The sequence below is a fragment of the Bidens hawaiensis genome, unplaced genomic scaffold (assembly GCF_021521415.1).
Source record: "Bidens hawaiensis isolate Kalapana, Puna unplaced genomic scaffold, B.hawaiensis_p1.1 tig00002212_1, whole genome shotgun sequence".
Classification (NCBI taxonomy): domain Eukaryota; kingdom Viridiplantae; phylum Streptophyta; class Magnoliopsida; order Asterales; family Asteraceae; genus Bidens; species Bidens hawaiensis.
Window position 1 is genome coordinate 21,147 of NW_027491118.1, and position 70,121 is coordinate 91,267.

Consider the following 70,121-nt stretch of genomic DNA (forward strand, 5'->3'; position numbering starts at 1 on the left):
GATTATCATTATTGAAAGTAATATTGGTATTCAACGGGGGAGTATTAGTTGTGATAGTATCAGTATTTTTCGGGGGAGCATTTGTGGTTGTATTAGTATTTGTCGAGGGATTAGTATTTACAACCGCGTTAGTGTTCGGCACTTGATTTGTATTCATAGTTGTATGGATACCAGCAGCGAATTGTGCTGCTATTGTCGGAAGTACTGTTTGTAGTTGTCGAGCGATCATCTCGGCTATATCTGCCTCAGACAACATGTTTACTTTCTTCGGGGCCATTCTAATATAAAAACCAGTTATCTCACAATTAACAAAATTCACATATGCTAATGATCACAAAAAGGAATTACAATAACAAGTAATCAGGTATTTCAATTAACACGTATGTATCACACGGGTTTGTTCTCGAGTCTGAATACTAAGGATAGTATATAAAATTAGCCTAACAAACACCAAAGTTTGTATATATATTAAAAGTTGTCATCTCATGACAAGAAATTTTAACCCAATAGGGGTCAATGTTTGTATTAAAAATGCCCAAATCGTCCTCCATATTAGCATAGCGCACCACCATATGCTTGTATGGAGTATCAGAAACTATACACGACAATACCGTACTATCCTTATCTATCAAAGTACGCGTTATAACAATTATAAATAATTCACAACTCGTACGACAATTGTTCCGATATGATCCCATTATTGGGAAGCTGTTTTTGTTCGGTCTCTCCCGTAGGTAGATATTTGCTCGCTACGAGTTTAATCAGTATGTTATAGTAGGAATGCACGTGTATATTTCACCTGACTTCTAAATGTTGTTAACTAATATTGTAAAATATATTCTTTCGTCAGGTCATTCTGTATTCGTAGGCATGTCGGACTTAACAAAAGTAGTAGTTTGCTGGTTGGAGGTAATTAGGTTTCACTCCAGTCGGGGCACGTCATCATTTCGTGAGCATGAGATTTCTTTCCTACAGTAACCACTTGAAATAGGAAAAATATAGGAGAGGTTGGATGTTCTCATTCATAGATGGTTCAAAGAGTTTGCTAGTAAAGGAGGTTCATCAGAGTTAGTTGTACTGGTAAATTGTAAAGGGAATTATTATTATTAATATCTCTTTTAAAATATCATTAGTATATTATATGTACTGGTAGTCACGGTTTGTTTATAGAATTGGGGAATCAATAAAGTAGTTATTATATTTATAATTCAATAAGTTGGATTCATCACTAAGTATTTCCCCCGGGATGGTGTTTGTTTTTCAAACAACAGAAATCGAGGGATGACCAGAAAATAGTTTAGTTTAGTGTCAAAGAAACGAGTACATGAAATAAAGGTTAGACCCAGGCTGAGAGGTATTATATGTGTATATATATATTCTTGAAATCATTATCTGTAGGACACGCCTCTCGTGATTCATTCCCCGGCCTTGTATATTAGGTTCCTTAGTGGTTTCGTCATATCACCAAATTTAGTTTGAAGTCGGTTAAGCGTTCTCGTATTCTCGTTTACAGGAAACACCAGTTCTTTATCTGTCGCAAAGCTACCCGATCTCGACATCCTTCGGTGCAATCGTTAATCAGAAGAAAACGTTTTTCGGTAGCTTAGATCATCGTAAAGGATATTATTAATTAATACCGAAGTTAAATATTTTATTTGTTACGAACAGGTATAATATAAATTTTGATACGATATAATTTTAATCATAATATAAATTAATATTAATTATAACCGAATATAATATTCGTTACAATAAGATTCAATATCATCGGTAGTACCGTATGCACCCATATCCCTATATCTCATCTCGGATAAGCACGTATGCACATTTCATATATACTTCACGTCACCTTTATGCACGTATGTTGCCATTTTTACCTATCAATATGTTCCGCGACTTCACCCCGAATTCCCTCGTACAAGCAAGTCTGTTATTACGTTCCGGACCATAATAACTCACTTGCCCTTCGAGTTCATCCCGGCATCCATCAGTATCTATCGTTACTCATTATTAACTTTCCCAGTGATAATCGAGCCTACGGTTATATTATAGGTATCCTAAGGGATAACCTAATCCTTTATAACCAATGGCTCTGATACCAACTTCTGTCACACCCCGTTAAGCGAATTGCGGAAGCGTAAAACGGAAATGCAACAGATACAACTGGTATCAAATACATTGTTCATAAAGAAACATTACTAACTAATTTACAATATATTATATCGTTCTAACATCTTTTACAAACTAGGTGATACAATCAAACCGGTTCTTCTACTTTACTTCTAACTCAAATGCCCATGACATCAATCAGTAATCAGACACGTAACGCACAGGAAATGACTTCTCATATCTGATTACCTGAAAAGCATGTTAAAATAGGTCAACTACGAATAGTTGGTGAGTTTCATAAGTTTAACGAAATCAGTTCTGCGTACCACACAGTCATAGTTTGTATGTACGCGCGTACGTAAAAATATGCATTTACGTTTGTATGAATATATACAGCCATATCCTTGTGTGTGCATATGCACACAGGTAAGTTTATAATATAAATTCGAAATTTCAGGAAAATCGTGATTGTTTGTTCTTACTACCTGTTTCCAATTTTCGTGTTTAACCAACCTCTGTGGCCCCCCTTCCGCCCATAACGGTTCCGTGTTAACATCAACCACTGTGGTCCCCCCTTCCACCCACGATGATTCCACGTAAACTCAAACATTATATAGTATACACGCAATTAATTAATATATTCTACACATAGTATTTCCTACGGCTAATCACGTAGCATGTATATAGACACATATACACATATAGTATTTATCACGTATCACCAAATACTGTGGCTCCCCGTCCACCCACAATACGCATAATCACATTATGTTCTTAACATTCATGTCATAATCAAGTTAGTTCGTTTAATAAGTTGCAGCAGAACTTGGCTCACAGGCCATACTCAACTTTTGTTTATAAGTTGCAGCAGAACTTGGCTCATAAGCCATACTCAACTTTTGTTTATAAGTTGCAGCAGAACGTGGCTCATAAGCCATACTCAACTTTAGTTTATAAGTTGCAGCAGAACTTGGCTCATAGGCCATACTCAACTTTAGTTTATTACTATTGTGGCCCCCTTTCCGCCCACAATAGCCCCATAATCATCACAGACCACGTTATCTCCAAAATTAGTTATGTTTAACATTACATAACATGTTTGTATAAACCTGCTGTCACGTGTAATTTCATTATGTTTTGCAAATTCGTATTATCTCCACTTAATATATCAGTCAACGATAATAATCATCTTTCATCAGCACGTAGTCAATCATTATGTTTGTAGGGACTTTTCATATATAATTGTTCAGATATATATTATGTCCCGAATCGTTTTCAGATCGATAACGTGTATAAACATGCTTTCCACCCCAAAAGTTCGTAAAACAGTTTAGAAAGTGGGGGTCGTGAAACTCACCTTATTGTAGTTCGCACAGAAATTACGTATCAATAAGTCAGATGCCTCGTTTATAGCCTGATTCCTATAAACGGTATTGTATCGTTAATACTAGTACAGTGTTCAAGCTAAGTCGGGCTGTATAGATAATCTGGGTATAGCTGTTAGGTCCAGAATATGACCATAGTCTTAGATTGTGACGTTGTATACTATGAAATGTTTAAAACTGGATTTGGCTCAGTTTCACCGTTTTCCGAGCCTAGCTCAGTTGATCGTTTATACGTTTCGGGATTAGGTAAGATCACATAAACTTAAGTAAATATATTGATTGATAAAATGATTTGATTTATGAAAGAATTTTAAGGTTTCGGTGTCTGGTTTGATCGCAGGTTTCGTTTCCGTTTTCACACGGGTTTGATTATACAAAACGCGCCCAATCCACCCGATTTGTCCGGAATTTTCGTAACAAGTTCGTTTTTATCAATATCATTCAAAAATATGATATTTGACCACTTTTGACATTTTGACATACCAGTCAGTCCGTTAAACACAAAACTGCCGGTTTCGTTAAAACAATTATAATTTAAATCTTTGATTAATCATAACTAAATATGTACTTATATATAAATTATGTAAATTTTTGTAAAAATACATTAAGACATGGAGAATTTTATAAAAATATTTCCAGAAATTTTATGATTAATTATTTATTTATAAAAATTCATTTAATAGGTTATAATCGTGTAATAAACGGCCCGTTTATATCAAACGACCTCCGAAAAATCCAATAATTTTTACCAATGGCCTCAATGTTATTACATAGCCCCTGCAAAATTTCCAGAACCTAACTCTTTTGACAAAATGCCTTTTTGTGCGTTTTTCGGCTGTTAAAATTTGGTTTAACCATGATTGCACAAACCATACTTAGGCATTTCCAATGATTCCCAAACTTTACCAGTGATCTTACCATCCCATATTAAACTCCAAAACCAAGTTTCAGAATTTTTCAACATGTTTAGCTATTTTTCCCAAATAAACGCTCATAAACGGAAATAAATTCACCAAATATTCTCCGTTTATCGAAAAATTACCAAATTTGAACAGGGACCCATTTATATGATCCCTAATGTCCCTGCAAGTTTTCACAAGCTAACAACAAGCACGTCACAACCTAATACTAAACAGCCCCTAAACGAGTGTTACGGGTTTACCTTGTCGGTTTTCGATGAATTTTGCTAGTTTAAACGATTCTCCGGGTCTCGGGTTGCAAACTCAGTATATCTACATATCATATAACATCAAACCAAGCATAAATCATCCATGTAGCAGCCTTGATAATTAGGGTTTCGGTTTTGGGTTCAAACCGAACTTTCTAACCGTAAAAACGTAGTATTCATGTTCTAATCCGCGTTTTTGACCAAAAAAGTATATGTTCCTGGTTTGAAACTTTTATTAACATCAAAGTATATTTTTGGATGATTTTTTAGAGTTTTACACCGTTAACTTTGATTTTTACTAGCCAAGACATGTTTTTATGCTATTAAACGAGTATAAACGAATCAAAATCGAGCTTTTATGAAATCATACCTAGGGTTTCTTTGAAGTTCTGTATTGAAGAAGGAAGGATCCAGATTTTTTTGTTGTAAATATCTCCCAAATATCTCCTATCTTATTTATATAAAAAAAAATGTAAACATGGGAGCTTTTCCACTTTGGCGGCCGCAAGAAAGGTTGGCCCCCCTTGGGCCCAATTTGACCCATTAATCTGATTTTAAAGGCCCAAACACGAAAAGCCCAGTCCAAATTTAGTTCGGGTTCAGTTTTTGACGCGAAAAACTTATCGGGTGCGTCAAACAGCGCGAAAACGAGTGTTTTTCGGCTAGTTTTGTGTAAAATTATAAAAACATACTATATGTCTGTAAAAATCGAAAATATTTTCACGGGTCGCTTAGAACATGTCATATAAGTGTTTTATAAATCTTTTTCGGCTTAACGGATGCTACAATGCTTGTTTTGATATTAACGATTGCGTTTAAGCTTATAGCGTATCGGTAAACCTTTTTCGTTTAAAGAGTTTTAAACGTACTAAGGCCTAAATATCAATATGTTAGCCTCTATAACATATATATAACTCGTATATGACCCCTCAGTATGTATACGGGTCATAATTAGTATCGGTCGGTTACTCGTTTAAGCACTACGAATTAACCGATTTATCGTTTACTTGTTACGTAATGAATATAGTGTACCTCGTTTTGTCATGAATGTCACACCACGGATGTCATATTCTCCCCCTGTTAAGAAATTTCGTCCCCGAAATTCAATATGCCAAATATGCTCTTTTTAGGGAAAATTTTTTATAATCATTTGTTTCAGAATTCGTTTTTTTTTTTTTTTTTTTTGTTTCCAAACACGTTTGATTCCCCATTGTAGATTCCACTGAATTTTATTCAATAAGATTTTGTTGTGTCGCAACTGTTTGATTTTCCCCGCTCAGCATTTTCACGAGTCTCTTTATAGAGTTTAGTTGTATAAAAGTTTTCAAATAATACTAATTCCGCCCTGTCAGTAAGGCACTCGTTTTGATTCGATATATGAAATATAGGGAGTGAAATAATTTTGTTTAATACGTTATGGGGTTAACTTTCAAGGCAATTTTGTATAGTGCTATATATTTTAGAATTAACTCACCGTTCCTCAACTCAACTAACAACTTTCAAAATTTGATAACTTCTCGTATTTCTCAGTATAGCCCTCTTGTTAGCCTTAGGCAGCCTTCGGTTTGTTATTAATATTACGAGCTTTATTTATGGTTATCGAAATCAAATCGGATTTTGTATTTTGGGGGTCACCAATTTTTTTCAATTTTAATAAGATGGCGAGTTACATTCTTGCTCGTATAATATAGTATATTACCACTTGTATAATATTATGATGACTGTTAATGTACGAGGATTGAAATTACTGGTCTCACTTTCCTCTATTGTTTGAATAGTTTATTTGATTTGATTGTTTTATTGTCACACCCTCAAAATCCACTAACGGAGTTTTACCGTCAGAGGGTGTGAACTGGCAGGATCGGAATCATTAGTTATAACCAAACCAGAGAAAAACGTTTAAATGAAAGTAAATGCGGAAGCGTAAAACCTTAATTCAAAAGTTGCGTCACGCAGGACGACTTAAAAACCAAAAGTAACTGTTTAAGTTTAAATTTGCAGAATAAAAGTGTTTTCAATAATGCATGCTCCTAAACCGCGCGCCCGCCTCGGCTACCTGAGAATAACATACTAAAAGTGTCAACACAAGGTTGGTGAGTTCACAAGTAAGATAAGATAAATTGTTTAGCGTTTTGCGTAACCTCGTTACGACGTTTAAATGTTGCGTAACCTCGTTACGGCGTTTGAGTGTGTAACCACGTTACAACGTTTAAGTATTGCGTAACCTCGTTACGACGTTTGAGCGTGTAACCATGTTACAACGTTTAAGTGTTGCATTACCAGATAGTGTTATGTTAAATTATATATCGATAGGTAGCTAATCTATACAACAAGTATTGCTAAGTGGTTCGCGACCGAAGCTGACTGTTTATCAAGTGCCCGTCACCAGGTCATCCAGACCATGGTATGTGTTAGCCCAAATTTACACCCACTCAACCTCCAGTTGAGCTATAACGTCGGGTGGGGTTTGTCAAACCCAGTAGTACTACCCAAAAGTGACTCGCTATTCCAAATATTAACCGGTCCGATGTGTGGGACTTCAAGTTGTTACAAATGCCGCTTAGCCTTTACAAGTGATATATAATTTATAACAAAATCTTTCATATGCGTTTATCTCAGAAAATATGTTTATCGGAGTATGTTATCTCCCCCAAGTGGAAAAACATTTGAAAGCAGTTTAAGAGTGGGGTAAGTGAACTCACTGTTTGCGAAGAATATCCGATCTAGATCACCGAGTGATGCGCGTCGTAGAAAACTCTCTAGCGTTCTAAAACAACAAGGAGATTTTCTAAGTATCGGAACGTTTAACGAGTCTCTAGACTCGGCACATAATACCTATGCACGTAACATGTTTCGTGTTTCGTTTGTGTATTGTGTATGACTCTACAAGTACAATCGTGATACGACATATGAGTGAGCAATTACTTCCGTGTCATGTGTTAATAACCTACTTACTAGCAATAATTCCCGTAAGGGCAATTTGGTCAACAAACAAAGACTAACTAACCAATATTTCCCGCAAGGGTAATTTGGTCAATTCATGGCAATCAACTAGCAACTATTTCCCCGCAAGGGTATTTTGGTCAAAATTACAACAATTATATAGAAACTATCATATTTCATGCATTCCTATACAACTCAGCAGCTAGTTTCGTTATGACAGAATTTCTACTCGAAAGATTGTACTAGTTCACCGATTATAACGTCCCAATTAATTCACCAAAAATTACCACAGAAACATACATGTCTTAGGTTTCCAGAACATATTTTATCTTATTTTTATTCCATATAGATTGTTCACAATGATCAAAACATTACAGCTAACTTTTATCAGCCAGATTCATGCACATCAGAATGTTATTTGCAATTCCCGTTAAACGAAAAATCCAATAAATGCAAGACCACTTGGGTTTGGTTCCTAACTCAGTGAGTCAACTTCCAGAAGTGGAACCAACCCAATTGGTCTCGTGGTTCATGAGATATAACATTTACAACATAACCTAACAGCAGGTCTAACAGCTCAGCTTTGCATCACGTTTTTGTAAAATCATAAAAGTATACTTCCACTTATCCAAAAATTACGAATTTATACTTCATAGAAACTAGACTCAACCTAGTTTACTGCAGTACCCACAATCTCAATCAATTTCCACGTTTACACTTCGTTACAGTCAGTTAAACATCGTATATACATTCTGTCCAGAATCTGTTCACATCAAAACTCAACATAATCACAACCTATGAACTATCATGCATCCATATAACCCCCTAGACCCTATAACTACTATCCATGCATATCAATCCCACATACATGCAAGCTTAGGGTTTTATTTACACTCTCAATCAAGGACACAACAATTAACATGCAATACTATCAAACTAGTTATCAATCTATCATCCAATTAACAAGAATCATCACAATCATATACATGCAAGAATCGGCTGACTTAGGGTTTTCACATAACCCATTAAACATAAAAATTACACAACAAGGAGGTAAGAGGTGATCAAGTATACCTTCCTAGCACCTAGTTCTTGGATCAAGGACTTGAATTGATGTGTGTGTGTGTGATCTATGTGGACGGCAGCCGTGGATAGGGGAGCAAGGGGAGAGCCGATCGTAGGGTTAATAATAATAATAATAGTTAGGGTTTAGAGTTTAAGTTATATTTATAAGCAAACAAGTTACATTCTAGTCCCTAAACTTCCAATTGTTGTTTTTCTCTAGAATATTCCATCATACTTGAACAATAAGATAACATGACCATACCATTATCACATAGCACATAATCCTAACACATATTAATCATATAATTAGTGTCTTGACGTTTGTCGTTTATTTGTCAATCGTTTGCGTTAACTCGTTTGCGTTTCGGTGCAAATCCCGAAAGACTACACATGTAGTAAGTGTTAAGCGTCATTTAAACCCTAGTTTAAATGTAATGAAGTGTGCGTTAAAGATTCAACGATCTTAAAGTTTGAATTGACGGAGTTGAGTTAACGAGGTTAACCTGAAATTGACGATTGTCACATCCATAATCTCCAACAAGCAATAATCACGCTCCCATGAAACACATCCTTCTCACATTCCCCAGCCCCACTATAGAGCTTAGCTCCAACAAGTCTCTGACCGAGAAGGAAAAAATAGGCGACATCTTACAGCAAGAACTAACAAACTCACACACCACTTAACAACCGGATAAAAGATGATCAACTAACTCCATCTAGGATTCGCAAAGATGGCAAAGCCGATAGGGGACCTAAATATTCCTCTAGCTCAAAGCCTCCTGAGTATGGATCCTATTCATTTTAGCCCTCCAAAGATGAATATTGCACTTAGTCAGAATCCATTTACACCACTTCTTGACATAGTTATTGCTACTATCCATGCTTTGAACTAAAAGCTTCTTAACCAATTTCACAAAAACTCTCCTGACGAGTGATCCAACCATTTCCATATCCCCCCCCCCCCTCTTTTCTAAATAGCGAATACCATGTCCTTAAAATACTCCTCCCATATAGCCTTTTCTTTTGAAGTCAGGTTTCTCGACCAATCCCAAAACCAAACGTTTTGATTCCCTTGCCACCAAAACCGGTCTCTAACTTTGCGAAGTTTGTGCTTTTCCAACCTATATGGATTAGGACAAGCTAAAGAAAGTCCAAAGTTTTGACTCCAACAAAAGACATTTTATTAACACTTTTACAATGTTATGTCAAACCTTGTTTACCCTTTATTAACCTAGATCGTCTCCCACCTCCATCTTTGCCAATGGATAGCTTCAACCACCTGTTTTCAAAGCCCCCCCCCCCCCTACTGTTTTGTATCTCCACGCCCATTTATTCAACAATGAGTTGTTAACATCTTTAAGCCTTGAAATACCAAGACTTCCCCTATCTCTTAGAAGAGCTACTCAATCTCACACCACCCACCCAATGAACCTTACTACAGATATTGGACCCTCTCCACAAAAATTTAAGCATAATTCCTTCTAGATTCTCCACTACTTTGCGTGACACTTTGAACAAAGAAAAGTAATAAATCCGCAAACTTTCAAGCACTGATTTGATCAACGTTGCCCTACCGTCAATAGACAAGGAGCGAGCTTTCCACAAGGAGAGCCTTTTTTCAAAACAGATCCATAACAAGATCACTTACTAAGACTAATCTAATATGAATTAATGTTAATATAATAGAAAAAGAACTGTCATTTTTTTGTGTACTTTTCCTAGTTCTGCTGCTATCGTGGGTTGTACGCAATTGATTGAATTATATAGATATCCATTAATAAAGCATAGGTCATCGAAAGGATCTCGAAGACCCTTCAAAGCACGAAAGCTGAAAAAGTGTATTGTAATTATTAAAAACTAAATATACAATAATTAAATTAAATAACAGGTTAATAGTCTCTAAGGGACATGGTTTGGTTGTCTCTTCTTTATTTTAAAGATTGAGGGTTCAAATCCTACAAGGTGGAGGTATAATTGTTTAATTACGTACATATCCATATCCTATAAAGCGTCAAGACATATGTCAACGCTAAAGCTTAAGGACTTTTCTCTAATAAGCCTAAGGCTGAGGGGTGTGGGGCTTCAGCGGGGGCGCGAGAGCCCCTCCGCTCGCGCCCCCAGGCGCGAGCACCACACCACCGAGGCGCGAGAGGGGCGCGAGCGCGGAAAACTAGGCGGGCGCAAGCTGGGTCGCGGGAGAAAGAGGGCGTAAAGGTGCATTGGGAGAAGTGACATAGCCGTTGGATCATTTAATTGAGCCGTTGGGCTCATAATTTAATTAAAAAAAAAAGTTTTTTCTTCCTATATATAACCAATTTCATATAAATCAATTACCACAACTTCAAAAAAAACCCAAAATCAACCCATCTTCCCAATTTTTTTTTAAAAAATAATGTCGTCGTACTCGTCTGATTCCGACTCCTCCGAAGAGGATGATTTGCTTCTTCATGTAGGAGGAGTTTTGACCGCAACCGTGGTCAATCTCTTGCAAAATCAAGCCCATCAACCTCGACTCCCGAGGGTTAGAGCACCACCTCGTGATCGTGATCGATCGGGTGCTAACGATGCTTTGATTAGGCATTATTTTAGCCCTCAACCGGTATATGCGGAGTCGGATTTTCGAACTCGTTTCCGAATGAGCAGGCAATTGTTCATGCGTATAGCAAGTGATTTAGAGGCACGGTATCCCTTTTTTCAACAAAGGGAGGATGCTAGGGGTCTCCCCGGTTTTACCCCTCTTCAAAAATGCACGGCTGCTATCCGTCAATTAGCGTACGGCATCTCGTCGGACGCTTTGGATGAGTATTTACAGATGTCGAAAAGGGTTGCACGTGAATCCCTTCATTTTTTCTGCCAAGGTAAAAAACATTAATTTTACTTTTTATTAAATATCAACCAATGTATGACATTAATTTTGTAATGTATATTGTACGTAGGAGTCATATCGACTTACGCTCGGAGATATCTGCGTAAACCTACAATGTATGACATCCAACGCATATATGAGGTGCACGCAGAAAAACATGGTTTTCCTGGGATGCTAGGTAGCATCGATTGTACGCATGTTGGATGGGCTATGTGTCCAACGGCCTGGCGAGGTCAGTTCCACCGTGGTGATCATGAAGGGCCGACCCTTATACTTGAGGCGGCGGTGTCACAGGATCTTTGGTTTTGGCATGCTTTTTTTGGTGTTGCTGGGTCAAATAACGATCTTAATGTTATCGATCAGTCAAATTTGATCAACGACCTTATCGACGGGGTTGAACCACCTCAATCTTTTGTTGCAAATGGAGAACTCTTCAAGTACGGGTACTATCTGGTCGATGGTATTTACAACGAATGGGCTTTGTTAGTTCAAGCTTTTACAGATCCAATCGCCGACAAACGGAAGTATTTTACGAAGAAGCAAGAGTCTGCTAGAAAAGATATTGAAAGAGCTTTTGGAGCTATAAAAAAACAATATTATGTTCTGGCGAACCCGATACGTTATTGGACTCGGGAGAGGATAACGGACGTCGTCTACACGTGTCTGATCCTACACAACATGACGTTAGAAGACGAGGGCAAAGCTATCTGCCAAAACTACCAAGGTGACAATCCGCCACAACCGTCAACAATCAGTGATCAACAAAAACTTCACAACATAGCAAATATCAAGAGCCGTGAGATACACGGGGAGCTTCGACATGAGTTGGTTGAACATTTGTGGGAGAGGCGACCCGATGATCTTGTATTAGATTAGTGTTATTATTAAGTATTATTGTTTGTTTAATTTTTAGTATGTTTTTTTTGTAATTTGAATTTTAAAAAAAATGTGTGTTTTTTTAATAATTTATGAGTTTTTTTAATAATACGTTTTTTGAATATATTTATAAAAAAAAAAAAAATCCGCTGGAGCCCCTGCTCGCGCCCCTCCACACCAGGGCCAGGGGCTCCAGCGGGGGCTCCAACACCCATCTTATCCAGTTTCTCTCTCTGCCACACGTCACAATATTATTGGCTGGAGCCCCCACTCGCGCCCCCGTTAGAGCCCCCCACACCCCTCAGCCTAATAACCACGTAGGAGTTGAATATCTAGGTGAATTCCTATGCAAATTAGGATCTAAATACCTAGAAAAGTAAAACAAATATAACTTAACATAATTATTGTGTAGATAAGCATTGCTATATATATAGACATCACTATGATTGACGTACGTGTGGATAAATGTTGTTGCAATTCAAGTTCTGATTATAAATGCCTAATCATCATTCTAGTAAAATGCAATGGATACATATACAATGGTTAGCAAGAGGATCAACAAAAATCGGAAAGAGGTGAATAACATGTTAAAAACATATCAAAATAAGATTAGTTCTGATACCGGTATTGTTAGGGCTCAAAAATAAGGTTTTCAACAATGGAGGTTCTCGAGCAATGATAGCGATGGTGATGGGTCGATTTATCGCTAAAACAAGACAATAGCGAGCAACACAAAACTGAAGTTCTTTTCGGTTGGTTGGTGTTTGTAAGGAGCGGATCCAAGCGGGAGGAATTGGGAAGAGATGTTGTAGCTAACGCCTTTTGTTTGCCGAAACTCAAATACTTATGGATAACTTAAAAAATATTGCCGAGGAAACTACTGAAGATTAAAAAATATCAAGATAGCGGGTAATCACCGGACAAGCGACACAAAATATATTATTAGAAGTTATAGGCCTTAACGGGTCTTGTAATGTTTGAGTTGTGTTAAGCTAAATTAACTTGTGTTACGTTCTCTCTCTCTCTCTCTCTCTCTCTCTCTCTTGTGAATAGCGATGGTCTTCCAAGATGTTTACTTAAGGAAGAACTTACGTTATGCGTTAACGAGCGTGTTATGTTTGTTGGTATGTCCGGTAAGTCATGTCATCATCATCATCATCATCATCATCGTACTCAGTAAATCCCGGGTCTTAAAAGAGTAAGATGTAGGAAACCTTACCTATACCTCGTAAAAATAGAGAGCCTTATATATTATGTATAAATGAGTTGTGTTTACGTCCACGAAGTCATTGTCATCTGGCTTGGTGGACCTTATTATATGTTAATGATTTGTTCAAGGTTAAACTATAAGTCACCTTATGTGTTAACAGGTTATGTTTGATGATACATACACCAAGTCACTTTTATAAGCCTTAATCAAACTTATTATGTGTTAATGTGTTGTTTTAGATTACACCAAGTAATGTTATCTTTTATAGAAAAGATAAAATACCATAATTGCTTAACGTACATTAGATACAAGAATACTTATATTCGTGAAATCGATCCATGAAATCACATCACAAGATTTCGAAATCGTCAATACATATCCTATTAATCATTGTTTCACCGAAATAAACAGTTTTGGATCGTTGATTGATCAATTTTTTACTTTTCTTCACGAAAACCGTTTTTGAGCGATTTAGGTTTTTGGCTTAACGTTTTAGTATTTTTGCCTATGAGCGTTTTTGCTTTTTTGCCTTTGAGCGTCTCGGGTACCTATCGTACGTTAAAAAATTATTGCACAGTAACCTCACCTACTTTTTATAATATGTTCACTAAGTCACAATTATAGACCTTAACGGGTACTAATAACCACCATAAAATAAAAATAAATTCTTTGATTTATGTTATTTTACAAGAAAGATTTGAGCAATTGAACAACCCAAATAGCCATAGTCGCAAATGAATACTTTAAGGAAAATTGGATTTTAATAATCCCAACTTAATGTCGTTGGCCAATAATAATCCCAACTTTAAAAATAGTTGTCACTGGTCCCAACTTTCACTCTATTTGTTTTCATTGAACCTTCGTTAAAAAAAACTTAACGGAGTTAAGTTTTTTTCAAATTTCAAACTGATATTTTAGGGCTTTTGATCGGAATGAGGATACGAGTCAATTGATGTAAAACTTACCTCCAAACGGTGGTCCAAACAACTAAAGGATGCTTCAATTCCGGTGTTTAAACTATTAATTAACAAAAATCAAGCTGTTTGAAACGCCGTTTCAAGTTAAGTTTTACATCAATCGACTCGTATCCTCATTCTGATCAAAAGCCCTAAAATATCAGTTTGAAATTTGAAAAAAACTTAACGCCGTTAAGTTTTTTTTAACGAAGGTTCAATGAAATAAATAGTGTGAAAGTTGGGACCAATGACAGCTATTTTTAAAGTTGAGATTATTGTTGGCCAACCGCATTAAGTTGAGATTATTAAAATCCAATTTTCCATACTTTAAACATTAAAATTGTAATATAATATTTTGTTTGTTATTTGGAAGTATCCAATATCTTTAACCTTTCATTCCTTTTAAGACACTTTTTTTTTTTTTTGCTTTTGCTTTTTACCTTTTCATTTTTCTCTTTTATGGTTGGTTTTGCATTGAAACCCCATAACCACGAACCCATTCGAGTGAAAGTGTTCGAAAGTTTTCATAGCCACATGTGGACTTTATTTCCATGATATTAAAAAAATGGGGAAAGCTAGACGTGCTTTTAAAACTTTATTTCAAAAAACTATAAAAAAGAATGTAGATTTGAATGATTCTTGGGTGTTTTTAGTTTGACAATTGGTATTATGAGGGTGTATTCATTCCTAGCAAACCTACATGTGATAAAATAAACTAGAGGTACTTATAGATATCCCTCAGTGTTGTCTCGACTCGACTGAACTTGAAACTTAACTATTTGGTCGATAAGACACTGAAGAAACACTGATCGACCCCGGGCAGATTACGGATAATCTGGGGTTAAATAGATGTTCCCCACGAGGGTTAGGTCCGGCAAAGAAGGATGTTCTTCAGATGACCTGCAAAACAAACACCGTGAGCTCGTCACTGAGAAGGGGGGGTTCCTCCTTGTGACCACCCTCCGGCGTGAGAATCAGACTAGATTGCTCTGAATATAAGTGTATATTGAGAGAAATAGCTAGTGAAGGTAAAATACCAGATGATCCTACCGTTCCAAGGTGTTGGAGTATTTATAGCCGAAGGTAGGTTTCCAAGCAGGTACAGCCAGCTGTATAATATTCCTGTTCTACCAACTATGGGCTACGCATGTGCCATGCTGGTTGGTGGGTAGGCAACGGCTGATAGTGACAAGGCCGGCTGTGTACTGTTCCCTTTCCACCAACTGCAGGCTATGTGCGTGCCACGACAAGGGTTGGTGAGTAGGTAGCGGCTAATAGTGACAAACAGTACTAGAGCATGCTCCTCCTCGTACTGTTGTCGGTGAGCTGTCACCCTGTGATTGGTTCATGGGCTGCTTTGGTCAGATCTTGTCTATTTTGTCCATACCTTGGCAGGTATAGTACAAAAGATCTTCCAGAAGCATACGGACTGGCTCATTTGGGCGGGAGTATTCCCGCCTTGCTCATTCCTTCAGGTGACACTGAATTATTTAGCGCCTTGTGCGTGTAGCCTTACTATTAGTGCGGGTAGCCTTCCCTGATGGCTTGTATCCGCAGCTGCGGGGACAGGCGGGATACTTCACCATTGGGAGGCTTTCCCTGCGGGAACAGCTGGCGTACTGCGCGTAAGGTCTTCATCTCTGAGCATGGTGGGTCCTGCGGAACCAGTTGGTCCTTGCGCAAACGTCCCTCTTCAAGGTGAGTCTTGCGGGTCCAACTGGGCTCTGCTGGGACCTACCTCTTCAAGTCCCCCCAGTCCAATGTTCTTCTCATGAATTGTTAATAAGTGAGGTGAACTTTGGACTTAATCAAGGGGTTTTCAAAAGTATTTGGTTTTAAGGTTGTCCGTGGGGATTCTTCCCGCGGTTTCCCTAATGTCACGCAGAAATTCCCGACTTTTCTGCTTGATCTTTGGGTATGATGCGGGTAGGTGTGTAACCTCCTCGCAAGTCAGGAGCGTTGAGTTCCACTTGTGTAGATTCTCCATGAGGTTTTGGTAGTTTTGAACATAGTGATCAATTATGTTAAAACAACCAATTCCATCTTGGAGCTTCAAACAATCTAGTTCTCGACGTTCCCACTATGCGAAGATGTTATTCCCGTTTCCGCAAGCATGGCCCAGAAGATCCTTCTTGGTTTCAATTCCCTGCGGAGTGCTAGGTATGTGAAGGGTTTCGCCTTGACGCTGTACCCGCACTTGTCTTATAGTTACTTTACTTCCAAGGTATTCCTGGCTTCAATTCCCTGCGGGTGCTAAGTATGTGAAGGGTTTTGCCTTGACACTGTACTCGCACCTGTCTTATAGTTACTTGGTTGCCAAGGTAAGGGGTATTTTCCCGCTTATTTTTGAATCCTTTTGAAATTCGAAGAGTTGGTGAAAGGATAAGAACAGTCCAAACTGTTGAAACGTCGTCCGACGGTTTCTTCTGACTGTGTCAGGACGTGCAGGAAGTTATGGCGACGTGACAGTATATGGTCATTCCAGGCGCTTTTTCAGGCGCGTGGGCGCGATTTTTCGGGCGCGTGGCCGCGAAATTAATGGCACGCGTCCTTTCAACAGCTGTTGCCAGCTTGCTCTTTGCCACGTGTCATAGTTTCATTGCACCTGCGATTTCTCTCTCTTCCGCATTAAATTCATTGCATTAATTGCGATGAGTATATAAAGGGCGAGAGGGTACACCTTAGTCCACACTTTCACTTCTCTTCATCTTCTTAAAACGATTTCCGGCGAATACTCACTATTCCGTCAAGCATTCTTCTGAAATCGTTGTTCTGTACATCCAAAACATGTCTTCTACCCGTGATTTTGAGGCCACTGCCGAGGAGGCTGAGTTGTTCGTCGAGAACCCGACGTCGACGTCCAAAAAGGACGACAAGAGCACTGCCGGCGAGTGCCAGTGCGCTCTTCCTATTGACCTCTACCAGTACATCGTCCGGAAGTTCATGCTCGAGCCTTTCGAGCCTGAGTTTCCGGAGCCTCATCAGACGGTGTACGATGCCCCCAAGGGCAAGATAGGGGTGTACGCTGCATTCTTCGTCTATGGGAATCTGAGGTTCCCATTGACGAAGTTTGTGTACCGTGTTCTGGAGAGACACGGTGTACACTTGACGGAGGTACACCCAATGGCGATCGCGAAGATCCGCCATTTCGAGTGGGTGTGCCTCATTATGGGTGTAGAGCCGCATGTCGACCGCCTGATGACCTTCTACTCCTGGAGATGCATCCAAGGGTGGTACACCCTGGTCAACCGGATCAAGGGTCTGAAGATTTGCGCCACCGAGCGCAGTCTTCGGTCTTGGAAGCGGGAGTTCTTCTACATCTCTGCCCGTGTCGTCCCTATTGCGATGACATTCAAGAACGGGAGAGCACTCCCCAACCTTCACGCCTCCAACTACCAGGAGGCGGAATGGTTCTCCAAGATTTCCCGGATCCAGACTCCGGTTTACCGGTTGCGGAGTCCGGGATGGTGATGCTCGGGATGAGCTGGGTATGGAAGGATGCAGGCTCTGAGACTCCGCAAGTGCCGATCGTCCTCGAATACGGTTTGAACTCTGTCCCTTACGGTATGCTTTATTTTATTTGCTAGGTTAGGGTTTTTGTTCTAACCATCTCTTTATTTTCAGAGGGAAACGACTTGCAGTCTCTCCTGCAGCCGCGGGAGGCTGGTGGTCCCGCTCGGATGGGTACTCGCGCTCTTGACGAGAACGAGTTGCCCATCCTTGAGCAAACGGCGGATCGGTTCGTGGAGGTCTACCCGCCAGGCCACGAGATCCTGAGCGCCAGGCGGCCAGGTAAAGAACTTTTTAACCCTCGCCCTGTCAATGCTGAAACCTCTGCGGGAATTCCTCTAATTTTGTCATCTTCTGATGAGGAATCCGCAGATGGTCCTTTCTTGGCGAGGAAGAAGAAGGCTGCCGGCGGGAAGGGGAAGGCGAAGGTTGCCTCCACTGCCGATCCGGTGAATCGGTCCGAGTCAGAGACCGAGAGTGAAGAGGCGGCGGGGAACCCAGGTGGTGTTGAGACCACTGCTCCGGAGGTTGAAACGGCTGTCACCTCCGAGCAGCCCAGGACGACGACGGTAACCGGTACGAAGAGGCCGGCTCCATCGGGTTCGTCCCCGCCTGTTCGCACCTTCAGGCTCAAAAAGACCCGTAAGTGTTCATAACTTTTTCTTATCTTTCCGCTATTATACTTATATATCTTGTCTTCGTGCAGGCATGGATGCTACGGCATTCCAAAGTGGAGCGGGAGGGAGCAGCTCTGGACCCATGAAGGTAGGTTTGGTCAACCTACCCGAGGCGATGACCCAGGCGGCTGCGCCTGTATGCAGTATTGGTTCAGTTGCCCATCCTTTCGAGGCAACTGTTCCAACTGTATCGTCATCCCCGCCGGCTGTCAGTGCCATATTTACTGAATCTTTCACTGAGCCGGCGGTGACTGTTTCTGCGGGCTCCTCCGCAGCGGCAACCACGGTTGTGAGTTCACCTCCGGTGAGTTCTCCTCCGTTGGTTTCTACCGCGGCGGCCTCCACCATGCCTCCTCCGTCGCTGGCAACTACGGCAGATCCTTCAGGTATGTTTGGGGCTTCTTGCCAACCTCTGCCTCCTTCCCATTTGCCTGACTTCTTGGATGGATTTCCCTTGGGTTCAGGTGATGGATTTGGCGGCTATCGGCCTGTTGTCGACCCTACAGGTGCGTAGGGTTCTTTTGGCCTTTTTTTATTTTTTTTTTATATATCATATTTTCCTAACTGCTTTTTGTTTTTGCAGTGTCGGATTCCAATGAAGTGTATGTTCCACGATGGAACATCCGCAGAGGAACAACCCTTCGCACGCCTGTGAAGTGCGTGGAGTGGGCTCGTCAAGCAGCTCCCAGTGGTGCGTTGGGGGAAGCAATGGCTAGCTACCAGGAGGGTAGGCTAACCAATGAGCTTCGGATTCTCTTGGCCCGGATGCAGCCGCGCGTCGAGTTGCTTTGTCGTGAAAACGACAAGTTAAAGGCTGCGCGTATCCAAGAGGTGGCTCAGGCGCGGGCTATCCGGGAGGAGAACAGGAGACCCTCCGCCGTAGCTGCGGAGAAGGAAAAGGCCTTCAAGGCCCTCGAGGTTGAAGTGCAGGCCCGGCTTGAGGCCCGTTCCAAGGCTGCTCAAGCTGTTAATGAACAGCTTAGGTTGGCTAAGGAAACAGCGCGGAACGCAACCGAGAGGGCCACCAAGGCTGAAGCTGTTGCTGAGCCTCTACGCATCGAGAATGAGGAGCTTAAGGCCAAATTAGAGGGGCTCCAACAGGCTCATGATGCCTTGGCCATGGAAAACGCCAAGAAGCTCCAAGAGATCTTGGACCAGAGGGGCATGCTTGACCACACTGAGCGTAAGCTGAAGGGCGTCGAAGAGGCTGCTGCTAAAGATGTGTTGCTTGCCAACCTTACCAAGAACAAAGCCAAACGCGGCCGTGATGAAGCTCAAGCTGCCCTGCAGGAGGCTCTGGTTACCAAGGAATGGCTTCTTCGAGAAGGTGAACGAGATTGCTGCTGCTGATGATGGGCTAGCTATCCTTAAAGCTTTCCTTGAACCGCCACACTCTACTGATGGTGCGGGTCCAAGTGGAAGTGGTCCTGAAGCTTGATCCTTTAGATTCCTTTCCACCATTAGAGTAGATTTTTATTTTTGTATAGCTTCTTTTGTATGCGGGTATGTACCCAGCAATCTTTGTAATATTTGAGTTTTGATGGAATAAAGATTATTTGCTAATGCCTTGCCTTGTTTATTTCACGCATATTTTGATTTAACTTAGCAATTTCTTTAGTACTTAGATAAGTTAAATTTTCAACGTGGCAGGTAATAAGTTAAAGTTTTGCTTCCATTTTCGTGATTGTGCGGATAAGACCGTCACTTGCACTTAGGATGGCCAAACTTTACCTATATCTGACCTGCGTGGAAGTTTTCCTCATCTTTTCCTTTGAAATTTTCTAAGTGTTTTGAATAAGTTAACCTTTTGTCGCGCGGTTGCCAATAGGTCAATGTTCAGTTTCATTTATCATGATTGTGCGGGTAGGACCGTCACTTTCATTTATTGGGATGACTAAACTTTACCTATAGCTGACCTGCGTGAAGGTTTTCCTTAGAAATTTTTACCGTTTTATGTGTTTATGCGGATTTTGCTGCCTTCCACACGCAACGACTTACTTCTTCCCATATTTATGCGGTGAACACCGGCATATCAGCGTGGGAAGTTCATAAGTATAAAGGTAAGGCTATCAACACAATGTGAAAGGAGAATCATTTCCATTAGAAGTGGCTCTTGGCCTTTTCTTTACAAGTTTGGAATTGATCTACATGTAACATTTGCGTAATTGAGCTCCGTTCCATGTTCTTGGGATAGGAGTGCCATCGAGCCTTTCGAGCCGGTATGCGCCTTTTCCCAAAACTTCTTTGATAATGTATGGTCCTTCCCAGACCGGTGCCAGTTTTCCTGGGCGCTCTTGGTTTGAAGCCTCGTTGTTACGCAATATGTAGTCTCCTACATTGAAGTTGCAGAGTTTTACCCGCGTGTTGTAGTACTTTTGCATTTGTCGCTTGTAGTTTTCTTCACGCGCTGCGGCTAAGTCTCTGCGTTCCTCGGTTAGCATAAGGTCTAACCGTCTTTCCGCATCATTGTCTTCTGGCTGAATCAAGACCCTTGGTGAGGGTAAACCAATTTCGACTGGGACCATGGCTTCAGTGCCATAAGTGAGGCTGAACGGGGTTTCTCCCGTACTGGCCTTTTTCAGCGTTCTGTTTGCCCAAAGGACGTGTGGAACTTCGTCTACCCAGCCAGATCTGTGTTCCAGGAGTCTTTTCTTTATGCCTTCGACGATGCTTTTATTTGCTCTTTCCACCTCACCGTTACCTTGCGGGTGTGCCACTGAGGTAAAGGTGTGGGTGATTTGAAGTTCTTCTAGCCATTTTTGTAGCTTCTTGTCAGCAAAGTTGGTGCCGTTATCACTCACCAAAGTCTGTGGAAGTCCAAAACGACAAATAATAAATTCCCAAATATATTTTTTAATATGTTTTGCGGTTGTTTGGGCTAAGGGTTTTGCTTCTATCCACTTGGTGAAGTAGTCGATGGCTACCACTAGGAACTGGACGTTTCCTGCTGCTGTAGGAAATGGGCCTGTCACATCGATGGCCCACTTCTGAAATGGCCATGAAGAAGTGACTGGAACAAGTTCATTCTTCGGGCGATGCGTGTTGGGTGCGTAGAGCTGGAAAGACCTACACTTTCTGATGTATGCCAGCGCATCCATATGCATCCCCGGCCAAAAGTATCCCGCGTTGTTTAGTTTAGCTACAACAGCGCGTGGACCTGCGTGTACTCCACAGATGCCTTCGTGTACTTCCCTTAGGAGGTAGTCAGCATCTTGGTTGTCCACGCATCTTAAGAGTGGGCCAAGAAAGTTACGTCTGTAAAGGATGTCATCAATGAGCTGATAGTTTAATGCTTTACAACGTATTTTTCTTGCCTGTGTTTTTGACTCTGGTAGTATACCCGCTGCAAGGTAATTTATTATTGGTGTCATCCACGTTTCTGTACCGGTTTGGATGACACAAATTTCCTTGTGCGGGACTGATGGTGCTTCAAGGAGTTCAATGCGGATGTCCTTTTCCAAATGGGTGAAGGCTAATGATGCAAGCTTGCTTAACGCATCCGCAGATTTGTTTTCGCTACGCTTGACGTGTATGACTTTACAATCATTAAAATCGCGCATAAGGGTTTTTGCTTGTGCGAGGTACAGGGCCATTGTGTCGTTCACGGCCGTGTACGTTCCGTTTATCTGATTGGCTACTAACATGGAATCTACGTGGGCTTCCAAGTTTTTCACTCCCATTTTACGCGTAATTCTCAGCCCTGCCAAGAATGCTTCGTACTCGGCTTCGTTATTCGTACTTGGAAAGTCCAGTCGAATAGCGTAAGTGTATTCTTGGCCTGCTGGGTTGGTTAATTTCAACCCTGCGCCTGAACCATCGTTGCTGGCTGCTCCATCAGTGTAGAGTCGCCAGACATCATTGATGTCCTGTGCTGGGGAGGGTTGAGCCTCCTCCTGGCACTCTTTCTCCCGCGAAGCGGGGACTTCTGCAATAAAGTCGGCCAGGACCTGGCCTTTCATAGCTGGTCTTGGCTTGTACTTTATCGCATATTCCCCCAACTCAATTGCCCATTTGGCTAGACATCCCGATAATTCGGGTTTGCCTAGAACGTTTGCGAGTTTGAAGTTGGTGAGAATGGTGATTGGGTGACCCTGGAAATATCGTCTCAGTCTGCGTGAAGCTTGTACAAGTGCTAAGACTAATTTTTCCAGGGTGGAGTACCGGGTTTCTACGTCTGTTAGGACACGGCTAACATAGTAGATTGGCATCTGGATGCCTTTCCGCTCTGCTAGCAGGACTGCTCCGGTTGCTCTATCTGTGGCGGAAAGGTATAGGATTAATTCCTCCCCCGCTTCTGGTGCTGTGAGCGTTGGGAGTTCAATCAAGCGTGACCGAATCTCCTGAAAAGTTGCTTCCGCTTCTGGTGTCCAGCGGAAGTGCGTTTTCTTTAAACAGTTCCTCAATGTTGACACGAAAGGAAACGACTTATCCGCATGGTTTGCCAAAAAGCGGTTAAGTGCAACTAGTCGTCCATTCAGTGTCTGAGCTTGCTTGATGGTAGTAGGTGATTCCATTTTGATAATGGCTTCGACCTTTTCAGGGTTCGCTCTGAAGCCATCTTTAGTGACGATGACCCCTAAGAACTTCCCTTCTTCCATCCCAAATGAACACTTGCTCGGGTTGAGCTTCATGTTTATCTTCCTGAGCGTGTTGAAGTTTCTTCGATGTCTTTCAACATCGCTTCTGCGTCAGGGCTTTTGATGACCAAGTCATCCATGTAGACTTCCAAGTTCCTCCCAATTTGGGCAATGAACTCTTTGTCCATCAGGCGTTGATATGTGGACCCGGCATTCTTAAGTCCGAATGGCATCATTTGATAACAAAATGTGCCATCGGGCGTCCGAAATGCGGTTTTGTCCTGATCATCTACAGCCATGTGGATTTGATGATACCCCTTATACGCATCCAGGAAGCATTTAAGGCGAAACGGTGCTAACGAATCTACCTTAAGATCAATTTCGGGTAACGGATAACAATCTTTGGGGCATGCTTTGTTTAAGTCTTTGAAATCTATGCACATGCGCCATTGTTTGTTATTCTTCGGTACCATAACGGGATTTGCAACCCATGTTTGATATCTGCTAACGCTTACGATGCCCGCATCAAGGAGTTCCTTGACTTGGGTTCTACACGCGTTAGCTTGTTCCGCCCCCATTACTCTGCGCTTTTGTATGACTGGCGTAAAAGCCGGGTCACACTTCAGCTTATGCTCTGCCTTACTTCGAGGTACACCAGTCATGTCAGCTGGTGTCCATGCGAAGATGTCAGCGTTTTTCAGTAGTAAGCGCTTGAGTAAGGTGCGCGTGGGATCAATGACTGTTGGACCAATAGTAACGGCCTGGTCAGGGTATTTGCCATTGAAGGCTCATTCTTCCGGTTCGGTGATGGTTGGCTTAGCCATCTTTGGTTTGGGTTTAGATGAGACAGATGCGATGCATACCTGGGGAATGCCGGTGATCATCGCTACACCCTCAGCTGTTGGCCATCCCATCATGCCGTGGACTGAAGATACCACGGCGTTGAATCTTGCCATCCCGTCTCTCCCAAAGAGAATGTCGTATGTGTGGTGTGGCTTCCTCAATACGACAAAGTCCACATCTTCTGTGCGGGAGTGTTTTCCGTCCGAGAGAGTGACGGGGAAAGATAGGATACCCAGGGGGGTGTTTGTGCTGCCGTCGAACCCTTCCATCGAGGCGCAGACCGTTTCCAGGCGTTCCTTGTCTTCGTCATCTAGCTTGTCGAAGAACTGCCTGTACATCACCGTTGACGAGGCGCCGTTGTCAGCAAGAGTGCGTGAAGTGATGTAGTGCCCCAGCTGGCTTTTGATGATGATAGGGCCTTCTTTGCTGGGTCCTCCTGGCACTCGCGGGAAGCGCACCTCAGCTTCCTTCCACGCGCATGGTTCTGTCGTTCGTCTTTTTCTTCCAGTGATGTTAGTATGAACCATGTGGATGCTGATGTCAATGGGCTTTCGTCCATTGCCTTTGTACCGCTTCTCATTCCTCCCTCCATTCTTGATTGATCCCACAAGGTGTGCAAGTCTTCCAACCTTGACGAATGTTTCAACTATATCTTTCAAGGATGTACACTCCTCTGTACTGTGACCCTTTGTCCCGTGGAAATCACAGAATTTGCTCTGATCCGCATTAGGGTGTTGCCGGATCATTGGAGCTTTTGGCCATGGGAGTTTTTCGGTGGCAAATATCTCCGTGACGCTTTTGGTGAGTGGCGTCCACCGGTGTTTTCGGCTTGAAGGGTGCGTGTTATCCCTTCCGCCAACAAGAGGGCGAGAGCTGGATGAGGTGTCAAAGTTTACCCTTGACTGCCAAATACCTAGCTTCCTCTTTTTGTTCTGTCGGGCGATCCGAACATTGTTTTCTCTGGTCCTCTGCGTGTAGAGATGTGTACTCTGGGGAAGGTCCCTACCCAGTTGCTTCTCCGTCTCGGCAAAGCGCTTAGCCGCCGTCATGATGGCATCCCATGTGGATGGCATGCCGTCCTTACCCGTCAACGTGCGGATAAGCTCTGGGTATTCGGCACCCTGGATGAAAGTGGCGCGAACAAGATCTTCACTTATGTCGCCCAGACTAAGCTTTTTGGAGTTGAAGCGAGTGATGAAGTCTAGTAAAGATTCATTCTCCTCTCTGGCGCAGTTGAGGATCGTCCATTGTTCTTCAGTATATTTCCTCTGTTGACTGAAGTGTTGGCTGAACTTGTGCTGAAAGTTCGCCCAATCATAGATGTGGTGGACCGGTAAACGATCGAACCACGCTCTAGCTGCTCAAACCAACGTCATCTGGAACATATAACACCACGTGGGTTCCGTCCAGTTGCTGACGGTTGCCCCCGCTATGAATCTGTTCAAATGATCGTCTGGGTCTGATATACCATCATAGGTGCCGATGTTGGACATCTGTTTGGCACTTCTTGGGGCGATTGCTTCCGCAATGTCCCTTGCAAACTTGGAGGTTCCCGCATTTGCGGCAGTTGGTCTAAAGGTTTTGGAGAAGTCACGTGGGTTTCTTCCCGCGTTCCTTGGTTTGAAGGTTTCTCCAAAATTCCTTCCTGGTTGGAAGTCCGTTTCCTTACGCTTCCCTTTCGCCCTGTGGCGAGGGTTTGCGTCGGTGTCGGATTCCTCCCGATCATCGTCCGAGTACTCGCACTCACTGTTCATGTTGAGCTGTTGTCAAGTACTTCCGAATTCGTCAGCCTGTTGGAGTGAACGCAAACGTTCATCTAACTCAGCTTGGAACTCTTTCTGACGTGCTTCGGCCCACGCCTTAACTTGACCGAGTGTTTGGCGAGGGAGCCTCGCCTGTTTCTCCAACTGGGCATCTTTGAACCCCAGTGAAATATTGTTTACCGCACTTGCCCCGGCTTGGGTAACCGGGGTAGTGTTCGTAAAATTTGTATAACCGCCGGTGTTCCCCCCAGTAGCTGGGGTTGTGGTTACCGGGGTTTCTTGGTCACTTACTGGCCTTGGGACCGGAGTAACGTTAACCATTTCTTCAGAAATTTTGAAAAAACTGAGAATTAGTTCTAGCTTTTATGCACGGATGGCGCCAATGAAGAAACACTGATCGACCCCGGGCAGATTACGGATAATCTGGGGGTTAAATAGATGTTCCCCACGAGGGTTAGGTCCGGCAAAGAAGGATGTTCTTCAGATGACCTGCAAAACAAACACCGTGAGCTTGTCACTGAGAATGGGGGGGGGGGGTTCCTCCTTGTGACCACCCTCCGGCGTGAGAATCAGACTAGATTGCTCTGAATATAAGTGTATATTGAGAGAAATAACTAGTGTAGGTAAAATACCAGATGATCCTTCGGTTCCAAGGTGTTGGAGTATTTATAGCCGAAGGTAGGTTTCCAAGCAGGTACAGCCAGCTGTATAATATTCCTGTTCTACCAACTATGGGCTACGCACGTACCATGCTGGTTGGTGGGTATGCAACGGCTGATAGTGACAAGGCCGGCTGTGTACTGTTCCCTTTCCACCAACTGCAGGCTATGTGCGTGCCACGACAAGGGTTGGTGAGTAGGTAGCGGCTAATAGTGACAAACAGTACTAGAGCATGCTCCTACTCGTACTGTTGTCGGTGAGCTGTCACCCTGTGATTGGTTCATGGGCTGCTTTGGTCAGATCTTGTCTATTTTGTCCATACCTTGGCAGGTATAGTACAAAAGATCTTCCAGAAGCATACGGACTGGCTCATTTGGGCGGGAGTATTCCCGCCTTGCTCATTCCTTCAGGTGACACTGAATTATTTAGCGCCTTGTGCGTGTAGCCTTGCTATTAGTGCGGGTAGCCTTCCCTGATGGCTTGTATCCGCAGCTGCGGGGACAGGCGGGATACTTCACCATTGGGAGGCTTTCCCTGCGGGAACAGCTGGCGTACTGCGCGTAAGGTCTTCATCTCTGAGCATGGTGGGTCCTGCGGAACCAGTTGGTCCTTGCGCAAACGTCCCTCTTCAAGGTGAGTCTTGCGGGTCCAACTGGGCTCTGCTGGGACCTACCTCTTCAGACACCTTATATGTATGATGTGGACCTCGATTCTTCGAATAACCAATGAGATCTTCATACTTTTATACTATAGGTTAAGTATTATGTGTTAATGAATTCTCTTTTATGGAGCAAGGCAGGAGGCCGGGGATGGAGAAGGCGAGATGAAAGGTGATGTGGTTGATGTATAGGATTAAAAAGCGGGAAGGAAGTTGCAGGATGAGCGGGAGCCCCACCTCGTCTATTGGGACAAGAGACAGGGGAGAGCGAAGGAGTAAACGTCAAGCACTCTACTAAATATTGTTGTAACAAGTATCATCGAATAAAGTCACATTTCATAACATTGAATTTTATTGTTATGTGTGACACCCATGTCATGATAAAAATGCAAAATAATTAATGCTTAAATAGCCCTAGTTGCAGTTAGCTTTATTCACGAGCCGAGCCAAGATGGGTTGGTTTGTAAACATGCCAAATCGAAGTCATCCTGACTTGTAAACAATCCAAGTCGAAATGATCTGGTTTATAAACATTAAACAAGTCGTTTTCGAGTTACCATTTTTCAAACTCTTTTCTTATGAGTTGCGGTGAAAACTTATTTCTATCTAAAAACAAATATTATTCAAGTGATAATTTCTCTAGCACATCACCACTAAAACATTAAAAACAGAAGTAAAATCCCAATTATGAATCTTAGAACACCTTTTATGTCCATCATTGACCCTTTCCCCTATAGATGATGTGCTTCAAATTAAGGAGAGTGTTTATGATTTTTTATTTGAACTCCTTATAACTTTTTGTCATAAATTAATCACTCAGAATATCTTTACTTATTAATTTATTCTCTCATAACATAAACAATCCCAAATAACCATTAACTTTTTACAAAGTTATAAGTTGATGAAAATAAGAAATCTCAGACACCCCCTAACAGGGCTGTAAATAAACCGATGTTCGTTCGCGAGGAATTCGTTTATGTTCACCCGTTTAATAAACGAACCGTACATGGAAAAAAATTCCGTTCGGTCAGCTTAAGGAACGAACACGGAAAGAGACTGCATTCGTTCAATAGTGTTCGTGAACGTCCAGTAATGATTATACTTTTTAAAATTAATATGTAATCATTTCATTAATGTTCTTTTGTTCATTAGAGTCGTTTTTGTATGTTTGTCCATTAATGTTCATTAGTTTGCCCAATATGTCCATTAGGATTTAGGGTCCATTAGCGTCAGTTTACAATATTAACGAACGGACACAAACAAACTCAATTCCTTAATAGACAGACATGGACACAAATTTTGTTCGACGGAGTGTCCGTAAACCATCTGACTATCCGACAAAAGTTTAACAGACGAACACGGACAAGGTCTCGTCCGATTCCCTACCTCTTGACTTAAAACAAATGCACACTAATATTTAATTTCCATTTGCATACATACACCTTTTAATAAACAAACCGCATGCCAAACAAGTCCAATGTATATAAATGGCAGTATGGGACAAAGGTGGAAGAAGATGGTCACCAACTCCCACTTCTCTGCACCTCTAAAAAGCACAATGTGTTCAACGCTTTTTCATGTTTCCAATCTGTAATCAATTGCAGTATCCACAACTACAATATACACTCATCTTTGTTCTTCTTTCAACAAAAAGCCCACAAATAATATACTCAAAAAGAAAAGCTTGATTTCAAAGATGTTATATAAAAAGTTGTGATTTTTATCTTGATTTCAAAGGGTTTTTGTGGGCCCACTTGTTGGTTTTCATTTATGTTTGTGGGTCTGTTAAAGTTTTGAACTTGGATACTGGTGGTAAGTTCTTTATGGTGTTTTATACTCTGGATTTTTTTTTTTTTTTTTTGATGATGATGGTGTGATGTGCAGTAAATGAGTTGTGAAGAGTGTAGTACTAGTTCAAGCATGGCTATGCACAGGCGTTCTAAAAGGTACTTAATTTATTATTTATTGTGACATTTGGTGCATGATATATTGATATTTGATTGATTTCTTGAACTGAAAATGACGTGAAATTTTGGTTGCTAAAAGTAGGGGTGCAAACGAGCCAAGCCAAGCCAAGCCAAGCCAAGCCAAGCCAAGCCAAGCCGAGCTCGAGCTCGACTAGGCTCGAGCTCGGCTCGTTTCAAGCTCTATTTTCAAAGCTCGAGCCCAACCCGGGCTCGTCTCGTTTAGTATTTATATCAATTATTTTTTATATAATTATAATTATTTTTATATATTTTTTTCTATTACAATTTATGTATAAAATAATATATATCATGTAATTATTTTTATTTATTTTTTCATAATATTATATATATTAATTAATTATTATTAAATATATATTTTACAAAATTATATAAATGGCATGCTCGTTTACGAGCCGGCTCGAGCTCGATTAAGCTCGGCTCATCGAGCTTTTTAACGAATCGATCTCGAGTAGCTCATGAGCAGCTCGGCTCGTTTGCACCCCTAGCTAAAAATGTGATTTTTTGGAAATAAAATGTAACTTTTTGAGGGTGACTAATTTTTTGTTTAGGAAATGAGGATTATATTTGCTATTTGGTTTAAATTATAGATGTTTAAGGTGAAAATAATTTTATGAAGTTTATTTTGTTTTTAATATTTACAGCTTTCCAGACAAGAGTAAATTCAAAGAAGATGTAATGGAGCCTTCTAAATGTTATAAGTTGGTAAGTATGCATTCACTTAACCTGTTTATGATCTTTAAGAAAAGATTCATTTTTGTTTTAAAAGTCAATGTGATGTGTGGGTGTGTTTGACTATGAGGAGTCAAACTTCAGATCTCAAACAGTCAAACTTTGTGTGCATTTGACTGTGGATAGTAACAGTCAGCATATTAGATATGTTGTAGGAAACAGTATATTATATAAAGTTGCAAACTTTTGTTGAAAATTAAAGAGTTAGTGATTTACATAAATAGTCTTGATCATTTATTTTAAATGTTTAAACTTATATGTTATATGTAATATATATATCAGGATAAGAGTCACTCAAAGAACTGTAAGGTTGCTAAGAAGAATCACTTGCCTAATTCCAAAATCCAGATGTCATTAGCTGATGAGGTACAATTCTAAACATTTCTTAAAAAAAAGAAAAAAAAACATTTTTCACAAACTTTTAAAATTTTACAACTTTTTTTTATTTTTTTTCAGATATTGCAGCTTAGAAAAAGGCTACAAAACCAAGTTAGTGTGAAGGGTGCTTTTGAACAAGCATTAGGTTGTAGATCTTCTAATAACATCACAAATCAAGCCTCTACTCCAAAGGTAACTTTAGACTCCAGCATAGTGGTAGGTTGTGAACGAGCCGAGCCAGGTTGGCCTCGGGCTCAAGCTCAAACTTAAACAAGCCAACTCGGCTCATTAATTATTATAACAAGCTGGAAAGTCAAGCTCGGGCTTGGCTCACAAAAAGGTCAAGCCGGCTCGTTAATTTTTGTTACATATATTGATATATTAAATACAAAAAAAAAACTTTTTTAACATACACATGACACAAAACTTATGATCTATAGAATTTGTAACATTGTATGCATTATTTTGTTTTTCTTTTCAATTTTTTAAAAGATTTGAGGGCATATTATATGTATTATTTATGTTTTCTTTCCCAATCTTTTTTAAAGATCAAGAGGCATATTATATGTATCATTTTTGTGTTTTGTTTTTAATTTTTTTGAAGATCGAAACACGTATTTTACGTGTTATTTTTTTCAACTTATTTAAAGATCAAGAAAATATATGTATCATTTTTTTGTCAATACCATAATATGTTATTATTATTAATATCATTTGGGGTTTCAAATAAACGAGCCAATTATCGAGCAAGTCACGACCCAAGCCAACTCTGCCTCAGGCTTGACTTGTGTATAAACGAGCTTTTTTCAAGAAACAGCCGAGCTTTTTGAATAGCCTTAATTCCATGTCTGCGTTAACCAATAGACGAACTTTTTTTTTCTCATAATGGCTGCAGTCTGCAATAGAGCTGATTAGAGAAATTGCGGTTTTGGAGTATGAAGTATCACATTTAGAACATTATCTTCTCTCATTATACCAAAAGACATTTAATCAACAAACTTTATGTCCATCATCACCATCAAGAAATGATCAAAACTTAAAACCACCATTAGTTACGCCACGAGGGAAGCTTCTAGAAACTTCGAGAGCCGATATCTCATTACCACACAATCACAAAACATTCTTTGAAGACAATGTAGTGTTAGCTTCGAGTGTTCAACATTGTCACTCTTCGATAACAAGAACACAACCCGACATTGTTGACAAATCTTTATGCGCGTGTCACTCTCAACCACCATCTATGATGGAGGTAAGTTTGATATTTGACATAAAAATATTAACTTTCATTGTAAATTGTTAGTTAAATACGGTTTTAGTCTCTGTGGTTTGACGCAAATAACTCATTTAGTTCATTAGTCTAAATTTGACTATCTTAGTCCAATGGTTTCATTAAATTTTGTCTCTTTAATAAAAGACAAAAATACCCTTGTAATAATCGTATAAAATATAAAATACTTTATTCAAATTAAACATAAAATACCATCACCGAAAGACTATAGAACTTTATTCGTATTAAATATAAGAAATTTAAATACCCGTATATTATTCGTATTATAGTACTTTATGTTTAATACAAATAATCTAAGGGTATTTTGGGTATTTTAGTAAAAAGTTAACAGAAAATTTTGGAAGGGGTTAGTGAGTTGGACTTTAACTGATACGAAAATGAAACTGTTTGACTAAAAAAGTCAAATTTAAACTAATGAACTAGAAGGGTAGTTTGGTCAAACCACACCGTTATGGCGTTATTTAACTCTAAAATCTTATATATAATAAGATGTTCAAGTTAATGACTTTATATGGTATTATGGTTCCTACACAGTATGCGCATACGTCTTCAAACATAACGAGTCTAGCTGAACATCTCGGTACCAAAATAACCGATCACATTCCCATGACACCAAACAAGGTTTCAGAAGAAATGGTGAAATGCATATCAGTTATATACTGCAAGCTTGCAGACCCCACATTAACTAACCACGGTCTCTCATCGCCTACATCATCGTCATCATCCATGAACACTTTCTCACCAAAACACTTGCCCGACATGATGTGGGGCCCGGGGTTTAGACGAGACGCGTCGTCTTTTGATGTGCAGTTAGATAACCCTTTTTATGTTCAAGGGGTTAAGGAGTTTAGTGGACCGTATAATACTATGGTTGAGATTCAATGTCTTTATAAAGATAATCAACGAGTTAGTGAAGTTGAAAACATCTTGCATGACTTCAGGTGATTAAATTTTATGAAAAAAATATAAAAAATAAAAATAAAAAATATTTGCATTGGTTTATTTTGATTAAATTTGTTGTTTTAGGTCGCTTGTTACTCGATTAGAAGACGTGAATCCGAAGAAACTGAAGCATGAAGAGAAGTTGGCATTTTGGATCAATGTGCATAATGCATTGGTGATGCATGTATGATTTTTGTTCATTAAGTTATATTATTGGTTTATTAATATGATATTTGAAGCTAAGCAGTTAATGCGGAAAAATATCGGATATCGGACCGATATTTGAGATATCAGTTATCGCAGTGGGATATCGGTAATTTTAATATCATGCAGAATTTATATATATTAACAAATTATCCTTTTGCAACTAGCAAAACACTAATAGTTGTAGCAAGTAGGAACTGATTAAGACTCAAAACACTAACATTAAACACTAAAAGTTAAAAATTAAGACTTAAAACACTGATATCGGGAATATCGGTCAAATATCAGTCAATATCGCTGATATTATCGGTACTAATAAATAGACCGATATTTTGACTAAATTTCACATGAGGACCGATAACCGAGATACCACTGATATTGATTGCATAGATTTGAAATAATATTTTGTGTTGTTACAAACAGGCTATTTTGGCATATGGAATCCCACAAAATAATATGAAGAGAGTTTTCTTACTATTGAAGGTAATGCTTATATGTTGTTTTATGCAACTAATATCACTAAGTTTAATAACATGTTATTACCAATATGTAACACTAAACTTTCTTATATTATGTATGGGGTGATTTAGGCTGCGTATAACGTTGGTGGTCACATAGTAAGCGCGGATGTGATTCAAAACCACATTCTAGGATGTCGAATGTCTCGTCCCGGACAGGTAAATCCCTACTTTAGATTACATAAAATATGTTAATGTGACATTTTTATAACTTTTGTTATTCTTCTACAACACAATATTCCTAACCCGTGTATGCAGTGGCTTCGTTTATTATTATCGTCAAGAACAAAACTAAAAACAGGAGACGAACGACAAGCGTACGCAATCGATCATCAAGAACCGCTTTTGCACTTTGCCCTATGTTCCGGATGCCATTCTGATCCCGCGGTACATTTTATTATTATTATGTGACCAACTTATTTAAGTTACATATGAATTAATGAACCCATGTTGTAACAGGTTCGTGTTTACACACCAAAACGAGTTTTCAACGAGCTAGAAATGGCTAAAGAAGAGTTCATCCAGGCGACATTCGGTATAGGAAAAGATCAAAGAATTCTTTTACCAAAAGTTATCGAAAACTTTGCGAAAGATTCGGGTTTATGCGCGACGGGTGTCGTTGAAATGGTCCACATTTGTTTACCGAATAATGTTAAGAAAAACATAAAGAAACATCATTTGGGTAAGTTAAGGAAGAAGATTGAATGGGTTGGTTATGATTTTAGTTTTAGGTATCTTGTTAGTAAGGAACTTGTTAAATAATAATATGTTCTTTGTGTTGTAATAAAAGTTGTACATTTAAGTGATGATAATAATATTGTTATTGGACAATAGAGTAATATAACAGATAATAGAGTACAACTCATTAATGCATCACATTCACATGCTACACATTGATCACCTAAGTCCTAGACATTAATTATTTAAAAAAAAACAAAATAAAACAAACAAAAATATTATTTTAATTTTTAATTTTTCAACACAAACTTAGTAGCTGGACCGAACCGTTGATTAATAAGGGCTTTCTCCGATAACATTTCCGGGGGGATTATAAAAGCAAATGGCTAACGTTGATTGATCCGGTAGACAACTCGCTAAGGCGCACCCGACTTCTAAGGTGTTCCGCCACACGACTTGCGTGTACACCCCGCACCGATGATCCGGTGCACACGAATTAGTATCGTGTGTGTAATATTGCTTTTCAGCTACCCAATTATCCACAACCTTCCGGGGGGTGACAACCTCCCCCGTGGCCCACAGTTGGTTGCCACCGTACTTGCCGCTCGTTAAATTTGCGAAGCGGCAGTTTTCTCGGTCCCTTTGGAACCGCACGAGTAAACTAGTGGGTTTGGCCAGCTGGAAGTTCCACTTTAGCGGGCTGACACCCACGTCGGCCCGCGCTTGGTTGTGGGCGTCCAGGAGCCGTCTGGCTGTATCACCACCGCGGGTGGTGGTTGCGCAGTGGTGTGCCATATGAGTACTACTAAGATTAAGATTAAGAGAATTTGCTTCATTTTATTTTTTTGGGTTGTATGAGAAACAAAAGTTTGATTTGGGTACTTTTTTATATTTGGGTTTTGATTGTTGATGGACGATATTGCCCTTAGTTGGATTGGTTTGTTGTGAAGTGGGAAATGGTTGTTGAAGGGTAATATGGTCATTTTAGTTCTTACAAGCAAATAAAGTAAATAATATTGTGTTTATTGACTTTGGGCAGTTGGCAAATGGTACCCACGTGATGTGGTTTTGATTTAGCAGCCGCACGTGAATTCTTTTTGGAAGTTACTACTTTTGGTGGGACAATAAACCTAATCAGAACTCGATCAGGTCGTAAAACCCGATTTAGCAGATCCGGTTTTGTTTGGATCGGATTTGTCGGTTTGGTACATATTCATATATATAGGGGTTAGATCCGATTTGAGAGAAACCAGTTTAAGATCCGGGGTTTTGAGCTAGTGCTTAGTTATCGTTAATGTAGCCCATTTTATCGTTTTATCTAAAAGATAACTGTTTTTTTTACCATTAAGACCGCCCAAATGACCCTTTTGTCTACGATTGTCGGTATATAGATACCAATATGTTAGTTTAATCTTATTGCTGGAAGATATTGTCACCTGTAACTCCCACATTAATACTCACGTGTTATTTGATTATTATTAATTTCATTAATTCATTAATCATATATGGCAATTCAATAATAGTATTTATTTGTCATCTTTAAATATTACATTTTTTAAATTATCTACTATTAATAGATGTTAGTTATAATTTCAATGATTATGAATGAATCAATTTATGATTTTCCTTAAGTTACAAATTTTTGTTATTTATATAAACAGTAAATTATTAACATCATGCAATTAATTTTTATTAAGTATTTTCCTAAACTAACTAATATGATCTACTCATTTATTTGCTGTTAAGCTTGTATTTTAACTATTTATTAAATATTATATTTTAATTCATTACTCGTGTAATACAGAGGATTCAAGCTAGTCTCTTGTAAACTCAAACACGCTCTCTAGTCTCTCAAACTCTCAAAGGCATCGAAATGTAATCAATCAAATCTTCCGCTGGTTCTTTTTGTAGTTTTGAAAAGAAAGCTTAAAAACAAAATAAAGTCAGTTTATTTAATCAAATCCGATACCAATCCGATCTGAAACCGCTATTTTTAAAAAACTGGATTCAATCAAATCCGGTTTTGACCATTGTTGACCAAATCCAGTCAGGTTCTAAATCGTTGTGCATTTCTAAATTAAATTAGGCTTAAGGGTCAATTCTTTTGGAGTTTTGGGTATAAAGTCAGGCCTTTAAGGGGATAGATGTTTACTTGTTGGGCTTAAGGAAGCCCATTTAATAAGCAAAAAAAAGGCCGATGATTTATAGGCTTATCCAGTCCGGTATGAGGTGAATAATGTACTAATGTTAGTATTTCTATGGTTTATTGTCGGGCTTTTTAGAGAAGAAAATGAAACAATTAAAACCCAAAGATTACCATGTCATTGCAGGCAGGGGTGGGTCGTGTGATAGGAAAAACAAGTTAGGGCTTTAGGCCCACAATTAATTAAGCCTCCAAGTTAAAAAAACATTATATATAGATATATTATAATAGTTAAGTAAACTCAAAGTATTGGTGTGGTGGTAGACTTGTTTATTATTGAAGTATAGGTTATGAGTTCAAAACATGTATTAAGCAAATTTTTTTCCTTTACAATTGTCATGAAAAGATCACAAAATCTTGTTTCGATTTAGGTCTCCACATTCGTTGAGCCGGCCTTTATTGCAAGATATGATCCCTCATAGAAGTCTCGGTCGCTGTTTAGGACCCGTTCTTGTCGGGGCTTGAAATTTTGATTTAAATTATAACTTTATAAGTAACTTAAGCCCATTTTATATAACTATAAGTATAAGTCCAGTTCACAATTCACAACAGGTATTTTTGAATTTTAACTTAAGCCCCAATTTTTTATTTAAGATATATGGTTAATTCAATATCTAGGGCCACAATACGAATTATTATTATTATTATTATTATTATTATTATTATTATTATTATTATTATTATTATTATTATTATCACAATTACCATTGATCTTTGAGAAAATAATTATATACAAGAGACAACTTTCGTATACTTGTATAAAGCATCCGAAATCTCAGAGAACGGCCCTGGTACCATAGATGCTCCAATGGATCCCGCGTTGTATATGTTCTTAGAAAGATAACTTTTGTCTAATTATTCCCCCGACAATCCCATCACTTGAAATAAATAGACCATATGATGCTAATTAAAAAGCATGATGTGTTTGTTTCACTTCAAATGGATAGTTGAATAGGATCGAGTAGGTGCAAGGTTCCCAAATCAGGCAATATGAACCCACAATACCGAACCAAACGAAACGAACTCGTGTTTTCGATTTCCATTGGTCTTTGTTAATGCACGAAAACCGGACACTTGTGTGTATGTAACATGGTAATGTATACACACCAATAATATGTAAAACACTACTCACACAATGTGCAACAAATAGCCATACAGTTGTGTTTGATGTGGATTTTGGATGATGCCATCACAAGTGTAGTTGTGCTAGGTCGATAGTTGTGGTTAAAGAACTTGCTTGGGAACGACAAAAGTATTTATAGTTGATAATACGTCAGATTTTGTTTTGTTTAAAAAAAATAATAAAGCATGAATGTGACATAAGTTATAATACAAAGATGTTGTTTTTGTTAATAACAATAAAAGTAGTGGTTAGACTCTTTTTAAATATGTTTCATTAAAAAGTAGAGTTTACATTGATATAGAAAGAAAACATGCAACAAGTTGCGCTTGTTGGGCGAAGCCTTATTAAAAATGGCTATAATGTCAGTCTTTTCTATAGAAGCAGTCAACTGACTTCTGAAAGAATTCGCTGCTATGCCCAAAGAACGCTTTGGTTTAGCATTTCTCTCCTTTTTTTTATTATTTTATTCTTAAATAATGTAAGCTATAACATTCATTATCCATTCTAACCTTGAAATTGTTCAGGTTATCTCGATAAGAAAGAAGACATTGATAAACTATTATTAGTTCAATTCGGTAGAACACCGACGAGAGGAACGTTTTTTCACATAAGCATATGATTGCCCCTCAATCGGGCATGAGTACCTTTGTTGGCTCTCTTATACGAAAGGTACTGGTCTCTTTTTGTGGTTCTTATCTGCCTCCGATCCAACATGGTAAAACCATATCATAGCGATTGATTGCTCGCAGAACACGCTGATATATCACGCTTTCACGAGGCCTATTTTTGGAAAGGGGGGCCTTTTACGGGCCTTCTCTAAAATAGAACTTTCATGCTAGAGCAAGAACTAGCATGAAAGTTAAAGAGATAGGGTCCCAGACCAATTGTCGCTAGCCCATTATAAAATGTTGATGATTTTCCCTTCATACATCGCAATTATTGCAATGTTGGAACAAGTAACCCACAAAATAGTAGGTTTCATCATTCCTAAAGAACAAATTAGGGAACAACGACCTAAGATTTGTGGCCACACCATTACTTAAAAGAATGGGCACATGTGTAGAAATAAGTGGAACATCAAAGTTTCTAATTTACTTGTTTTTTAGTGTGCTTCATTTTCCAAGCTTTTTTTTTTATTATTTTTAATTTCATTATTAATATTATTATTATTGCATTCTTATGCATTTATAGATGTGACTTTTATTTTAAAAAGTATCATAACTTAATTGTGTAGTTATTTATGGTAATGATGTTCAAAAGAAACAAAAAAACGTTTTTACTATAGGTGCATGTTTCAAAACATATACTCAAGCTAAAAATGTTGATATCATGCGAATTGGAAAATAAAAATTGTTGTTTATAGCTAGCTTACTATAAGGCGAGTATGTTTGGTTCTACTACATCGCAACAAGTTTCACTTGCTTAAAAAGTTATCAACGATCTCTAATAAATTTGATGGAATGATCATGAGCGAGTGATATCGGATGGTATCGTTGTAACTACCATGACCTAAGGCGAAAATGATGTTTACACACTTTTGATCACTTCAAAGTTCAAATCATTTCACTCACTTTTTATAAGAAAAAGAGTTTTGAGTGCCTCTTGTTGGTGGGATATTTTCCTATAGAGTTTTGAGTGGCTTTTTGTTATGATAAAACATGTTTGCTTAATAATGAAATTGGAATTATAATTTTAATAAATGTCAAATAATTCAACATTTTGTTATTGGTTTTGAATATAATAGTATAAGATCTAATATCGTTCTAAACATATTATTGGTTTTGAATGAAGACACAAACTTGTAGCAAAATCGCAAGAATCATATAACACATTCCATGTTCATTCTAGTCAATTAATATAATAGTATAAGATCTAATATAGTTCTGAACATATTATTGATTCTGAATTAAGACACAGCCCTGTCTATACAGTGTCTTCTAGGTAAATGACCATTAGTCCATTACCGAACCGAGACATTGTTAATGCGATTTTCGATTATCAATATGGGTACTTTAATAGATCGTAAGTGTATAACTATAATTAAAATTTTGGTTAATTTAGTGACTTAGCACATTCCAAATAAAAACAAATCCTTCAAAGATAATACACATGAAAAACACCCATACATGATAACAATGTTTATATTAAATTTCTATATCTATTACACGTTACAGAAACTTCTCATATAACCATAGAATTATTATTATTAATTATAATATAAAGTTCTTATATCAAAAGCAACATCTTTATAGTAGTAACCCATATGCCACGGGTAAAAAGGTAACAATATTCCCAATATGGTAAAAGGTATAAAGTGAAAGGCTAAAAAACGACATTGTCGCTAGGGTAAATCACCTTCACATCAATATGACCATTTTACCATATCTACAAAACCATCCAATTTATAGCTTTTACTCCGGTATAGCACTCAACATAACCTTAAAGTTACTTTTTTTACCACCACCAGCACCAGCACCAGCACCAGCACCACCACCACCACCGCTCTTTCTGCTCAAACCGATGATTTGAACATCTGCCACCCTACTAGAACTCTTCACACGTCGTTTTTCAGACGACGTGGTGAAGCAGATATTTTTTTTAGTGTGACGGCCAGTGCTGCTGCATTTTGCAAATGCAGCACTGGCTTTCACTGCTAATGCGGCCATCTCCTCTGGCTGGAGGGGATGGTGCAGACGTTTTAAAGGTAGGGCAAAGTAAAGTTGCCCTGGTTGAAGATCCTCGTGGTCTTCAACTGGGGCAATGACGTCGTCAAAGTCCATTTCGTCCGAGTTACATATGAAGGTGGATGGGTACTTGTTGAGGATATCGGAAACGTTGATAGGGTGGGCGAATTCGTGTAATTGGCCATCGGGTAAGATTAGCATTCCCGTGGTGACCGGGGTTGTGTGGCATGAAGTACAAGCACCCATGGTTGCATGAGAATGTAAGGTGGGTGGCTGGGTGTATATAAAGGGTTGGAATGAAGATGGCATTGTGAAATGAACCACATGACAAGTTGGTAAATCTTAGATAAAATAAAACATTCATGTCTTTAAGATAAAATAAAAACTTTATAAGTGACTCAATAGAACAATGATACTTTTTTTTAAAAAAAAAGGAATGATACTAAATAGAAGAATGATAAAATCTTAAAGAACCACATGACAAGTTAGTAAAAAATCCTAGATAATATAACATTTCATTTTTTAAGATAAAAGAGAATAATGATAGAATATTAAAGATTAAAGAACCACATGACAAGTTGGTAAAAAAATCTTAGATAATTAAAGCATTTATGTTTTTAAGATGTAAGAAAATGATCTATAAGGGAAAAATGATAAAGTTTTAAGGAAAATGTAATTTGATATTTTGAATTGAAGTTAAATGAATTAAAATGACTGAATTTAGATAGGGAGAATTATAATTTGTGTTATTTTTTAAGAGAAAACGAAATCAAATTGAGATGAGTGTTAAGAGGAAAAAGACCGTCAAAGTTAATTTTAAGGCAGGATTATGTTGAAAAGTCGGATAAACCGTCTATGACTGTTTGTCATAATAACCGATCTGTTATAAAAACGTCTTGTTGTTCATATTTGACATGTTTTAACGAATTAGAAGTTATGCAATTGCTTTTATCCATTGCTCCAAATATTAACTTTTGAATTTGCTCCAAGTAAAGTATATATCGGTAAATATAAATCAATAGTCTTTCTTCACTATGGCGATTATATTTTGATTTATTATAGTGCTTTAACTTCTTAAACTATTTTTTGTTTCTTTTTTGTATCTTTTTTGAGATGACATCTCATATGAGAGGACAACACAATGCCTTATAATTTATGTGGTTACAAAATTTACTACCAACAAAACAAATAAAATAGAAAACAAATGCCATTATCACTATAATAAATATCACTATAATAAATTGTTAGGTAACATGTCCCTATAATCATTATCATATTTATAGTTTCATTATCATATTTATAATTCTCCCAGATAGTTTTTTCTTCTATGAATTTTGAACACTAGTTGGTCCAATTCTATATAAGCATCCACCTTAAACAGCTGGTCCAGTTCTATCCAATTTAGATATACCAAAATGCTACAACTAGAGCTATCAGCTCGTTTATGTTTACTGAGTTGAAGCGTGAGCTCGGACTCGTCTTGCAAAAAGCTTGTTATTCGACTAGTTAACTCGTTTATTAAGATTGTTATTTAGTATATTAGGAAAATTAATGTTGAAATTAGTATTTTCTCAATATTGAATTGCAAATTTATATTTATATCCATCGTTAAAATTTGAGGTTGCGTAAGATGCATTTTAGAAGCCAGAGAGGGAAAATATGTCATTGCTCGTAAGTTATAAGTTACATAATTAAAATTTGAGTTAACTTAAAGAGCCAAACAATCGACGCTGCCTTAATGCTCGACTTGTAATGTGTGCTTATAAATGATACATGACGTTGCCTTGATCGAAGCTCGACTTGTAATGTGTGCTTATAAATGATACATGTGTTAAAAGTTAAAACTCATTTCCCTACCTTTTAACATGTTTTTTAGTGCAAATTTGTAATGTTTTGTTACTAATTGTATCGTGAGTAAGTTTACAAGGAACTATATAAATGAAACCGAGGCGAAAAGATCAAGACAGAATGAAGGCAATATGAACCGCATGGACCAGCCTGGTTGACCACACAAGCAAACCAACGATAGGCAAAAAGTCAGTAGCGAATTCACGAAACAAATGTACGGCACCATATGGGCCATGTCTTGATTCTTGAAGCTCTAAAAACTTGATGAGGATGGAAAACTCGAAGGCGTACACTTATCTTTCTGCATTCATCATGAACACGTGTAGTTTTACAGTTAATGTGTTTTCGTTCTCATCAAATGAATCTTGACTGCTAGGTTAGCTACACTTCATTTCAACTTTCAAGTCACACGTTGCTTAATTTGTATGTGTAGCTTAAAGCTTATGAAGACATATAATATATAGATTTGTATATTTACTTAAGTTTTGCTTATCATAGTTTGAGATGAATTATTTAAAGTTATTATACTTATCTTATTGGTTTCTTCATGCTATATATGTTTATATGATTGTAAGTTGTAAGTTGTAACATCTATATATGTTAAAAGTTAAAACAATATCAAGTTAATTAAGTACCAGGCTGTATTCAAGGCATGACAGGTTGTATATGTATGTAGGGGGTATTGGGGTTAGGGGTTTGGTGGGTGTGTGGGGCCGGGTACAGTGGGCCCATCATTTGTATACAATAATAATAGACCCAATTACAAATTTTGTCCTTTAAAAAAAGCCAAATTACGGTTCGTGTCCTTTCCTTGCAGGCGGTGTCCTTTAAACTTTTTTTTTCTACACGTTATGTCCTTTACGCTAACTGGGTTAGAAAAACTCAGTTAAATGCCCTCACGTGAGACGCATGTGAGGGCATTTTTGTCTTTTCACCACCTGCAACTTCTTCCTCTTTCTTCTTCATTTTTCTTCTTTATTATTATTTTTCTTCATTTTTCTTCTTCATTTTTCTTCTTTATTCATCCACTCCCACAATAACCACCACCAAACGCCGATTCACATCTCTTCCGACTCCCACATACTCCCAAACACCAATTCCCACCATGGATTCCGGTCTTCCCGCCGCCGTAGACGCCAGATCCGGCGGTAAAATATCAAAACGGAAACCAATTTCCGCCAGAACCACTCCGTACGACCGACCGGAACCCTCCAATTGGCGTAACGGCCTTCTTTTTCCGGCCAAAATCGTCGCCGGCGGTGCAAGTAAACTTATTTCGTCGATTTGGAGCCCTAAAACTTGGGGCTCAAATGGGTTGTCTTCAGAAACTGATTCCGATTCAGGTTTGTGTTCAAATTTGGGGCATTTTTGTGTTCAAACCCTCCACGTCATCCTTCCCAATAACCCACACCAAACCCTTAATCACCATCCGCCACCCAACCCCTAATTCATGAACGGCTCTGATTCAATACACGCACATCCACCAACGGCTCCATAGATTGATATATAAAAATTAGGGCTTGCAACTACAATGCAGATAATTGAGAATCAATAAGGGATTTGGGTTTGCAAACAGTGAAATGATTTAGGGTTTGGGTTTGGATCTTTAGTGGCCTCCCAAATCTCTATTCAATTTCAACCTTCTGCTGCCGGTGGAAATTAGTGGTCGCAACAGCAGGTGATGGGTGGTGATGGCGGTGGTGGCATGTGGTGGCTGGTTGGTGATGGTGGTAGTTCTGAATCTTATGAATGTTATAGAGAGAGAGAGAGAGTGAGTGAAGAAGATGAATGTTATAAGAGTGTGTTGGTAGGATGAAAGAAGAAAAATGAAGAAGAAAGAGGAAGAAGTTGCAGGTGGTGAAAAGACAAAAATGCCCTCACATGCGTCTCACGTGAGGGCATTTAACTGAGTTTTTCTAACCCAGTTAGCGTAAAGGACATAACGTGTAGAAAAAAAAAGTTTAAAGGACACCGCCTGCAAGGAAACTTAGAAAAGGACACGAACCGGTTTTTGGCTTTTTTTAAAAGACAAAATTTGTAATTCTGTCATAATAATAATAATATCACTATCTTAAGAAGGTTTCCGTCGTGTTGCTGGTTTTGGGGTGCAACATTTAACTCCTTCCAAACACGTTTTCAAACCATCATTTATATGTATATGATTAGGGTGGTGATTAACTGATTATGGATGTAATTTATTCATAATTAATTGTATACTTTTTAATAAGATTAAATTGCACGTGTCGTTTTTATGCTATGTCATAATTTCACATTTCTCTTTAATTATTGGAAATTAAAGATATAGTTTTTAGGGCTTCTGATCAGACTGTTTTGTTTTCATGCGGTGATAGATGTACGTTAAATATAAAGTATATTGGTTTATTAATCCTAACTATCGTATTTGGTCGCTGCCGGTCTCAATTAACGAATTGACTCATGATAGTCTCAACTTTTAACGTATTTATTCCCAACGGTCTGCGACTGACAAAATCCTAACGTCGTGCCGGAAAAATGTTTTTGGCCAAAAAACTCACATTTATTCCTGGAGAACACCACCTGACACCGCCACCGCCACCAATTGACCACCACCAACCAACCAACACCACTTGAGCACCGCCAACCGATTCCGACGATGGTTCTAGGATTCCGGCAACCTCAATAATAAAGGTTCTTAAAGGCTCGATACAAAGTTACAATGATGTTTGGGATGAAAATGTTGAGTTTTCCAGCCAAAAACATTTTTCCGGCGACATGTAACTAACGACGTTAGGATTCTGTTAGTCGCGGACTATTGGAAACAAAGCATTATAAGTTTGGATCGTCAGGAGCCAATTCGTTAGTTGAGACCGACAGTGTTCAAAATGTAATAGTTGAGATTAATAAAAACCAATATACCTAAATATAATATAGTTAAGTTTGAATAATTAAGCCATTGCGGGACTAGCCTATATAGTAAAGGTGCAAGCCTGTTAGATAAGAGGCCATGGGTTCAATCCTAGACAAGGAGTAATTATTGTGTAAGTTGCTAAATAAGGGTATGATAATATTCGTAGTTTAAAAAAATTATCAATTAACTAGTGCATTCCATTGTTAAAAAGAAACATATACTGAAGAGGTAGGTCCCAGCAGAGCCCAGTTGGACCCGCAAGACTCACCCTAAACAGGGAAGTCTGCGCAGAGACCAACTGGATCCGCAGAACCAACCATGCTCAGAGACGTGACGTCCTTACGCGCAGTACGCAAGCTGGTCCCGCAGGAAATGCCTCCCAATGGTGAAGGACTCCGCCTGTCCCCGCAGCCTCGGATACAAGCCATTAGGGAAGGCCACCCGTGCAGCATGGCTACACGCACAAGGCACTTAGCTCTCGATCATTCAGTGTCACCTGAAGGAAAGAGCCAAGCCGGGAGCAATCCCGCACAGAGGCGGGAGGGGGAATACTCCCGCCCAAATAAGCCAGTCCGTATACTGAAGGATCTTTTACTGTACCTGACGAGGTATGGGCGAAAGATCTGATCAGAGATACGACAGCTCACTGATACAGTATGGCGAGCAGCATGCTCCTGTACTGTATCACTATTAGCCGCTGCCTACTCACCAACTACTGTCATACCACGTGCGTAACCGGCAGTTGGTGGAAAGGGAATAGTACACAGCAGGCCTGGTCACTATCAGCCGCTGCCTACCCACCAACTACCAGCAGGGCACGTGCGTAGGCTACTGTTGATAAACAGGAACACTGTAGCAGCCGGCCATACCTCCTTGGAAACCTACCTTCGGCTATAAATACCCCAAATGGTATGATCATCTCAACACATTATTACATTATCTCTTATCATCATATATATACCTGATATCTGCTCTAGCAATCTCTTAATATACTTTTATATTTAAAGAGCAATCTAGTCTGATTCTCACGCCGGAGGGTGGTCACAAGGAGGAACCCCCCCCCCCTTCTCAGTGACGAGCTCACGGTGTCTGTTTTGCAGGTTATCAGAAGAACCATCTTCCAAGGGTCTAACCCCTCGTGGGAAACAGCTATCCAACCCCCAGGTTACCAGTAATCTGTCCGGGGTCCGGTTAGTGTTTCTTCATTGGCGCCATCCGTGCATAAAGCTAGAACTACAATTTTCTCCAGTTTTTTCAAACTTTTACAAAGATGGTTAGAGAAATTCCGGTAACCACAACCCCAGCTACTGGGAGGAATACCGGCAACACAGTTTTTACGAACACTACCTCGGCTACCGAAGCCGGAGCAAGTGAAGTAAATTTTACGAACACTACCCCACTTACCAAAGCTGGGGCAAGTGCAGTAAATGATCGCCTACTGGGATCCACCGATACCCAGTTTGAGAAACGAAGACTCCCCCGCCAGACTCTCGATGAAGTTAAGGCATGGGCGGAGGCACGACAAAAGGAATTCCAGGCTGAGTTGGACGAACGCTTGCGTTCCGTGCAACAGGCCGACGAATTCGAATACTGGGAGGATGACTCGGAGGAATCTGACTCCGACGCGAACCCTCGCCATAGGGCAAAAGGGAAGCGTAAGGAAACGGAATCCCAACCGAAAAGGCATTTTGGACAAGCCTTCAAACCAAAAAGCACAAGTGGAAGTCCACGAGACTTCTCCAAAACGTTCAGACCAAACGTTGCGAATGCAGGAACGTCCAAGTTTGCAAGGGACATTGCGGAAGCAATCGCCCCAAAGAGTGCCAAACAAATGCCTAACATAGGCACATATGACGGTTTATCTGATCCAGACGATCATTTGAACAGGTTCATAGCGGGGGCAACCGTCAGCAATTGGACGGAACCCACGTGGTGCTACATGTTCCAAATGACGCTTGTTGGGGCTGCTAGAGCTTGGTTTGATCGTCTACCGGTCAACCACATCTACGACTGGGCAGACTTCCAACAGAAGTTTAGCCAACACTTCAGCCAGCAACGGAAGTATACCGAGGAGCAATGGACAATCCTCAAATGCATACGAGAGGAAGATGAATCTCTGCCAAACTTCATCACTCGCTTCAACTCAAAGAAGCTAAGTTTGGGCAATATCAGCGAAGATCTTGTTCGCGCTGCCTTCATCCAGGGCGCACATGACCCAGAGCTCATCCGCACCCTAACGGGTAAAGATGGCATGCCATCCACATGGGATGGCATCATGACAGCAGCAAAACGCTATGCGGAAACAGAGAAGCAACTGGGTAGAGATCTCCCACAGAGCACAAACCTCTACACTCAGAAGACGAGAGAAGACAACGTCCTCACCGCCAGACTAAATAAAAAACGGAAGCTAGGCATTTGGCAGTCAAGGGTAAACTTTGACACCTCATCCGGCTTGCAACATCGAGTAGGCGGAAGGGATAATGTACAGTCGCACCGGAACTCCAGATGGACGCCACTCACCAAAAGCGTCACTGAGATATTCGCCACTGAAGAGCTCCCATGGCCAAAGCCTCCAATAATCCGACATCGTCACGATGCTGATCGGAGCAAATACTGTGACTTCCACAAGACAAAAGGCCACAACACTGAAGAATGCATAGACGTAAAGGACATGGTCGAAGCATTTGTCAGAGATGGGACGCTCGCGCACCTCGTGGCACAATAAAGGCTGAGCAGGCGGGTGCGTATAGAACCTCAGCTGGGGAAAACACGAATCAATTCCAGCTTCAAAATCGAGACTACATGCTGCGTAAAGAACGAGATCCCGAACCAGGTGCGTATCGGCTCGATGGCACTCCCATCCCAACATGGAAGGGAGCTCATTTACACAGTCTGCATGTAAATCAATTCCAATTTGTAAAGAAAAGGCCAAGAGCCACTTCTAATGGAAATGATTCTCTTTAAGAACATCGAAGCTGATGATTTTACATTTATACTTTTCTGAACACTAATATGCCGGTTTTCACCGCATAATTACGTGAAGTCATTGCATGGGAAGGCGGTCCTACCCGCACGAACCCAATAACGTGACAAACCTTCACGCATGTCAGTTTGGGAAAAAGTTCAGCACCCAAAAATGAAAGTGCCGATCTATCCGCATGAATCATTAAAGGAAACTGAATAATAACCTATCAACAACCGCGCGTCGAACGGTTAAACTATGCAACACTGGTGACGGCGTTCACATTACGTGAAGTCGTTGCGTGGGAAGGCGGTCCTACCCGCACGAACCCAATAACTTGACAAACCTTCACGCAGGTCAGTTGAAGGGGAAGAGTTCAATTATCCCATTAAATGAAAGTGCCGGTCTATCCGCATGAATCATGAAAGGAAACCGAACACTAACCTATCGACAACCGCGCATCGAACGGTTCAAAACAAAATTCTTAAAAAGGATAAGGGTAAAGTTTTGCCATCCTACTAAGTGCAAGTGACGGTTCTACCCGCACAATCACGAAAGAGGAAGCAAGACTTCCTGTTATCAACCACGTTCAAAGGTTAACTTATCCTCAAAAGGTGAGGAAAACCTACACGCAGGTCAGATAAGGGTAAAGTTTTGCCATCCTACTAAGTGCAAGTGACGGTTCTACCCGCACAATCACGAAAGAGGAAGCAAGACTTCCTGTTATCAACCACGTTCAAAGGTTAACTTATCCTCAAAAGGTGAGGAAAACCTACACGCAGGTCAGATAAGGGTAAACTTTTGCCATCCTACTAAGTGCAAGTGACGGTTTTACCCGCACAATCACGAAAGAGGAAGCGGAAACTTTAATCCATTATCAACCACGTTCAAAGGTTAACTTATCTTAATGCCTTAGAAATTTCGAAAAGGAAAACCTACACGCAGGTCAGATGAAGGTTAAAGTTTAGCCATCCTACCAAGTGCAAGTGACGGTTCTACCCGCACAATCACGAAGGAGGAAGCGAAACTTTAACCCATTATTAACCACGTTCAAAGGTTCTTATTCTAAACACTTGGAAAATTGCTAATTTAAACTAAGTATGCAAGTCATAAGTTTATAAAGCAAGGAACCCAAAGAAGGAAATAACAATCTTATACGCAAAAAGATTAATATTTCAAGAATATATTACAAGAATGGCCGGGTAACTACCCGCCTAAAAGAATAAAACTATACAAGTCTATCTTAGCAATGGGAAGGGATCTTCAGGATCAAGCTTCAGGGCCGCTTCCACTTGGACCCGCTCCGTCAGAAGAACGGGGTGGTTCGAGGAACGCTTTGAGGACAGCTAACCCATCATCAGCAGCAGCTACTTCGTCCACCTTTTCCACCACTGGATGCGGGAAGGCGGTGTATTGGTTCAATGCTTGGTCATAAATGGCTTCGGTATCCACATCGAACAAAGGGAAGTTGGAAGGCGGGACGCCTTTCTCAACAAACCCTAGACCAAGCAAGAAGCCGGCCTTTTCCCCATCCTCATGAGAAGCGTTGAGGGCTGCGGTCATAGCATCATCGTAAGAGGTCTCTGAAAAGACCCGACGCACAACCTACAAAGAAAACACAAGTATTAGAACCTTTTCTTACAAAAGAAAAGCATGAAGATAAAACTAAACATACCTGAGGCAACGCTTCTCGAAGAAGCCATTGGAGGGCAGCTTGAGCTTCGTTATGGGCGCGTTCGGCTTCGCTCTTGTTAAGGTTGGCAAGTAAAACTTCCTTTGCGGCAGCCTCTTCGACGCCCTTAAGTTTCCGCTCGGTGTGGTCAAGCACCCCCCTCTGGTCCAGGATTTCCTGGAGTTTCTTGGCATCTTCCATTGCCAAGGCATCATGAGCGCGTTGGAGAGCCTCTAATTTGGCCTTGAGCTCCTCATTCTCCACACGCAAAGGCTCAGCAATGGCTTCAGCCTTGGCAGCCCTCTCGGTTGCGTTTCGCGCAGTCTCCCTGGCCAGCCGAAGCTGTTCATTCACAGCTTGGGCAGCCTTGGAGCGGGCCTCGAGTCGCGCCTGAACTTCAACCTCGAGGGCCTTGAAGGCCTTCTCCTTGTCGGCGGCAGCAGCCGCCAGCTGTTGGTTCTCCTCCCGAAGAGCACGCGCCTCAGATACGTCCTTGGCGCGAGCTGCTTTCAACTTGTCGTTTTCACGACAAAGCAGCTCGACGCGCGGCTGCATCCGGGCTTGGAGAACCCGAAGCTCATTGGTTAGACTACCCTCCTGGTAGCTAGCCATGGCTTCCCCCAACGCACCATGAGGAGCAGCGTGGCGAGCCCAGTCCACGCACTCCACAGGGGTACGAAGGGTTGTTCCTCGGCGTATGTTCCATCGCGGAACATACACTTCATTGGAATCCGACACTGCAAAAGAAACAAAGGCAGTAAGGAAAAGATGATAAAAAACAAGGGAAAAAGAAAGGAACCCCACGCACCTGTAGGGTCAATGACAGGCCGATAGCCGCCAAACCCATCACCTGAACCTAAAGGAAATCCATCCAACAGGTCAGGCAGACGGGAAGGTGGCAAAGATCGGCGGGAAGCCCTGCGCGTACCTGATGATCCGGCCATCGGTGCCGGTGGCGCGGGCATGGTGGCAGCCGCCGTGGTCGCCGTTGTGGTCACCGCCGTGGTCGCCGCCTCGTAGTCAGCAGCAGCAGTAACCGCCGGCTCTGTGAAGGATGCTGTAAAAATCGCACTCACGGCCGGCGGGGACGTCATCTCAGCTGGAACAGTCTGCTCAGGAGCAACTGAACCAGCGGAAGCAGGCGCGGTCACCTGGGTCGACGCCTCAGGTAGGCTGACCAAGCCTACCGTCATTGGCGGAAGGGTACTCCTCTGCGCTTCACCCCGGAATGCGTCAACATCCACGCCTGCACAAAGAGGAGAGTGTTGGATAAATTTATGAAGTGATAAATCTACAGACATTATGATTGTACTTACGGGTTTTCTTGACCCTGAACGTACGGACGGGCGGGGAGGAACCCGATGGAGCCGGCCTCTTGGTACCGGTCACCGTCGTCTTCGTTGGTTCTCCGGAGGTAACGGTCGTAGCCTCCGGAGCAGTGGTCTTCTCACCACCAGGCTTCCCCGCCACTTCTTCACTATCTGACTCCGAGTCAGATAGAACCACTGGATAAGCTGTGGAGGCCTTCTCCTTCCCCTTCACGCCGGCAGCAGCCTTCTTCTTCCGCACCAACGGAGGAGCATCTGAGGATTCCTCAGAAGAAGACGGGTCAGGAATTCCAGCAGCGGGTACAGCATTGAGGGATTGAGGAAAGAATATCGCCTTACCTGGCCGCCGGTGGCTCAGGATCTCGTGGCCCAGCGGATAGACCTCCACAAACCGATCCGCCGTTTGCTCCAGGATGGGCAACTCGCCCTCGTCCAGAGCACGAGTACCCATCCGCGCAGGACCGTCGGTTTCCCGCGGGTACAGAAGCGACTCCAAATCATTTCCCTCTGAAAGAATAAACAGTTAGAAGACAAACGCGTATCAAAAAGAAAGACAAGACATACCATAGGGAATAGAGTTCAAACCGTATTCGAGAAGGATGGGAACCTGAGACGCATCCTTCCACACCCGGCTCATCCCTAACATGACCATCCCGGACTCCGCAAACCGGTAAACCGGAGATTGGATCCGGGATATCTTCGAAAACCATTCCGCCTCCTGGTAGTTGGGGGCGTGAAGGCTCGGTATCGCTTGGCCATTTTTAAACTTCATGGCAAGGGGGATGGCGCGGGCAGAAATGTAGAAGAATTCCTGCTTCCACGCGCGAAGACTGCGCTCGGTGTCGCAAATCTTCAGACCCTTAATACGGGTCGTCAAGGTGTACCACCCCTGGATGCACCTCCAGGTATAGAAGGTCATCAGGCGGTCCACATGGGGCTCGATGCCCAAAATCCGGCACACCCACTCAAAATGGCGAATCTTGGCGATCGCCATGGGGTGCAGCTCGGTCAAATGAACACCGTGCCTCTCAAGGACACGGTAAACAAATTTTGTCAATGGGAATCTAAGATTCCCATAGACAAAAAATGCAGCATAAACCCCGATCTTGCCTCTGGGGGCATCGTACACGGTCTGGTGGGATTCAGGAAACTCAGGCTCGAGATGATCGAGCATGAACTTCCTGACAACATACCGGTACTGATCGCCGGGCAGAGCACACTGGCACTCGCCAGCAGTACCCCTGTCGTCAGCTATAGCTTCAGCATCACGAGAAGACATCTTGCAGAGAAAGAAGAGAACGATTTCGAGAGAATGCTCGATTGAATAAAGGAGTATTCGCCGGAAATCGCCTTAAAGATGAAGAGAAGAGTGAAAAGTGTGAATTGCAAAATAACCCTCTCCCCCTTTATATAGTAATCGCAATTAATGCGGTGAATTTAATGCGGGGGAGAGAGAAATCGAATGTGCAATGAAACTATGACACGTGGCAAAAAGCAAGCTGGCAACAGCTGTTGAAAGGACGTATGCCAGTAATTTCGCGGCCACGCGCCCGAAAAATCGCGCCCACGCGCCTGAAAAAGCGACTGGAATGACCATGTTCTGTCACGTCACCATAACTTCCTGCACGTCCTGACAAAGTCAGAAGAAACCGTCGCACGACGTATCAAAGGTTTGGACTGTTCTGATCTTTTCACCAACTCTTCGAATTTCAAAATTCAAAATTCGAAAATATTAAAAAGTAAGCGGGAAAATACCCCTTTACCCCTTGGCAAACAAGTAACCGTAAGACGGCTGCGGGTACAGTGTAAAGGCAAAACCCTTCACATACCTAGCACCCGCAGGGAATTGAAACCAAATAAACCTTGGCAAACAAGTAACCGTAAGACGGATGCGGGTACAGTGTAAAGGCAAAACCCTTCACATACCGAGCACCCGCAGAGAATTGAAGCCAAGTACCTCGGCAACCAAGTAACTATAAGACGGCTGCGGGTACAGTGTTCAGGCAAAACCCTTCACATACCTAGCACCCGCAGGGAATTGACGCCAGGAATACCTTGGAAGTAAAGTAACCGTAAGACGAGCGCAGGTACAGTGTTAAGGCAAAACCCTTCACATACCTAGCGCTCCGCTGGGAATTGAAACCAAGAAGGATCTTCTGGGCAATGCTTGCGGAAACGGAAATAACATCCCCGCATAGCGGGAACGTCGAGAACTACGTTGTTTGAAGCTCCAGGAGGGAATTGGTGGTCTTAACATAATTGATCACTATGTTCAAAACTACCAAAACCTCATGGAAAATCCATACAACTGGAACTCAATGCTCCTGACTTGCGAGGAGGTTACAGACCTACCCGCATCATACCCAAAGACCAAGCAGGAAACTCGGGCATTTCTGCAAGTGACAAGGACTTCCGCGGAAAGAATCCCCATGGAAAACCTTACAAAACCCTTTTCAAAACCCTTTGCTCAAGTCCAAAAGTTCACCTCACTTTATTAAACACTCATGAGAAGAACATTGGACTGGGGGGACTTGAAGAGGTAGGTCCCAGCAGAGCCCAGTTGGACCCGCAAGACTCACCCTAAACAGGGAAGTCTGCGCAGAGACCAACTGGATCCGCAGAACCAACCATGCTCAGAGACGTGACGTCCTTACGCGCAGTACGCAAGCTGGTCCCGCAGGAAATGCCTCCCAATGGTGAAGGACTCCGCCTGTCCCCGCAGCCTCGGATACAAGCCATTAGGGAAGGCCACCCGTGCAGCATGGCTACACGCACAAGGCACTTAGCTCTCGATCATTCAGTGTCACCTGAAGGAATGAGCCAAGCCGGGAGCAATCCCGCACAGAGGCGGGAGGGGGAATACTCCCGCCCAAATAAGCCAGTCCGTATACTGAAGGATCTTTTACTGTACCTGACGAGGTATGGGCGAAAGATCTGATCAGAGATACGACAGCTCACTGATACAGTATGGCGAGCAGCATGCTCCTGTACTGTATCACTATTAGCCGCTGCCTACTCACCAACTACTGTCATACCACGTGCGTAGCCGGCAGTTGGTGGAAAGGGAATAGTACACAGCAGGCCTGGTCACTATCAGCCGCTGCCTACCCACCAACTACCAGCAGGGCACGTGCGTAGGCTACTGTTGATAAACAGGAACACTGTAGCAGCCGGCCATACCTCCTTGGAAACCTACCTTCGGCTATAAATACCCCAAATGGTATGATCATCTCAACACATTATTACATTATCTCTTATCATCATATATATACCTGATATCTGCTCTAGCAATCTCTTAATATACTTTTATATTTAAAGAGCAATCTAGTCTGATTCTCACGCCGGAGGGTGGTCACAAGGAGGAACCCCCCCCCTTCTCAGTGACGAGCTCACGGTGTCTGTTTTGCAGGTTATCAGAAGAACCATCTTCCAAGGGTCTAACCCCTCGTGGGAAACAGCTATCCAACCCCCAGGTTACCAGTAATCTGTCCGGGGTCCGGTTAGTGTTTCTTCATATACATATACATATAAACAGGGCCGGCCCGGAGGGCTGGCGAGCCGCACCTTCGGCCGGGCACGCAATTTTAGGGGGCCAAATTTTTTTATGTATATATATATATATATTTATCGGTAAATGATCCTAAATCAAACGACGCTATCAATTGGTCGATTGGTCGTTAATTATGGTGTCTAGAACTCGCCGGAAAACTTCATGTGCGCCGGAATATAAAGGCACATGTGAAAGATGCAATTTGTTTCAAATGAAGTTAAGGGATATGACATAACTGGTCCCTGATCTATTTTAAATTTTTAATATTAAAATATATTGTCATCTACTCATCAATCTCGACATATAGTGTTTTCACCTTTTTTTTACATAAAGTAAATACTAATCTCTAATCTTGGCATACAGTAAATATTAATTAAACAAAAAAAGTGTTAACCTTCAAGTTTTACAATATAGTTAACTAACCCTTGTACTTGATTTATAAAAAAAATAATAAAATAGATTTGTAACTAATATTTACTTATAAATCCATACTAAAATGGATGACATTTGAAACCGATTGACGTGCAATTATCGTGTCTTTATAAATTAAAAGATAATGTTGCTTCATGTATAGTTTTTTTTATACTAACATTACTAGTTTGAAGATATTAAAACATGATTATAAAGTATCTTATTCCACCACTTAAGATGACGAAATACTTAATCTTCATCATTAACGCATCCGTACACCAAGTATTCATAACCTTTTTCTAAACCTACTAATCCAAAAAAGAAATCGATTAGAGATCGAGGACTTCAAAATCAAGTTTTAAGGAACGACAAAAAATAGCCTATGCTCTTTATTTCATTATTAAATTTATTATTTACATACTCACCACCTTTTATTTTGTTTTTGTTATACACACCCTTAATTTAATTACTTTTATGTCAACAACATACATTTATGTAATCCATTAAATAATTTAAAAAACTTAAGTTTTTATTAAAATAACTATACTAATTCTCATAATTTATGTATTAATAATTTGTATAAACATTTTATTTTAGGGTTTCGAAAATTGGGGCATTATATTACTACTATATTTTTACTATGTTTATTGTTATAACATTAACCGTCCGTTATAAAAAAATTAGTTTACATATTCGTTATTCGTTGAGGCCTATGGGCCTTTTTATTTTGGCTCGACCGAGGTATATAAATTCTCGGAGACGCCCCTGTATATAAACCTCCATGAGCACGCCTATTTTATAAACCTTGTTGATCTTCTCCTGATTTCGTGTCTGATTTAAAAAATTATAATATATCTAGTGGTTATATATTTTAAAGTGGATATATATATTTTAATTATTGGGAACTCCTTTTGTCTATTTTTAACTTTGTAATCTTATTGTATTTGTCGTTTAATAATCATTTACCTTTAAAATGATCAATGAATCTTAAAATCTTTTGCACATAAATAGTTTTGTTTGTTAATATAGAAAGAATCCAAAACACAATAAGGCATATCAGGTTATGGTGAAAGATTAACAACTCATTTAAAATAAGTGTTGTTAGGTGACATTATTCAATTTCCTCATGACTTCTTTACTCGAATATGACATGTTGTATATGCTTAAAAATTTGATCAAACATTGGTTATCGATCAATGAATGAATGAAGCATGGGATACAAAAATAAAATTTTATTTGGTAATATCCCTATCAGTTTTCATCGTTATTCCGTCATGCATGCGTTATCGGTGATATTATCATGGTCCCCACTATAAACGGAGGTTAAAATGAATGAATAAAGCCAAACAAATAAATGGAAGCCAAAATGCATAAACGGATGTCAAAATGAATAAATGAAGGCCAGGTGCAGAAATGGAAGCCAAAATGCACCAATGAAATCCAAAATACACAAATGGTAGCGAAAATGCACAAATGGATGTCAAAATGAAGAAATGTAAGCAAAAACTGAAGAAATGGAAACCAAACAAAGAAAGAGAAGCCTACATAAAGAAATGGAAATGGAAATGAAACTAATAAACGGATTCCCAATCGAAGAAATAAAGGCCCAAACGAACAAATGGAAGCCAATTGAAGAAATGAAGGCCCCAAACAGAGAAATGGAAGTCCAAACGAAGCAATGGAGGCATAATAAAGAAATAAACTTCCAAACAAAGAAAGAGAGGCCCAAACGTACAAATGGATGCCTAAATGAAAAAATGAAGGCCTAAACGAATAAATAAATTCCCAATTACCAAATACGCCCATTTTTTTACTCAGACTTAAATTTTTATCCGCTCAATTCATAACCCAATTATAGAGTTTTTATTTTACCTAAGGCCTAAACTTTACTCGCCCTAGGGCGTAAATTTTAACAATTCTAAGAGATTTCCCTTATTATCACTAACTCACCAATCATAAGGTTAGTGAAGTCCTTACCAAGCAATAAAAGTTCTTTTATTTAAAAAAGTGAAGCAACTTGATTACACTAAAATACTTACAACCTATATTATATGCTTTTAGAATGCTTTCAATTTTTTTTTCATGATAAGGTTTCTTAAGAATTGGTAGGTCCAACTTTTTGTGTAGTTTTAACTTTTAATACTAGTGTATTCCCTTTATATTGTATCCCAATGATTTTTAATTGCATGTTAGATGTTACACTTTTTAAACATTTTATTATGTCAACTTGGATGTCAAGTCGATATGACATATTAATTATAATGTATCAACAATCATTGTAATGTTTAAATAATATTATTCATTATACAACATATATATACAAATCAATATATAGTGGTTTTGTGTAGCAGATTTTTGTATACGTGGCTAACTTAAGGAGAACAATATGCCACGAAGCTCGTGTGGAAGGTGACCACGATGCATATATTGACAGACCCAAAACAAGTGACCCGCACACTGAAAGCACCCGGTTATTCCGGTTAATTATTTGTGTCAGACCAATGGGCCTGTCTTAATGCTAGTTGATCACAATGACCCAATAACCTTTACGAACCGGGCCCACTTTGGCGGATGTGTAGAATTATATATATTGTAAATTTAGTAACGGATATAGAAGAAGAGTTGGACAGTGGAGGCTAAAAGATATTCGGTTAAGGGGTAGTTAATATATAAAACTAGGGGAAAAAAGAATCTGCACTAAAACCCCTCAACGTATGCTAGATCCACGCCTGATTGTAATACGAGTTAGCTATAAGATGGCTGTTAATACCATGGCGAGAAAAAAGTTGGGCTTAAACAACTATATGTTTAGATGGGCTTTTTTGTTATGGTTTGGGTTGTGTAAACAATTTTTATTTATTGAAATGGGTTTAAATAAGTTGAGATATTGAGTTTAAACATTAAGAATGCACATTTAAAAATATTTATATATAAACATTTTTTACAATTCGGGCCTACTAGGGTGATCGAGCCAGAGGCCGTCGACCACCCAGCCCTCCTTCAAAATCGGCCTTGGTTAATATGATGATTGTTTAGAGTATCCGTGGTGATTTCACAATAAAATAATAAAATAAAAGACATTAAATCGCATCACTGCATGCGTAATGGTTTCACCTATCATACATAAATAAAATAGTAATTAAATCATATTAAAATAAAAATAAAATGATTAATAGTGATTGCTTATAAAAGAGTGGGGTCCACCCACTTCCATGAAACCGTTGTCACCCCAAAGTTCTAAGAATGAGTGTAGTAATGTCGAGGTTGTTTCAAGCTTAGGTGTCAATGGGGCATTACCCCATTACTTACGTTCTAAACAATTATCGTATAATTGTTAGTTCGATAAAATTACGTAATTTGGTGTCTGATTTTCAATTTTGAAAAAAGATTTAGTTTCGACATAACACATTCCATTAGTTTTTAAATCACCCTTAACACCTTCAAACATTCACCAAACACATGTACAAAAGAGGTTATTATTACTTGGCCTGGTTTTTAGTTTTTATTTTATATCTTTGTAAAACAACAAAAGGAAGATCAAAGAAGAACATGGGGTGTGTAGGTCTAGTGGATTCAAACTGGGCCTAAAATTTAACCCATTAATGTTACAAATGGATCCTGTGTGTTAAAACTTTATATCTTTGGGTTGATTTGTTTACTCATATAAACAAAAATGGAAGCATAAAGCCCAAAACCATGTCTTTACCAAACACCAAAACGAGCTTGTGAAAGCCGAGCGTTAAGCCCCCATGTCTTTACCAAACACCAAAACGAGCTTGTGAAAGCCGAGCATTAAGCCCACCGGTGCCAACCCATTAACGCCCAAATTGATAAGTAAGATGTGGTCCGCCTCAAACCAACCTGTTATTCTTTTTTAGTTAATTTACTTATTTAGTTAAACCACAACACATAATCATAAGCGCTCAAAGTTTGGCGTCTTTAAAAGCCATTGACGTCATATTATCACTTGATGGATGAACTGGTCACGCACGCTGCATCCTCTTTTTGTTGAGAAACCGTTCGTGGGGGGGCTAACGGGAAGGCGTAGGCCCCCTTTTATGTATTTTATATTTTTTTTAAATAAAGTTTACGTTATGATTGTAAAATTTGTATCTATAAATTGTCTTTAGAAATTGTTAGTTAATAAAATTTTGTTTACGAAATTTACACTAAGAGGAATGCTCTAAGTTATATTGTTAAAAAAGTATACTTAAAAAGTCATATTCAAGTTGTAAAGACATATACAGCTTACAGAAACTTATTAGTTTATTATAATAACTAATTGAGTTATAAAAAGTAAATATAAAGTTAAATTATTCATAAAAATCTTTAGAGCATAAGCAACACAATGCCTTCACACCCGAGGCCTTAATATGGGTAGATTCATAAAAATCTTTAGAGCATCAGCAACACAATGCCTTCACACCCGAGGCCTCAATAGGCCTACCCATAGCCTGGCCTATGGACCGCATTTTTTGTCCACCAACGACTTTACCTTTTCTTTTAATCTCTCTCAAGACCAACATTCTCGGTTCACAGACAATCCATGACCATAAATAACGGACCTCTCTATCCTCTCACCATGTCTCATCTCTCGTCCACTAATAGTGTCGAAAAACCTCGTTGCCCGATACCAATGTGAGTTGGGTGAATAATGAGGTATGCCTTCCCTAAAGAGAATAAAGAAAATCCCCAATGGCCGTCCAAAGTTTATCAAAGAATGGGAGGTCTAGCTTTAAAGCTAGTAAAAGTCTACCTTTGAATCTTATGGTGAACACATGTTTTTTTCTAGAATATTATTCTCTCTTACTGTAAAATTTAAGGTCCTCTAAAGAAAAAAAAGTACTTGACCTTTAAAGAAAAAAAGTACATGCCATTGAGCATATCAAAAAAGTTATCTAATAATTAGAATACAAACAAGGCAGAAGCCAAAGATTTAAGAGAGCCGAAGTGAGTGACAATGACCAAGACAAACACGCCATGGCCGCAGATAATCGATACCTATTGCACATTTGTCCACCACAAAACGCGGCACCAGCTTCCGTAACCATGAAATCCGATACACTCGCGGTTGAACACGCAGCAGCTAGCAACAGAAACGCAAGAATCTGCCAAAAAAAATATATTAGTTAATATCCAAAAAGTATGCAGAATGGACGTGACCGGCATTAAACACATGTAACCGACATTAAACACGTGTAACTAATGTTGTACATAACCGGTGCTGGTTACTCGTGCAAGGCCAGTTACACACCACGAGCTGAGATTAGCATGCGCCGAGGCCTTGCAAGCGTAACCGGCACCAGGATGATAACCAACATTAAACACGTGTAACCGGCACCAATTACTTGTGGGGCGTGCCGTGTTAAACGCATATCAGAGCCAGGTTACGCGTTTACCAACCCCGGTACACACACGTAACCGGCATTTAAACACGTGTATAAAATATGTGGACTGATTAAAAAAATCATTTTTTAAACCAAACCCACATCTTAAACCAAAACCCGTTATAACCCGACACCTTTTAGCCCGACCCGTTTGCCACTCCTAATCCAAATCAATCAAACAACGTACCCAATCACCAACAACGACAACCGAGACGGACGTTTAACAAACACGGAGAACGCATCCACCATCGCTAGTGTCAAACTCCACGGAATTGTTAACCCTTTAATCGTCACCAAGAAACTAAATAACCAACCAAACAAACAAAAAAACAAATACCCATTTCAATTAATAATAAAACAAACCAATATGATATTTTAAACTAAAAAGTAATGATTACATCGAAACAAAAGTCAAGCAGACAATTACGCGAATGATAATAATTACCAGAAAGAAGTATATGCATAGAATTGAACACCAACACACATGAACAGCAAAGATGCAACAGAAAACAAAGCTTGGCCTAGTCTTAGGACTAGACTTGAACTTGTACCAATTGAACCTGGAAATTGTGGTTCCATTGATCAATCAATATATAATATTATACATTATATATCAACAATGTAACGTTTTATTTTGTGCCATTAATGTAGTTTGAAATTGGTTTTTGTAAATTGTATGTGTGTGTGCATATATATAAGTGACATGACATCTAGTAGTTGTAAGTGGTATGATATTCGAATATGAGTATATATCTATATGACAATATGTGAGCTTTTTGGTTATTTCATAAAGTTATTTATTGGATTTATAAATGCAAAATAAAACGTTACAAGAACATCTAAGTTAATAAAACTTACAAGAACATCTAAGCCAATATAAGTGTATGTTATTAAAAGGAAGAGAATATTGTTGTTTTAGGATCGAACTTGGTTAAGAAGAAGTTGATAAGTGTTATGACTCTTTGGGAGAACACTACTATCTAGGGATGAGCATATTCGGTATCGATATCAATTTAGTACCAAATCGGTACCAAATTTTCGGTACTGGTACCATCCCAAGCTCATCGCTACTGTTATCAACAAGTTAATGCCGTTAAAATAAAAAAAAAGAATATCTAAACTCTAATTATAATTTAATGTGCCAAAATATAATGAAAACAATTTTTTTTTTATGACTCAAATTAATATTGGTGTGAAATTACCGATTTCTTAAGCTTGAGTTTAGACCTTTTTGGCTAGTATATGTTCGTTTAACTTAGAAGAGCTTGAATTTGAAATCGAGTTGTTTGAATTCGCCTTGTTATTTATACCAGGCCTAAAGCTCAAGCACAACTTTATAATATAATAGTATTTGTTTTCATTAAAGCAATATGTTTACTTATGCATAGGAACTAATTCAAGCTTGGTTCATGAAGCCGGCCAAGAATAAAACTCCTTGGTTAAGTAAGCGTTACTTCAGACTTGAACTTGTTTAAAGTTGACTTGAATTAAGCTTTTAACAAGTCGATCTTGAATAGCTCACGGTTTACATTTACGATTGTAAACTCTAAAACAAAACATTTTTTTATATCATGTCACTACTTAGAAAATAACATATAAAGTGATCACTCAACTATATTCTAACACTAATGATTAAAGTTTTTAATTACTTTATAGGTCAACCTTTAAAATAAACATAAGCAATAAGTTATAGAGTTGCATGTTCAAACTGATATAATTATTTCACCTCTCAAAAGTACTTAAATGATTATGATTAATCACTAATCCAACTTATTATTATGTTATTATTACAACAAAAGAAGCTAATTTAAATACTATTATTTCTGATTTACAATCTTTTTAAAAGGTATAACATTAAACTAAATGGAATTTTAATAAAAGAAAAGAACATTTATGCTGGTCCGTATTTTAGGTTAAATAAAGATTAAATTCCAAAATTATTAATAATAAAATAATAAAAAAAATGTGTTTCTTTTACTCTTGCTTTCTGGATTCTCATCTTTGAAGCCTGTGGTTTTCGTTTCATTGTCGATGCATCTTTTCCATTGCCCTTTTCAAAGAAACATTAACCAATGATTCGTTAATTCGTTAATTTATTGGGTGTTCCTTTGAATAGATTAATCAGTCGTCGGTCTTCTACTTTATCTTCAAATATTTTAAATGAAAATATTTTTAGCTTTTGAAAGTTACTGACATTTTCCTAATACGTTCTCTAGCATTTTAATTTCCCGTATCAGACTCTAGTCATGTAAAATAAATGCTTTTGTCATATGCTTTGCATATAACTCATGGTAAAACCCTCTTTAAACGTAGATTGCGGTTTACTACTATTTTTCAGCCTAACTTGGTAATCACCTACACATTTTGTTTAGGGCTTCATCCACGACATACGATGATTGTATTTACATAATTATGGGGTTATCCCATCAAATATTAAGCAAAAATATGTTCAAATAACATCTTTCAAATATTAATACAACGTATATAACACGGACCGTGTATCTTTAAAATTATAAACTATAAATGTGTAAATAGTTATATTTACTATTTCAATATTATGGCCGTATCTTTATCTTAATCATAACATTACACTTTAAGACGTGTTTTTTTTCTCTCGGTCTATGTAAACTGCATTATCTCCCTCTCTTTCACGTCAACTGCCCCATCAGCCTCTATCCTCCACCTAAGCCCAAAGGCAGACGTTGGAATGCTCACAGACCATCCACAACATAAAGCTCGAAAACAAGTTCCACGTAAGCATCTGTTCATCCTTCACGGGCTTTACCACTCTGGCGAGTAACAAACAAAAACAACCCCAAAAACATCTTAAAACTCTCTCTCTCTCTCTCTACTTATATTCACCCGAAGGCTGAAGATACAAATTTTCTTTTATTTTTTTGACGTATTCCATAAAAACCCGCCTACCATGCCTCTCTCATCCAATATCATACTTTATTCTTAAATAAAAACCGTAAAAACAAACCGAACGTTCAACGAACCGTTTAAACCATATGGACTTAGAATGTTATATTATATAATATATACTTATCAAATTGAAACCTATTGTAATCCAAAAACAACATAATCAACTCAAATCACAAATGTACCAAACCAAGTTACACTATGGCGATTGAACCATTAACCCGCGTCAACTAGACTTATTATGAGTCCGTCGAGCCCGACTCTTTTGAGTCTCGACACCAGTAGCCTTATGCGAAACACACACTTGGGTCTTAAATGCACACCCAAACTTCTTCGTGAGCCATCCAGCTGGGCCCACCTTATCAATCTTCTCAATGGCTTTCTTCATGGTCGTGCACTCACGCTCCAACTCGTGAACCCGTGTCCTCATGCTGTCCATACCGACTCGAAGCACCTGATTCTTCCTCACCGCTGCCCGCCACGTCACATTTTCTTCTTCCTCTGGGCCTGTAAATGAACCGAACGTTCAGTAAACTGTTTGGCAGGAAATTTATAAATATTCGTTCATTTAATAAATGGGCGAATATGAACAAAAAATTTGTGTTTGTTTAAATTCACAAAAGTTCACAAATGAAGGGGGGCGGGCTAAAATTTTCGACCGAAAGCGGCTAAAATAAAAAATTTTGGCAGAAAACGGCTAAATTATACACTACGTATAAAAAAAATTCGGGCAAAAACGGCTAAATTTACACTATGTATAAAAAGTTTCGACCGAAAAGGGTAAATTTACACACTGCGTAAAAAACAGGGGGCCAGGGCCACCCCGGCCCTAAGCAACTGAAGAGGTAGGTCCCAGCAGAGACCAGTTGGTCCCGCAAGACTCACCTTGAACAGGGTTGTCTGCGCAAAGGCCATCTGCTCCCGCAGGACCCACCATGCTCATAGAATCTTACGCCGCAGTACGCAAGCTGTACACGCAGGGAAAGCCTCCCAATGGTGAAGTACCCCGCCTGTTCCCGCAGTTGCGGATACAAGCCATCAGGGAAGGCTACCCGCAGACAGCAGGGCTACACGTACAAGACTAGCTACTTCAGCAGTCACGTGAAGGCATGAGCAAGGCGGGAACAATCCCGCCCAAATGAGCCAGTCTGATTCTGAAAGATCTTTTGTACCATACCTACCAAGTATGGATAGGACAGACGATCTGACCAGAACAGCCCATGAGCCAATCACAGGGTGACAGCTCACCGACAACAGTGCGAGGAGGAGCACCCTCTAGTACTGTTTGTCACTATTAGCCGCTGCCTACTCACCAACCCTCACTGTGGAGCAGGCGCAGCCTACAGTTGGTGGAATAGTATTACTGTTGGCCGTAACCTATTCCACCAACCAGCATGGCTGCGTACAATCCACAGTCAGTGGGACGTGCATGGTCTACAGTTGGTGGAATAGTGCAGCCGACTTTATTACTGTTGGCTGTAACCTACCCACCAACCAGTATGGCCTGTGCGTAATCCACTGTTGGTTGAACAGGAATACTATTCAGCCGGCTGTACCTTCTAGAAAACCTACCTTCGGCTATAAATACTCCAATATCTTGGAATGGTAAGATCATCTACAATCTCGTATAACTTACTTGATAACTGCTCTTATAGTATTCATATACTTTTATATTCAAAGAGCAATATAGACTGATTCTCACGCCGGAGGGTGGTCACAAGGAGGAACCCCCCCTTCTCAGTGACGAGCTTACGGTGTCTGTTTTGCAGGTTCCCTGAAGTACAACTTACTCTGCTGGACCTAACCTTCGTGGGAAACATTACCTGGCCCCCAGATTACCTATAATCTGCCCGGGGTTACTTAGTGTTTCTTCATTGGCGCCATCCGTGCATAAAGCTAGAACTACATCCTTCTCCAGTTTTTCAAAACTTCCAAGATGACTAGAGAAATTCCGGTAACCACAACCCCAGCCACTGGGGTAAACACCGGCAACACAATGTTTACAAACACTACCCCAGCCACCCAAGCTGGGGCAAGTGAAATACATTTACGAACACTACCCCAGTCACTCATGTAGGGGCAAGTGGAGTAAATATTCCACTGGGATTCACTGATGCCCAGCTGGAAAAACGACCTCGAGCCCCTCGCCAAACACTTGATCAAGTGAAGGCATGGGCCGAGGCACGTCAAAGAGAATTTCAGGCTGAGTTGGACGAACGCTTGCGTTCAGTCCAACAAGCTGAGGAATTCGGTAGTACTCGCCAGCACCTCAACATGAGTAGTGAGTACGAGTACTCAGACGGCGAGGGGGAAGACTCCGACACCGACGCGAACCCTCGCCATAGGACGAAAGGGAAGCGTAAGGAAACGGATCCCCAGCCAAAAAGGAATTTTGGGGAAGCATTCCAACCAGTCACAGAAAAAAGCGAGCGTGACTTCTCCAAGGCCTTTAGACCTACTGCTACAAACGCAGGAAGGTCAAAATTTGCAAGGGACATTGCAGAAGCAATCGCCCCGAGGAGTGCCAAACAAATGTCCAATATTGGCACATACGATGGTCTATCCGACCCAGATGACCATCTGAACAGGTTCATTGCGGGGGCAACCGTCAGTAACTGGACGGAACCCACGTGGTGCTACATGTTCCAGATGACTCTGGTAGGAGCAGCCAGGGCATGGTTCGACCGTTTACCGGTCCACCACATTTATGACTGGGCAGACTTCCAGAACAAGTTCAGTCAACAGTTTAGTCAACAGAGGAAACACACTGAGGAGCAGTGGACGATCCTCAACTGTGTCAGAGAAGAGGATGAATCCTTACTGGACTTCATCACCCGCTTCAACTCCAAGAAGGTGAGTCTGGGCAACATCAGTGAAGACCTCGTTCGCGCCGCTTTCATTCAGGGCGCTGAATACCCAGAACTCATCCGCACTCTGACGGGTAAAGACGGTATGCATCCACGTGGGATGCCATAATGACAGCAGCCAAGCGCTTTGCCGAAACAGAGAAACAGCTGGGAAGAGATCTCCCCCCACAATACAAACCTCTACACGCAGAGGACAAGGGAGAATAATGTAAGAACCGCCCGGCTAAACAAAAAGAGGCGGCAAGGTATTTGGCAGTCAAGGATAAACTTTGACGCCCCCTCAAGCTCTCGCCCTCTGGTTGGCGGAAGGGACAAAACGCACCCTTTGAACCGGAAAAAACCGCTGGACGCCACTCACCAAGAGCGTCACGGAGATATTTGCCACGGAAAAACTGCCATGGCCAAAAGCTCCAGTGATCCGACAGAAACCCAATGCGGATCAAAGCAAGTCTTGTGACTTCCATGGGACAAAGGGCCATAGCACTGAGGAGTGCACATCCTTGAGGGACATCGTCGAGACATTCGTCAAGGATGGAGGCTCGCACACCTCGTGGCATCTATCAAGAAGGGAGGAAGGAACGACAACAGGTACAGGGGTAACGGACGGAAGCCCGTCGACATTAGCATCAACATGGTCCATGGTAAGGTCAGAGGAAGAAAGAGACCAATGACCGAACCATGCGCATGGAAGGAAGCAGAAGTGCGCTTCCCGCGAGTGCCGGGAGGCCCAAACAAAGAAGGCCCCATTGTCATTAAAAGCCAGCTGGGGCACTACATCACCTCCGCACCCTCGTTGACAATGGCGCATCGTCGACAGTGATGTACAGGCAGTTCTTCGACAAGCTCGATGATGAAGACAAGGAACGCCTGGAGACGGTCTACGCTTCAATGGAAGGGTTTGACTGGCGAGCTGAACACTCCCTTGGGCATCCTATCTTTCCCCGTCACTCTCACTGATGGGAATTATTCACGCACGGAGGATGTGGATTTTGTTGTGATGAAAAAACACATCATACGTATGACCATCCTATTCGGGAGAGACGGGATGGCAAGATTCAACGCTGTGGTATCCTCAGTCCACGGCATGATGGGATGGCCAACAACTGAAGGCGTAGCGATGATCACGGGCATTCCCCAGGTATGCATCGCATCTGTCTCCTCTAAACCCAAACCGAAGATGGCCAAACAAACCATCACTGAGCCTGAACAGTGGGCATTCAATGGAAAATATCCCGATCAGGCCGTTACCATTGGCCGACAATTGTTGATCCAACACGCACCTTACTCAAGCGCTTACTGCAGCGAAACGCAGACATCTTCGCGTGGACACCAGCCGACATGACTGGTGTACCCCCGGGGAAAGGCAGAGCATAAGCTCAAATGCGATCGGCCGTAACGCCGATCGTACAAAAGCGCAGAGTAATGGGGCCTCGAGCAAACCAACGCGTGCAGAACCCAAGTCAAGGAACTCCTTGATGCGGGCATCGTGCGCGTTAGCAAATATCAAACATGGGTTGCAAATCCCGTAATGGTACCGAAGAATAACAAACAATGGCGCATGTGCATAGATTTCAAAGATTTGAATAAAGCATGCCCCAAAGATTGTTATCCGTTGCCAGAAATTGATCTCAAGGTGGATTCGGTGGCACCATTTCGCCTTAAATGCTTCTTGGATGCGTATAAGGGGTACCATCAAATCCACATGGCTGTGGAATGACCAGGACAAAACCGCCTTTCGGACGCCCGATGGCACATTTTGTTATAAAATGATGCCGTTCGGACTTAAGAACGCGGGGTCCACGTACCAACGACTAATGGACAAAGAGTTTCACGCCCAATTGGGAGAAACTTGGAAGTCTATATGGATGATGTTGGTCATCAAAAGCCCCGAGCCAGAGACGATGTTGAAAGACATTGAGGAAACTTTCAACACGCTCAGAAAGATAAACATGAAGCTCAACCCGAGCAAGTGTTCATTTGGGGTGGAAGAAGGGAAGTTCTTAGGGGTCATTATTACTAAAGATGGCTTCAGAGCGAACCCTGAAAAGGTCGAAGCCATTGTCAAAATGGAATCACCTACCACCATAAAACAGGCTCAAACACTTAATGACGACTAGTCGCGCTTAACCGCTTTTTGGCAAACCATGCGGATAGGTCGTTCCCTTTTGTGTCAACACTAAGAAATTGTTTAAAGAAAACGCACTTCCGCTGGACACCAGAAGCGGAAGCAGCTTTCCAGGAGATTCGATCACGCCTGATCGAACTCCCAACACTCACAGCACCACAAGCGGGAGAGGAGTTAATCCTATACCTCTCCGCAACAGATAGAGCAACCGGGGTCAGTCCTGCTTGTAGAACGAAAAGGCATCCAGATGCCAATCTATTATGTTAGCCGCGTGCTGGCAGACGCGGAAACCCGGTACTCTACCCTGGAAAAACTGGTCTTGGCACTTATACACGCTTCACGCAGGTTGAGACGATATTTCCAGGGTCACCCAATCACTATTCTCACCAACTTCAAACTCTCAAATGTTCTAGGCAAACCCGAGTTATCGGGGACGCCTAGCCAAATGGGCAATGAATTGGGAGAATATGCGATTCAATACAAGCGAGACCAGCCATTAAAGGCCAGGTCCTGGCTGATTTTATTGCCGAAGTCCCCGCTGCGCGGGAGAAAGAGTGCCAGGAGGAGGTTCAACCCTCCCCAGCACACGAAATCGATGAGGTCTGGCGACTCTATACTGATGGAGCAGCTAGTAACGAGGGTTCAGGCGCAGGGTTAAAATTAACAAACCCAGCAGGCCAGGAATATACTTATGCTATTCGGCTGGATTTCCCAAGTACGAATAACGAAGCTGAATATGAAGCATTCCTGGCCGGATTGAGGATTGCGCGTAAAATGGGTGTAAAAATTTGGAAGCCCATGTAGATTCCATGCTAGTGGCAAACCAAATAAACGGGACGTACACGGCTGTAAATGACACAATGGCCCTGTACCTTGCCCAGGCCAAAGCCATCATGCGCGATTTTAACGATTGTAAAGTGATACATGTCAAGCGCAGCGAAAACAAATCTGCGGATGCGTTAAGCAAGCTTGCATCACTGGCCTTCACCCACTTGGGTAAGGACATCCGCGTGGAACTCCTCGAAACACCATCAGTCCCGCACAAGGAAATTTGTGTCATCCAAACCGGTACAGAAACATGGATGACCCCAATAATAAAATACTTGAAGCGAGGAACGTTACCAGAGTCGAAGTCACAGGCAAGAAAAACTACGCTGTAAAGCACTGAATTATCAGCTGGTCAATGACACCCTTTACAGACGTAACTTTCTTGGCCCATTGTTAAGATGCGTGGACAACCAAGATGCTGACTACCTCCTAAGGGAGGGTTCACGAAGGCATCTGTGGAGTACACGCAGGCCCCCGCGCTGTGGTAGCCAAGCTAAACAACGCGGGATACTTCTGGCGGGTATGCATATGGACGCGTTGGCATACATCAGAAAATGCAGATCTTGTCAGCTTTACGCACCCAACACGCATCGCCCGAAAAATGAACTTGTTCCTGTCACTTCCTCATGGCCATTTCAGAAGTGGGCCATTGACGTGACAGGCCCATTTCCAACAGCAGCTGGGGAATGTTCAGTTCCTAGTGGTGGCCATTGACTACTTCACCAAATGGATAGAAGCGAAACCTTTAGCCCAAACAACCGCAAAGCATATCAAAAAATTTATTTGGGAATTTATTATTGTCGTTTTGGACTTCCACAGAATTTGGTAAGCGACAATGGCACCAACTTTGCTGACAAGAAGCTACAGCAGTGGCTGAAAGAACTTCAAATCACCCACACCTTTACCTCAGTGGCACACCCGCAAGGTAACGGTGAGGTAGAAAGAGCAAACAAGAGCATCGTCGAAGGCATCAAGAAAAGACTCTTGGAACACAGATCCGGCTGGGTGGACGAGCTTCCGCACGTCCTTTGGGCAAACAGAACGCTGGAAGAAGACCAGTACGGGAGAAACCCCATTCAGTCTCACTTATGGCACTGAAGCCATGATCCCAGTCGAAATCGGTTTACCTCACCAAGGGTCTTAATCCAACCAGAAGACAATGATGCGGAAAGACGGTTAGACCTTATGCTAACCGAAGAGCGCAGAGACTTAGCCGCCGTGCGTGAAGAAGAACTACAAACGACAATGCAAAAGTACTACAACACGCGGGTAAAACTCTGCAACTTCAAGGAAGGAGACTACATACTGCGTAACAACGAGGCTTCGAACCAAC

General features: G+C 40.6%; 2 protein-coding genes and 1 pseudogene across 2 annotated transcripts; 1 reads left to right on the forward strand and 2 right to left on the reverse strand.

Annotated features, from left to right (window-relative positions):
- Nucleotides 1–28,972: 28,972 nt before the first annotated feature.
- Nucleotides 28,973–34,153, forward strand: LOC143610578 (uncharacterized). The gene is made up of 12 exons (XM_077085022.1): nucleotides 28,973–29,078; nucleotides 29,151–29,212; nucleotides 29,896–29,956; nucleotides 30,266–30,349; nucleotides 30,440–30,553; nucleotides 31,257–31,610; nucleotides 32,184–32,590; nucleotides 32,676–32,775; nucleotides 33,219–33,278; nucleotides 33,386–33,472; nucleotides 33,572–33,700; nucleotides 33,773–34,153. The coding sequence occupies exons 2-12, from the start codon at nucleotides 29,154–29,156 to the stop codon at nucleotides 34,073–34,075; spliced, it is 1,758 nt and encodes a 585-aa protein (XP_076941137.1). The 5' UTR covers nucleotides 28,973–29,078; nucleotides 29,151–29,153; the 3' UTR covers nucleotides 34,076–34,153.
- On the reverse strand, nucleotides 34,127–34,827 carry LOC143610587 (STS14 protein pseudogene; annotated as a pseudogene).
- Nucleotides 34,828–42,866: 8,039 nt separating this feature from the next.
- On the reverse strand, nucleotides 42,867–60,676 carry LOC143610568 (CASP-like protein 5C3). The gene is made up of 4 exons (XM_077085014.1): nucleotides 60,492–60,676; nucleotides 60,234–60,347; nucleotides 59,578–59,786; nucleotides 42,867–43,177 (listed from the first exon to the last, which is right to left on the reverse strand). The coding sequence occupies exons 1-4, from the start codon at nucleotides 60,623–60,625 to the stop codon at nucleotides 42,867–42,869; spliced, it is 768 nt and encodes a 255-aa protein (XP_076941129.1). The 5' UTR covers nucleotides 60,626–60,676.
- Between the last annotated feature and the right edge of the window lie 9,445 nt (nucleotides 60,677–70,121).

What these genes read in the sequence shown, in the direction of transcription:
- LOC143610578 (XM_077085022.1), top strand. Translation starts at nt 29,154, where the DNA reads ATGAGTTGTGAAGAGTGTAGTACTAGTTCAAGCATGGCTATGCACAGG. An exon ending in ATGCACAGGCGTTCTAAAAG is followed by an intron (nt 29,213 to 29,895) that starts GTACTTAATTTA and finishes TAATATTTACAG; the next exon opens with CTTTCCAGACAAGAGTAAAT. An exon ending in GAGTTTTCTTACTATTGAAG is followed by an intron (nt 33,279 to 33,385) that starts GTAATGCTTATA and finishes GGGGTGATTTAG; the next exon opens with GCTGCGTATAACGTTGGTGG.
- LOC143610568 (XM_077085014.1), bottom strand. Translation starts at nt 60,625, where the DNA reads ATGGAACCACAATTTCCAGGTTCAATTGGTACAAGTTCAAGTCTAGTC. An exon ending in TATGCATATACTTCTTTCTG is followed by an intron (nt 60,348 to 60,491) that starts GTAATTATTATC and finishes TTGGTTATTTAG; the next exon opens with TTTCTTGGTGACGATTAAAG. An exon ending in AAATCTTTGGCTTCTGCCTT is followed by an intron (nt 43,178 to 59,577) that starts GTTTGTATTCTA and finishes AATCGGAATCAG; the next exon opens with TTTCTGAAGACAACCCATTT.